The sequence below is a fragment of the Tauraco erythrolophus genome, chromosome 21 (genome assembly GCF_009769465.1).
Source record: "Tauraco erythrolophus isolate bTauEry1 chromosome 21, bTauEry1.pri, whole genome shotgun sequence".
NCBI classification, from domain to species: Eukaryota; Metazoa; Chordata; class Aves; order Musophagiformes; family Musophagidae; genus Tauraco; species Tauraco erythrolophus.
This window is the reverse complement of record NC_141485.1, coordinates 7,139,849-7,191,100: the sequence shown is the minus strand read 5'-3', so window position 1 is coordinate 7,191,100 and position 51,252 is coordinate 7,139,849. Positions and strand designations below refer to the sequence as shown.

The 51,252-nt window shown below is 50.4% G+C and overlaps 7 protein-coding genes and 1 non-coding gene across 8 annotated transcripts in view; 3 read left to right on the top strand and 5 right to left on the bottom strand.

Moving 5' to 3' along the window:
• LOC104381252 (fibrinogen-like protein 1-like protein) overlaps positions 1 to 4,014 on the bottom strand; it is a 5,648-nt gene extending 1,634 nt beyond the window's left edge. The window contains exons 1-3 of the mRNA XM_009988928.1: positions 4,011 to 4,014; positions 2,237 to 2,380; positions 76 to 138 (exon numbers count right to left, since the gene is read on the bottom strand). Coding sequence (XP_009987230.1) covers positions 76 to 138; positions 2,237 to 2,380; positions 4,011 to 4,014 — 211 coding nt within the window. The remainder of the gene's footprint in view (positions 1 to 75; positions 139 to 2,236; positions 2,381 to 4,010) is intronic.
• A 5,271-nt stretch (positions 4,015 to 9,285) lies between these two features.
• Positions 9,286 to 11,041, top strand: LOC104381251 (fibrinogen-like protein 1-like protein). Its single transcript, XM_086624397.1, has 2 exons — positions 9,286 to 9,343; positions 10,407 to 11,041. The coding sequence occupies exons 1-2, from the start codon at positions 9,286 to 9,288 to the stop codon at positions 11,039 to 11,041; spliced, it is 693 nt and encodes a 230-aa protein (XP_086480523.1).
• Positions 11,042 to 13,839: 2,798 nt separating this feature from the next.
• On the bottom strand, positions 13,840 to 15,524 carry LOC104381250 (fibrinogen-like protein 1-like protein). Its single transcript, XM_086624399.1, has 2 exons — positions 15,395 to 15,524; positions 13,840 to 14,468 (listed from the first exon to the last, which is right to left on the bottom strand). The coding sequence occupies exons 1-2, from the start codon at positions 15,465 to 15,467 to the stop codon at positions 13,840 to 13,842; spliced, it is 702 nt and encodes a 233-aa protein (XP_086480525.1). The 5' UTR covers positions 15,468 to 15,524.
• Positions 15,525 to 19,189: 3,665 nt separating this feature from the next.
• LOC104370305 (testis-specific serine/threonine-protein kinase 6-like) lies at positions 19,190 to 20,610 on the bottom strand. Its single transcript, XM_009988925.2, is given in 3 exon segments — positions 19,190 to 19,479; positions 19,482 to 19,832; positions 20,592 to 20,610. Coding segments are annotated over 3 exon segments (660 nt in total).
• LOC147527274 (Z30 small nucleolar RNA) lies at positions 20,153 to 20,248 on the bottom strand. The gene has a single exon (XR_015222773.1). It is a non-coding gene; the product is annotated as a Z30 small nucleolar RNA (small nucleolar RNA).
• Positions 20,611 to 22,383: 1,773 nt separating the features above from the next.
• On the top strand, positions 22,384 to 26,877 carry LOC104383386 (schlafen family member 13). Its single transcript, XM_086624879.1, is given in 6 exon segments — positions 22,384 to 22,683; positions 22,685 to 23,480; positions 24,256 to 24,384; positions 25,129 to 25,855; positions 26,150 to 26,479; positions 26,865 to 26,877. Coding segments are annotated over 6 exon segments (2,295 nt in total).
• A 2,016-nt stretch (positions 26,878 to 28,893) lies between these two features.
• On the bottom strand, positions 28,894 to 40,336 carry UNC45B (unc-45 myosin chaperone B). The gene is made up of 19 exons (XM_009991533.2): positions 40,175 to 40,336; positions 39,348 to 39,384; positions 38,837 to 39,012; positions 38,186 to 38,275; positions 37,519 to 37,686; positions 36,188 to 36,356; positions 35,733 to 35,903; positions 34,733 to 34,904; positions 34,230 to 34,530; positions 33,748 to 33,842; positions 32,935 to 33,076; positions 32,332 to 32,472; positions 32,011 to 32,138; positions 31,474 to 31,540; positions 31,008 to 31,121; positions 30,792 to 30,907; positions 30,311 to 30,428; positions 30,057 to 30,212; positions 28,894 to 29,160 (listed from the first exon to the last, which is right to left on the bottom strand). The coding sequence occupies exons 1-19, from the start codon at positions 40,334 to 40,336 to the stop codon at positions 28,894 to 28,896; spliced, it is 2,790 nt and encodes a 929-aa protein (XP_009989835.2).
• Positions 40,337 to 43,946: 3,610 nt separating this feature from the next.
• On the top strand, positions 43,947 to 49,778 carry RAD51D (RAD51 paralog D). Its single transcript, XM_086624794.1, has 10 exons — positions 43,947 to 44,031; positions 44,727 to 44,788; positions 44,947 to 45,065; positions 45,818 to 45,899; positions 46,009 to 46,143; positions 46,603 to 46,698; positions 46,885 to 46,975; positions 47,844 to 47,914; positions 48,814 to 48,981; positions 49,695 to 49,778. The coding sequence occupies exons 1-10, from the start codon at positions 43,950 to 43,952 to the stop codon at positions 49,776 to 49,778; spliced, it is 990 nt and encodes a 329-aa protein (XP_086480920.1). The 5' UTR covers positions 43,947 to 43,949.
• Positions 49,779 to 51,252: the final 1,474 nt, after the last annotated feature.

Here is a 51,252-nt window from a genome sequence, read left to right as displayed (position 1 = left end):
GTGGCTAAGAGTTCTTCATGAGCCCAGCAATGGTGAAACCTTATGAGCAGATGTTCTCCTTGAGAAGAGACTTACCATGGCCCACTGGTGGGTGGTGGGCAATGTCTCTGACCTGTCGAACATGTTTGCCATCATCATCTGAATTAACAAGAACAGAGGAGACAGGAGTGAGTGTTGAGAGTAGATATGTCAAATGCCTTCTAGGAGAGCATGATCTGTTCCAGATGATATTACTGTTTTTCTGCTGTTGCTCCTAATTCCAGAGGGACTTTACCATTTCAGATATCAGCCAGTTGGCAGTTCAGGGGAATTTATGTGGTCTTAGAATGGGGCAGATGCTTCCTTGGTGAAAAGGATTTGGGCACACTGTGAGGGGAGAAGACCCTGAATGGTGGTGGCAACACTGGAAAGATGGTTGTTAAAGTGCATAGAAGCAGTTAGGAAGGGACTCAGGAAAAGGAAGGATTAGAGGGGGAAGAAACGTGAGAGCAGACACAGGAAAACTGGTGCAGATATCAGAAGCTGGGAGAGGGGCTCTGCTTAGCTGGATCAGAAGGGAATTTGAAGGGTGTTGCTGGAAGAGAGGATTCACTCTTCAATTTAGAGTGAATTAGTGTAATTTTTCTGAAAGGACATCTTCTGTGTAGCCACTGGTGACTATAAAACAGCGGAATGGAGCATAGGCTTATGGAATCACAAAAGCCATTCCTGTCCCTTCTCTGAAAAAGATGCCTAACTCTGCAGCTGCTGCTCTCTGACCTCCTCAAATATCTGCTCCCTGCTTTCACTCTCAGCTGGTGCTTTCCTGTTCCTTCCCTTATGAAGTGTTGAACTTCAGCCTCTTGAGCTGTGCATAAGCCCATTCCTCCTCTTACGACACTCACAGTACCCTTTTTCCTGCAGACAGACTGTAATATTGCTATCACTTCCTCCTCCACACTCTTCTGATTTTGAGGCTAAACCATTCAGCTCTTCAGCCTTCCCTGACACACTCTACCTGACAGATTTTTGACCCCTTTCCAAATGTGTATCAAAGCCCACCAGTGAACGTGTGGTTGGCCTGAGCCTGTGCAGAGTGGGAAACACTCATGTAATGTGGTCTGTTACTGGCAGATAACTTTCCTATGATGGTATTTACTTTCACTACAGCCATATGAAGCTGTTCACTTGTGCTCATTTTGTAAGTCACAGCCTGCCCCTGCTCCTTTCTGCCTTCACTTCCCATCCATCTGGAGGCGCTCCTGCACAAGTCAAGACTTTTGGATGTTAGCTTGTCTTCTCTGGCATGCCTCCCTGCTTACCCATCTTGCATTCATGCTGCTCGTATTCAGAGCACCCAACCAGTGGTCTGGGTGGGAGATGAGTGTGAAGCCCAGAGCACACCCTCTCTACTCGGAATTGCAGTTCTCGGTGAAGCCCGAGCTGTTGTCTCAGTCACGAGTGCTCCCTGTGCTGGCAGTTTCTTGACAGCTGACCTTTGCAGTGAGGCTGATGAGAAACCAGTATCAAACACTGGGACCTTGAGCTCTTCTGCCAAGAACTCTTCCTTCTCCCTCGTAAGGGAACCACCTCTTTCTGTTGTGCCATTTCTCACCCACAGCCCCCAGTTTTATCCCAGGAGCATTTCTTGGAGGCTTCCTCACTGCTCCTATATACCCTGGTATTTGCAGGTTACTCTGTGCCATCATCTGGCTGATTGCTCTGTGTTCGTGCCACTGCTTAGACTCTTTCTATTAACTCCACTTAGTTCCTCTTTGTATTTGCTTCTCTCTTGAATTCATTTCTCCAGTGACCTTGTGATTTCCAGAGGTGGCTGCTGTTCCCCATGTCCTCAAAACACATTGCGATTGTGTGCCTTAACATCTTTAACACTGTTTCTCCAAGCAAGAGCCCGTGGCCCTCAACACCCTCGACTTGGTCTTGCTGCCAATGAGACTGAACCTGTCCCCTCTCCTGGGATCCTGTGAACTCTGGGCTTTGTGCTATCAGACTCACTTATGGACAGAAGAACTTCGTGCCAGACAGGAGAAGAGACAGGCAGCAAGCAGAGGAGGACTCTGAGATGATTCTTGTTCTGGTAAGATGGCCTACATTGCATTGGCATTGGCAACACATACAGCAGTATTTAGTCCTTCCTCTATGTTACAGGGGTGTAGTTACACTGTTGAGGAGGCCTGCGTAGGATCTGACTGAATGTGACCTTGTTTGCCTCTCCCTGTTGTAGTGATATACTCACCGAGCTGGGAGGACTCTGGGGGAACATTCATAATTTCATCCAGCGTGCCATTGAGGAGATGCAAGTTTTTTATGTCAAAGGCAGGAAGAGATGCTGCCAGGGCCAGCAGGCAGGTGAAAAGCGGGAGATAAAGGCATTTGGTAGCTGAAATGGGAAGAGATTGGAAAAAGAACAAATAGATTGTAACTCTTCCATTAGAGAGCCATGAATCCCATTTGACTCCTTTACTTGCAGAGTCAAGTAGGAAAATAAAATTCCTTATGTGTAGAGCTCCCTCTTGGAGCCAAAAGTCCCGAGTCACTCATTTAGATGAGCTGTCACATACTCATTGGCAGGAGTCATTAGCAGTGGCACCTGCTGCTCGTGGTTTTTGAGACACAAGAAGTGCTAAAGCCTTGTCCAAACCCAAAATGACTGTAATCAGAAATCCCTGTAAAAAACAAGTTTTGGGCTGGAGATGACAAGCAGGGCGAGCATAGAGGAAGGAATCCCCTTTCCTCCCAGCTCCCACCACGCTCCAGTGACGCACTCACACAGTGTAAGCTGGCACTACACTTACCTCCAGTCCAGGTTTGTGGGCAGTAAGAACTCAGGTGTCTCGGTAGGAACAAGCCCTAGAAAGCAGCATGGCTAAGAGGGACAGAATGAACTTTTAGGAATTACTGCCTGGTAATTACTGGCTGGTACAAATTATGTCCTTTAGCTGGTTATATGACTCGTTCCAAATTTCCATCTGTAGCCAGCTCCTCTGCTTTGTTCTTGTTCAGAGCAGCCAGGGAAACCAGCACGCTTTTTGAAATATTAAATCTAAATAAAATAATAGAAAGTTTATCATGATTCCTAGAGAGAGGGGCATTGTGGAGACACCTGCCCATGGGGAAATCTGTTCACGATATGATAGACATAGCTGACTCTGATAGATTGCCAATGTGATCCCTCCACTGTTTGAAAAGGAGCAGACCCAAACCTATTGTACTGCCCTGGGATACCTGGGTTTGGCAACGTTCCTGAGATGATGGAGAAGGAAAACAATCAGTGATGCAGGCACGGAACTGCTGTGTGCGATTGCAGCCACCCTAGAGACAAGCAGCCCTTTCTGGGAATGCCCAGGGCCTTCCCAATCATTTGTGCTGGTTGCAGTTTTACAGCAAAGGTCTTTTAAACACACTTCAGTCCAGCTGATTTGCTTCTTAATTCCTACATAACATTTAGTGTTTTGTTGTGTTTAGAAGCATGTGTAAAGACATCTCTCCTTTAGGCCACCAGAGAGGCGATGCTCCCTCTGCTCCTGGCCCATTCCCCTATGAACGGTCATGAAAGGTCTGGGTAAGAAGGAGATGCAGGGGAAAGGATCAGTCTCTCCTGGGTGTTCTGGGAACACTAATGTGCTTTCGAGCATCTAGATCTTGATACCTGCTCAATATCAATCCTTAAGCAAGAACATCTAAAATACCTGTTTTCTATTCTAAGGTATTTAATGCTTTCCTTCCGGAACTGAAAATTACAAAGAAAGTTCAGTAAATATGAGGCTCGTGAAATGGGCTATCTGGCATGCCAGGGCTACGCTGTATAGCCTGAAAACGGCAGAACCTGCAGGCTCCTGCTCCAGTTCCCAGCCCAAGGCACAGCGAGCCAGACAATGTAACGGCCTTAGCGCTGGTCTGGCTGGGGTGTGGGGAGCAGGGGGTCCTGCAGAAGATAAAGCACCAGGATGCCCTGTGACCCACAGCCACACGCAGCGGTGCCATCCCCTCCCATCCTGTCCCACACTCACCCATGCTGTCTCTGCGGGGACCCTGCGGAGTGGGAAGTCGAGCTGGTTTGGCCTGGCTGGAGGGGTGTCCCGCCTGGAAGTTATAGGGCTCAGCAGGTGAGGGGGTGGAGGCACGAGACCCAGACCCCAGCACTTATTCTCTGGTTGGCAACGGGACTAGTGGTTTATTTGCTCTTCATCATTAAGTGATATGTCCTCAGACAATGGAGGCTGTGTCTCACAAAGGTGAAGAGCTTTCTTCAGAGGCAACGCAAATAATTTAGTGCCAATAAACGAATGCCTTAAACCAACCACAATTTACAGTGCCTGGCTGCCACCCTGCCCTGGCAGGGTTTCCCCAGAGAACGGCATCCTCTGGGCACCTCTGTGCATTTCAACTCATAAGTAAATACCCGGATGACATTCCCTCTCCTGGACGGAAATCAAACATCAGGCGTAAATCGCTCTCTCCAGAGCAGGCGTGGAGCCCAGCAGCCACTGGAGATCCCATTAGACCCTTCAGGGAAGAGAGGTACTCTAGTGTTCCTGGCAAATTGTGCACTGGACTTCAGAAAGTGCCACTCCAGGTACCTCCTGACGTGCCTGCCCTGCCACCACCATGTTGCCTCTTGTGCAATGTGCACTGTGGTCTCCCTGGCCCTTGCAGCAGTCACAAGGAAGTTCTAGGAACCGTGACGTGACACTGACGTAAAATGGTCTCACTTCAAGCCCCTCTCTGCTACTAGGAGTGCTTAAACCATGGATTTCTTAGAGAAAATGTCAGACTATCCTTCTCCTAGGGATTGATACCCACAGTATTCTGACTTATGAGGGCTCCTGTACCCCAGCATCCACTTTGTGCTGGACAGCACAAGACTCCAGAGCCTGTGGAGGAGCAGGCTGGGCTTTTGTCACAGGCTGTTCACTTGCAGCATGGCTGCCTGGTCATGGAGGCTCCTGTGCATGCCCTGCTGGGCTGCTGCTTCTGCTCAACAGCAGATGCAAAAGCAAAGGCAGGCAGCAACCCTCAGTAGAGGTTCACCAACAACTTCCAGTCCCCAGCCAGCTTTTCCAGGAGGCTATGTCCAGTATTTGGGTTAGGATGTGCAAGACAGGCAGGGGGAAGGCCATAGAGGGCATTTCTCTAAAACCCCAGCTGTGTCCTGGGGCCCAGCTCCTGCTTGGTGCATGTTTGATATTGAAATAGCCACAGTTGTGGCACAGATCTGTTTATTGCTGCACCCTGGGCTGCATCTGGAAAAATGCAGCCAGGAGGGTGAGGGAAGGGATTATTCACTCCCACGTGTGAGATGATGGCTGGAGTGCTGTGTCCTGTGTGGGACTCTTCTATGCACAACAGCAACTAAAACTCCAGAAGGAGTCCAGCTAAGATCACCAAGACAGTCGAGGCAGGAGCCATGATGTATGTGAACAGGACCTAATTTTTTAGATCTGCTTTGGGCAGAGGTTGGACTAGATGGCCTTCAGAGGTCCCTCCTAACCTAAATTATTCTATCACCCTATGATTCTTAGACTCTCCTTGGAGGTGCACAGGAGAGGATGGTAGACAATGGACATAAGGGAAGGGAGGGAAATTAGAATTAGATAAAAAAATTTTCAGCCTGAGGGTGTTCAAAGACTGAAAGAAAAAGAGAAGTTTTGAGACTTCCATTCCTTGACATATTCACAACTGACCTAGACATGACCCTAAGCAACCCATTCTAAGTTGTCCCTGCTTTGGCCTCAAGATCAGACCAGAGACATTTGGAGGTCACCGTCACCCTGTGTTTCTCCAGTTCTCTGAAGACCCATCTCCCCAGCCTCTGTGCTTCTGCAGGAGCACTGCCATGGCACCGCACCTTGTGCAAGATGCAGAGCAGACCACAGCAGAACGTGCCTTCAGAAGCCACTTTGTCAGCCCAAAGAGCTATAACGAGAGCCTGAGGGCCTGCAGAGCATGACAGACCCGTGCTCCCAGCCAGGCCAGTGTCATTTGTTCTTTCAGGATTAACTGCTTCTGTCATGGCCCTGAGTAATGGCTGGTGACCAGTCCCACTTGGGACCTTCCCCTGGGCCCAAGGAGGCTGCTTCAGCTCAGCCCTGGGCCTCCAGCCCTAACCTGAGCCACACCGTGTGAGCACTGGTCTCCAGTCCCCTCTCTTGCCTTCTTTTCTGGATGAATCTCAGACCTACTCTGTGGATAGTTTATTTCCTGGCTGGACCGATCAGATCCATGTTGTAGCTTGTCTCCAGCCCTGCCTTTTCCACTGTGTCCTTTTGTCCAGCATCTTGGACCCAGTTCACTGCTTGCCTTCCCTGGAGCTGTTGCCAACACCCAGGTCTGCTTGCTGTGCTCAGACCTGGCAGGACAGAGCCCCACCAGCAAGGGTATTGCCCCCTCAGGGCTCACCCTTGGCTTCTGAGCCGCCTGCCTGCAGGGAGCAGCCAGCCTTTGCTGCTCCCAGAGAGCCGGCTCACGCCTTCCTTCTCCTCCCTGGAGGGGACGAGTCCTGCACGGTGCCCCCAGCCCTGCCTCTCTGGAGAGCAACCACTGGTTGTTGTCCGCAGCTCTGCTTCCGAACTGTATCCGCTCAGAGGTCCTCTTGCAGCTGTCTTCTCAGAAAGAAGTCCCACATCAGCGTAATTTAGAAGACCTTTGTTTGATAGCTTTGAAGACACCATCCACTGGAATGTTTGAGCTAAAGTCAAAGCCCAGGTCTCCACTGGACTGCAAATAAGCTGTCCTGTTGACACGTTGTTTCTTTGAAGGAAATACCATTTGCATCTATTCCGAGCAGCCCCCTGAAGCCTGCTGTACACAGGGGCAGGGGAGGACTTCCTCTCCATGGCCTGCGGGGCCCATGTTCCCTCTGTATCTGGCAGCCCAGTTGCCAGCAGTGATTCCCATGGTGGCTCGCCAGCAGCAGCCAGCAGCCTGCCCGCCAGCCCTGGCACAGGCACCCCACCACTCCCCAAGGCATTGCACTGCTCAGCACTGACGTAAGTTCTGGGAGCAGCCCACAGGAGCCCCTAAGTCACCCACTTCTCCTGCCTCCACGGAAAGGGGACATGGCCCCTCTGCCTGAGGTCCTTCTTCCCAGGGCAGCTGGGGTGCTCCTCCCTCCATGGGCTTGAGAGTGCTGCTTTTGTGATTCTCCCAAACTAAATGAGGTTGCAGACAAGGGCTCCCAACCTCTAACCAAGCAAGCAGGGGTGAGATCTAAGGGTTCAAATGGAAGTTGATCAAGGGATCTCTTACCTTGGAGAGGTCTGGATGTCACTATCCATCCAGACCTGCAAGTTGCACTGTTTGATATGGTCTCCTGCAGTATGGCAAGTTTGGTGGGAGCCTCAGCTTGACACTGGCTTGCTGTGAACAACAGGTTTAAAACTGTGCGATGAAGAAGATATCTGGTCAGTAGGCTACTGAAACCAACACAGGAGGGGAAAGTAGAGGGGCCACATTTTTATCCTCTCAAAATTGGCTCGACAAAGTGATGGAGCTGTCTGCACCTTCTGGCTCGAAGAACAGCCCTCCCAAACAATCAGTCCTGAGAACATTTTGCTCCTGTAGAGGGGGCAACCACTGGTTGACTTTGCTGAGGCTGGGGGGGATTTGCAGGGTCTCACCATGCCAAAGACAGGGATTGGGAAGGAGATTGGCAAAGGGACCCACAGTTTGTAACCTGGAGCCCTTGCCCTCTACTCAGAGCACATGGATTGCGGTGCCAGAGGACACTGTGTATACAATGACTTCTGGCTGCTGGGCATTGGTTCCAGCCCAATGACTTAACTCATTGATCCTGAAACCTGCCAGCAGAGAGTTAGCAAGCAAGCATGTCTCTTGAGGACCTGTCCTCACCTTTCCAAGGTCACCTTTTGGACTGGGCAAATAGGAGACCTAATCTCTCCTCGTTTGCTAGTTTCTGCATGTATGTCCTTAAAAATATGCGTCCCTCCACTTCAGTTTGATCATGGCTCTCCAGAATTTGCTCCAAGTGAGCTACTCACATGTAGTGTTTGTGTAGCTGGGAGAGTCAATAATTGAAAACCCTCATAATGGAGGGGATTATTTTGTACTTCTCTGGCTGGAAGGGTGTGCCTCCCTCCCCTCCAGGGCTTTAGTTGTGCTGTCATGGGAGCAGAAAACTACTCGAGTCACAGTCTGCAAGTGCCTCCTTGTGCCTCTACAAATAACACGCGTGAACACGAGTGGGTGTGTGCAGTGCCTATAAAGTCACTGTGGAAAGCTCGGCGTGGGAGGGTGCACCACTGGGTTCCTGCTCTCTGCTCAGCCGTGCTGTTGTGATGGGTGAGTTATCTTCCCAGCGGCACACTGCATTCATGCGTGGTGCTGGGCTCAAACAAGACCTGACTGGGGTGAGTATACAAAGGCACAATATGATTAGCAGGACAGCAGCCATGATCTGGCCTGGGTGATGCGTGCTACCAGGCACCCTGGCAGCAGAAGGGACGCAAGACCAAAGCACCAAACGACACACATGCTTGGTGCCAGCCTATGCTTTCCCCAGGCTACCTATGCCCTCTACTCCCATGTCCTGTCAAGGGAGGTTAATGTCGAGACCTAAATTTCGACTTGGTCCTTTCTCTTCCTGACTAATGCATGTGGCACATGTGGTTGCACAGGGGTCCTTCCCCACGCATGATGGCATCTCCCCCAGTAAATGAGCTAGTGCAGGGTGTAGGCTGTGCTGGTGGCCAGCAGAGGGAGTTTGGGTTTCTGTCACTGTGTGGGCCCAGGAGACTTCTTGTCTGCTTGGGAGCTGGTATCTGTGCAATAGGACCCATCCTTTGGATCTGTTTTCCCACTATTTGCCATTGGTCTGGAATGGCTTATATAAAAGGCTTAAGCATGATTACTCCAAAAAGAAGTTTCTTGTGATGCCTCCCTCCTGGCAAACTACTCTCCCAAATCTAGCTGTGTCATTATCCTCTGTTAGCTACTCTTGGGCTGTAGATTCTGACAACAGATCTGCAGGTTGCCGCAGGGAAGGGGCTGCTCAGGAGGGTGACAAAGTCATCTCTCACCTTACTTCAGCCCTGCAGGGGCAGAGCCTGCATTGAAGCTGCAGCTTCCACCACCCCAGGAGCCCCCTGCTCCTGCCTTTGCCCCATGGCCCTGCCTTCCCTGGTCCGAGCTCCGTGGGGGCCGTTGGCAGGGACAGAGGGGGCTGCCCAGGGATCCTAATGGTGCTGGGCCCTTTCCTCCCCAGGGCTCCAGGCTGGGACAAGCTGGCTCCATGGGGACCTTGTCCTCCTATCCACACTGGTGGCGATGCTTCTCCTCTGCGCAAGCGCTGGCCCAGCAGTACCGACTGCCAGCTCCCGGAGTGGTGAGTATGGAGTGGGTGGAGGGCACTGACTTGGCACCAAGGCACAGAGCAGGAAAGGGTCTCCCTAAGTGCTAGGAAGGCCAGCACACAGCCAGGCTGATGCATAGCACAAGAACTCCTTACTCACACAAACCCCTGGGCCATGGCTTGCACGGTAAGCAGCCTGACGTCAGCCAAGCCATCCTCACCCCCTTGGTGGATCCATGCTGAAACCAAGGGGTTTCTGCCCAGACACCATAGCTTGGCAGGATTGCTCTGCGGTGCTTGTGTCTTTTTATACTTCAGTTCTAGGAGAGATCCTACCAGCAATTTTTTTTTTTTTTTTTTTAAAATCTCTTCTTGAATTAGGAGTATTCCCTTCCTCCCTCCAAGGGAGGGTTGCACTCCCTGCAAGACCTATGTGCCCAAGAAAAACAGAATTTCGTGGACTGGATTGGAATTACCCACGGCAAATTGTCCCTCATCAGACACAAAACAAGAAAACCAAATTAGATAGCAAATTAGTTTGGTAAGTCAGTCATGACAGATCAGTCCTGCTAACAGATAAACTGCAACAACCTGAGGGAAGAGATCCCTATGAGATCAAGCTAGAACTTAGCCTTCTTTGCAATTCCATGACTCCCAGGGAGAACATAAATTTTCGTTACATATCCTCATGCAGTGGAACATTTTGGACACTTTTGATCCTTGCAAGAGCTGAAGCTTAATATATCAAGGGCCTTGTGTGAGGGCCAGATATACTTGGAGGATATCACTGGCATCTGTAAGACTTTTTTCCCCTCTTTTCTTGGCCAAATGCATTAGAAGGCTCCAAATGAAATAGCAAGTCATGAGAAACAGGTCCTAGGGCTCTCACCAGGGCCACTGACTTAAAGGCCTTCGGTTGCTCTGTGGATGAGCCAGTGAAAAAGCCACTCTACACTGTGAAGTAGACCACAGATAAAACCAGCCCTTTCTGTCCTGAGTTCTCACTCCTCTACAGGAGCTCCTTGTTGCCCTGGTAGACTCACATGACCCTTTTCTTTCCTGCCTCACCCTGTGCTTGCCACTGCTGCTACCGCAGGGTTCCCTGCAGACTGCAGCCATCTCCGCAAGACCACCCCCAGCGGGGTGTACGTCATCCAGCCGGCCGGGTCTCCTCCACGCGTGGTGTGGTGCGACATGGACACCGAAGGCAAAGGCTGGACTGTTGTCCAGAGAAACTCTCATGACACTGAGATCACATGGAAGCAATCCTGGACCACCTACAAGTACGGCTTCGGGAACGTGCAGGGCGATCACTGGCTGGGTACCGAGTACCTGCACCTGCTGACGCAGCAGGGCACCTACAAGGTCCGCTTCATTGTGCGGAATAAAGCCAACGTCACCCATTACGCCGAATATGACATCTTCAGGGTGGAGAGCGAGGCCAGTGGCTACCCGCTGAGGCTGGGCCGATATTCTGGTGAGGGGGATGACTATCTGACCAGCTATCACCCCAAGAAGGGGGGCATACACGACAACATGAAGTTCAGCACGACTGACAAGGACCAGGACCAATACAGCGGGAACTGTGCCAACAGCTACGGGGGGTGGTGGTACGACAGGTGCCAGAACGTCCTGCTCAATGCTAAAAACCACATCCTTTGGCCGGGATTCTGCGATAGTGGCGACTGTTCATCCTCCCTCATCCTGGTCAAACCCACAGACGTGTGCTGACCGTGCCGCAGCGCCCATCCTCCCAGGAGTTTGGGGGAGTGCCACCATCCCCAGCTCAGCGCCTCGTTCCCATGCCTACCAACAGCTCAGTGCCCACCCCAGTGCACGTCCTGCACTGTCTGCAGCTCAGCCGCACCGTCACCAGCTGAAACACAGCGGGTCTGGGGCTCAGGAGCAATCACCCGGAGCCCTGGATATGTGGGCAGCTTCGCCCAGTGCCGCGGTGCCGGCCAGCACTGGGATGCAGGCACTGGTTTGGGGTGGGTATCCTGGGGAGGGGGAGACAGTGCACGTTCCCTCCCCTGTGCAATCGGCGTGTCCCTGCTTTGCTCAGACCCTGCTCCCCTCCGTACACCCCACAGCTCTGACACCCGCGATAGGAGAACTCAGCTGCAATAAACCCCAGAGCCAGACTTTGCTGCCTTGTGTCTACCTGCTGCGGCGACACTGCGTATAAGCGTGGGGGGGTCACTGTCCGGTCTCCAGGGTGGTAGACCTGGAGGAAAATAGGTGTATTATGCAAGTCCTCTCCTGGGCAAGGAGATACACCTGCCCAAGGGGTGACAGTTGTCCCTGGGACACGCAGAGTTCACCTCCCCCAGGGCTGGTGTTGTGGTTACTGGTTTAAAGATGATTTGCTCAGGCAGTGCTGGGCCAGGTCAACTGTGGAGCTGATTCTGCTCCCAGGGGCGGGCTGGTGCAGAGCTGATGTGGCATGCAGGGGTTTTGTGCTGAATTATCTTTTTTTTTTCTGAGATATTTCAATGTTCCACAGCCAAAGGCCTGACACCAGTTCTCCCTGTTCCTGATGGTCCCCCGCATCAGCCTGTACCCTGAGCTTTTATCCCTTTGGTACAGTTGTTGTACACAGCTGAGTACAGCTGTTGTACCTAATTCTGTCTGTGGTTTTGTTCCCAGATCTCTGGATGCAATTTTGCTTCCAATGGCTGCTTCCAGCCATTGTGCACTGAACTGTGGCTGTAAGGCTATGATTAGCCAACAGAGCCAGCAAAGCCCAGTATCTTGAAAAACCCTTGCTCATAGTTTGCCCCTGTCCATGGCTGGGTGGTTGCTCTATGCTGGTAAAGGGAAGAAACCACCACGGATTGGAGTGTGGGAGGGTGGTGGGCTCCCTGAGGGCATGAGAGATATGAGTAAGTCAGTCCCATCGTACTCTGCTGCAGAGGAGGAATGTGGCTATGGATCTCCTTTGTGATGGAAGGAAGTTTGAACTTAGGACTTGAAAGAAGCCACAGTTCCTCTCCTCTGTCTTGGAAAGAAAAGCTGAGCTTAAGGAAGGCTTGTGCCTGTGAATCCTGAACAAATTGGGACTCTCAGGCCAAGATCTGTGACTGAGGTCCCAGAGCACCCTGCAGAGCTATGGCAGTGCCGTGTTCCTGAAGAGGCTGCACAGGCAGCCTTGGCTGCCCTGGAGGCATCTGTGGCCCTGCAGCCCTGATGCATGGGGAGATGAGTGCATGAGGGTGCTGATGGTTGAGACAGGCTTCCCAGTTTGAGATGACTTGAGGGTAGCGTTTCTGGACTGAGAGGTTTGTCTGCTGGTTTAAAAAGTCTTTTACACTCCAGCCTGGATGTACAAGCTAACTGGAGGGGAGAGGTTTGACAGAAAAGGGCTTGGGGTTCCTGGTAAACAGGAATTTCCTAGGAGTCAGCAATGCACGTTGGCAGCGTTGAAGGTGAGCTGCATCCTGGGCTGTATTAGCAAGAGCGCAACCAGCAGAACCTGAGCTTCTGCTCAGCACTTGGAGACCACACCACAGGTAACATGTCCACTGTTGAACTCTCCAGTTCACAGAGATATCACCACACTAGAGCAAGCCCATATGGACCCAAGCTGACCCAGGCCTCTTGAAATTCTGGGATCCCTGCCATGTCAGGCTGCCTCAGCTCTTAAAGCAGTGTGTATGCAGTGCAGTGTGGTCTTGCAGTGCTGTTGTCCCTTTCTTCCTTATCCGCTCTTCCAGTTACCTCCCAAGGCCTGGGCCAGCAGGCAGGATGACACTTGCCTGGCCTGCTGTCTCTGGTGAGCTCCAGGTCATGGCTGGTAGGGCTGAACTGAGCTGATGCTTTCCTCCTGCCCTTAGTCCTTGCTCTTGCATTGCCTTTTTTGAAAGATCCCCACCTTGAAACCCAATTCTCTTCTCTCAGTGAAAGTTTTGTCTTTAATTCCTCAGTTTTATCTTATGAAAAATTTTCCCTTTGAAAGTCTTTTCTTACTGCATCAGGACCCTCAGGTCTGCTCCTGGCAAGAAACTGGCAGCAGTTGCAAGAAGTTCCCAAGCAAATGAAGGACATTTGCACATGCCTGTGCAAGATTCGAAAGCAATTTTATTCTGCAGGATGAACAGAGACTACAGCAGGGATATGGTCATACATGGCCTGCCTGGGCTCAGAGCAGCTTACATCAGGTCAGCTAGTGATGGCTGATATTTTTCTGCTGAAGTCATCTAAACTCGCAAAGCAAAAAGAGAATAAGACCTTGCTAGATCCGGAAGGTTTTACATTTCTGACCAGAGTTTTCTCCCCAGAAGGAACATGCTTGGAAATTGCAGCCTTATAAAGACTTAGTCTAATAATGATCCTTAAAACCCACCACAGGTGAAAGGGCAGAGGCAAAGCAGGGAGCTTAGCTACTTTTCAGGAGAAGAGGAAAAGAAAACAGCTCTTGATATACAGGAAAAGCCTTATTCAGCCCCAGGCCCCCAGCCAGCAAAATGGGCCCCAGCAAGGCACTGGTTTGGCCATGTGCCCAGCACAGACAGGAGGAGGAAAGAGTACTAATGATTCAGAGCTGGTTTGATGAGGATGGCAGAAGCTTTGCAGTTCTTGTTGCACAGGCTGCCCCACGTTATGCCCCCCTTGACGTTCAGCTGTACGGAGTAACACGCTGAGTACCACCACCCACCCCCAGATCTGGAGGCACAGTTCCCTCTATAAGTGTCTTGATCCCGATCTTTTGTAGAGAACTTCATGTTGTTGTGTACATTCCTGGGATTGTCTGAGTCCATGGCATCCCCTGCGGTCCCGGAGTACACTCCCAGCCTCAGCCGGTAGCCGTGGGACTCATCTTCCACACTAAAGAGGTTGTAGTCTGCGAACTTGGTGTTGTTTGCAGCATCCCAGATGACAAACCTGACCTGGTAGACCTTCTGCTGGGAGATCCGATGGATGTACTCGGTGCCCAGCCAGTACTCAGCGTGCACACTCCCAAAGCCGTACTTGTAGGTGTTCCAGGACTCGGCCCAGGTGATCTCTGTGCTCTGCCGGTTCCTCTGGATGACCGTCCAGCCCCCATCATTCTCATTCATTTCACAGTACACCACAATGGGGTGCAGCCCTGTGGGCTGGGTGACGTAGACACCGCTGGGGCTGCCAGCAGAGACCTCACTGCAGTCCTTGGGCCAACCTGGGGCAGGAGAAAGGGTGATTTAACAAAAGCATGTACAGCAGGACAAGAACATGTTTCACCCTGTGGCAGGATAGGGGGACATCTGGCCAGAGTACCTGAGAGATAATCAACTGTCCCAGCCCAGAGAGGTCAATGTGCTTGGCTGGAGGTGAGCACAGATTGGCCTCAGCCCTCTGATCCTCTTCCATATGGGACACCTAACAGAAGGCAGCCCCAGTGAAAGGCCCCAGACCCACTGGGCTATGCTGGTATATATCAGGAGACTGATATGGACACTAGTGGGCTGCTTTTGGTCTCCTGAAAAGGAGTTGTGCCACTAAAACAGAGTCACACTGGCGAGGAAGGTGAAGAGGACTTTGCCCCTGACTGTGACTGAAGAAACAGGAGAAAAATGACCCCTTCAAGCACAAAGACACTCTTACCAGTCTGCACAGTGCACATACACACACACACAGAGCGTTGCAGCCTGCATTGTGTACACTTCTTTACATCCACCATCCTCCATCCTGGAGCTGGACCGGGACTAGAAGGGCCCTTCCTCACCCGGAGCTGGCTGTACATCAGCACACAGCACTGGATCCCCGCTGTGCTGGCAGGTGTGGTCTCTCTACGCTTCCAGCTCTCTTGCTGCAGGACCTGCTACTGCAGGTAGGGTCATCCTGCCAACTGGGCAGAGCTCCTGTCCCCAGCTGAGCAAAGCCTGGGGTTGATGCCGCTTGTCCCCAGCCCGTCTGTGTACAGATACACTATGGAGGTGTTTTGTGGATCTGAGGCATCAGAGCACACCCTCTCCCAAGTGTCATTTTTCCAAGCCTCCACTGGCCCAGAGCATGGCTGGGGCTGTTTGCCAGCGAGGGCTGACCCAGACCAAGGAACGGAAGGAGTTGGTGAGAGTACTACGATGCCCACGGGATGCTACATACTGGTTTTCTTCAGAGCACTCGCCGAAGTGTTGGAGGGAGATTTCTTGAAGATGTTTAGAGTTTGTATATGCATGGAGTGCCCTGGGGCAGCCAAGACCAGCAGGCAAGCAAGGAGTAGAAGGCACTGGGCTGCTAGAAAGGGAAAAGATGGAGAAAAGATGAAATGTGACCCTCCCTCCAGAGAGGTGGGAAATCCATGGCTCCAGCACTGTGCAGTGTAACACGACCATGTGAGATGCAGGAGTGCACCAAGCATGCTAGGCAGCACGAGACTGATTTGTGCAAGCTGGAAAGCTTGCCAAAAGGCCTCAACTCTTTTGTCCAAGGGGCAGCGAACCTTGCCTTTTCCCCTTGACCAGCTCCTGAAAAGTCATACATGAGATAGTTTTGGGTAGAGCAAAGCACCCAATAACCAACGAAGCCAAGTTCATTCCTGGCCCCTGAATCAGGGGACTGGCTGGGATAAGCCAGAAAGCAGGACACAAGGTGCTGATGTTCAAAGGGGTGGCAGGTGAGCATGCCCTCAGAGGGCACTGATGTCACTGCTCCCCATCGGTGTGCAAGGACTAGTGCACGGAGCCTCTCCCTACTGCTAGGCTGCCCTACCAGAGCTCCTCGCAAGGAGCGCTCCGCTTCCCAGCCCCATAACTCACCCATGGCGTCGAAGCCGGAATGCCCTCTGGAGCGCAAAGCTGTGGAGCAGCAGCTCTCACAGAGGCATTTGTAGTGCCCTCTGCAGTGGGTGGGGTGAGTGGGTCCTACGCCCACCTCCCAGCTTCCTTTCTTCTGGAGAAGGAAATCAGGCTGGGTTCCTTTGTGCCCTTAGAAAACGCAAGCTGAGATGAAGGTGCCTGTGGTTATGTGCATAGCTTCCTGAACTGCAAAGAAAATAACCCCCATGCCAGCAAGAATCCTTGGAATGGTCTCTTCTGTGAGTGCTTAGGTCCTTGGACAGAATTTCCCCTGGGAACAGCATATTTGGGAGCTTTGAAGAGTGCAGCTCAGTAAATAAACACTTAAATGCCAGTCACTAACCAGTGTGGAGAGCAAACAGTGGGGATGTCCCCACCTCCCACCAGTACAGCAGAGTGCTGCCAGGTCATTTGGTTCTTGTTTAATGTGCTTTTGACAAGCTCAGCCTAGCTCTTGGTGGGGAAGTCAGAACAGCTCCAAGACTCCCAGAGAGACTGACTGCTGTGGGACAGTCTTTGGAGTGGCTGGTGTTTTCTGGACTGTATCATAGAATCATAGAATCATAGAATGGTTAGGGTTGGAAGGGACCTCAAAGATCATCTAGTTCCAACTAGGCAGAGGGTTGTGGCAGAGGTTATCTCCATCTGTGGGAAGCAGGAGATGTCTCTGTTCCCCAGTGGCCCACAGTCCTGATCTGCAAGGATGCAGCTGAATGGGCCTGGCTGAAAGACACTGGCTAGAAGGTTTCTGTAGGCCTGCTGAGACAGCCGTGGTCTCTGGGCACAGAGAAATGGTCATGCAGGATGGATGCCTACAGAGGAAAGTGAGTGTCTGCCCAGGACAGAGCGAAACTGGGCGAAGGCAGAGCAGCAAGGGGGATCTGAGCATGTACAGAGGGGAAAGCAGAAAGCTTGACCCTGTGCGCACAGAGAGGGAAGGGAGGGGATCTCTGTGTGCATGGAGGGAAAATGGAGGGGAATTGGGGGTGCACAGAGGGACTGGAAGGGATCTGATGACAGAACCCATAGAAACTGAGCACCCACAGAAGGGACGGGTGGGATGTGAGTGTCGACATTTACTTGCCCTCAGGTGCAATGCAGAGGCTTCCATTTGGTCCTCTTGTCCCCTAAGAATCACTCCATTTACATTCTTGTGCACCCAAAAGAAGGTGCACCTTCGGAGGCCTCCGATTTCCCTCCTGTACACCTCAGACTCCTCTGTTTGCCTTCTGGTGCCACCTAGAGTCCTCCATTCTCTTCGTAGTGCACCCCAGTGTGCTACATTTGCTTTCCATTTCATGCCAGAGCCCCTCTGTACCACCCTGAGGTGTTCCACTAGCCCTCCGCCTGTCTTCTTATGTGCCCTGTTTCCCTTTGCACATCCTGTCACCCCAGAGGCCCCGGCAGGGTCCTGGGCAGCAGGGACACTCTTTGTGCAGCATGCTCAGCAGAAAGTCAGGATAAGACTCTGGTCTGGAGATAGTGACAGTCTGCTGCTTGCTGCAGACACAGACATGTCTGCAGAGATAGGGAAGGTCTGAGGTCAAGCTGGAGGCCAAGTCAGCGGGTGCCATGACGGACAGAACTGAGGAACAAAGCTGCTGCACAGCTGCCATGTAACCAGTGGTAAAGGGGCAGCTTAAAAGCAGCTCTCCAGGGGAAGGAGGAGCAGGCCCTCACTTCTAGCCTTTTTCACAACGCCCTTTCTAGTGAAGGAGCTGACTTTGGACACAGCCGGCTAAAGTCCTTAACTCAGCGACCTACACTCTGAGAAAGGGGAAAGGACTCAAGGACATTGGCATTGGCCCACCCTCACAAGCAGCAACGTGTGAATCTCTGGAGCAACCCATGCAGAGCCCCGTGGTAGGGGAATCAATCCCTGATGGCCTGAGGCACCAATGGGTCTCTCCCAGAGACCCCAGATGGTCACCCACTGCACCCCAAACGGCCACCCAACCTGACAGACACTCATGGGCTCCCAAACACGCATCCCGAGGATCCCTGATGGGTTTCAAATCCCCCCAGAGGGGCTCCCTGATCCCCCTGGAGAGGGACCCAGCACACCCCTCAAGGGTGCCCCCGAACCAGTGGGTGCCCCCAGCACCCCAAGGGGCAGCCTGACCACTCATTCCCCAGGGTCCTGGCAGGTGCAGCCACCTTCTGCCCCAATATTGTGGTTAGTTTCTCTCTCCTTCCCCAAAACCATTAAAAATAAAATGTTACTTGAGGCCAGTGATGATTAACCCGTGGCCTTGGCATGGCCAGCGCACGCCAACACACGCACTGGGGGGGATCACACATATGTGCGAGGGGCTGCATGAGCAGCCGTGACCACAGCAGAGGGGAATACGACCACAGCGTCACCGACCTCTCGCACCTCTCTTTGCTTGGCATGGTAAAATATTCTCCTGCTCCACAGGCCGGGACAGGGCTCTGACCACCAGGAAAAAGAAGAAAATAGAAAAGAAAATAAAGCACCATAATCCCAGACACTGACACATGAGCAAACACATGTACAGGCACTCCTTGGACTTCCTTTTGTCCCCTACATACCTATAGAAGTATATGTATAGACATACTACAAATGCATACTTGTTTATCACTCAAATTACAGAACAAAATGAAATTTTGCTTGTTGAAGCAGGACCATGAGCCACAACAGGTTCATCGTCGGAGCCATCCCAGCAGGCAATTTCCAGGCAACGACATCCTTTTAAGAGAGCACTTCGAAAGAGCAACAGAAAAAATTTTACAGTCAAAGAAAGAGACCACACTTCCTTATACAAGTCGCTGTATTTCTAACTGCAAGCACGTTGAGTAATTACAAAAAAACCTACTTTTTCATCACAAAAAAAAAGAGAAATCCTATAGAATTATACAAATATGAGACACAGCTGTGTTTTCAGTTGTTCATCTTTGTGGAGGGATCTGACCACCTTCTGAGAGCACGCAGTCTTGCTGGTGCTTGAAGTTCAATCAGCTCCACATATAGGCACCCCTGGGCTCAAAATGATGAATAAACCACAGAAACGCTCTTTCTCTACAGCACTGATTGCACTGAACCATTACTGCTCTCCCGGATCTCTGGGGAGATTTTCCTCATTCAGATATCCCCCTTCAGCCAGCTGTTCCTGGCCACCTGCTCCACGCTGGGCCAGGAGGCCGGGTTGAACTGGAGGAGTTGGGCGATGAGGGCTTGGCAGGGCTCCGGCAGTGGGGGCAGCCCCTCTGGGTACTGCACCCCTTTCTTCTGTTGCTGGACCATGCGAAGGATGCAGGTGCCATCAAAGGGCATGCAGCTGGTTGCCATCCCATAGAGTATCACCCCAAGGCTCCACATATCGAACTTCTTGGTGTCTTAGGGGATGCCCATCAGCACCTCAGAGGACTTGTGGCTGCTGTCCTGCAGCATGTGGTGCTTAGCTCAGGGTAGCCGTTGACCTCCTTGCTAAAGCCAAAATCACCGAGTTTGGCCTGGCAGCCGTCGGCAGTGAGCAGCATGTTCTCACACTTGAGGTCCTGGTGCACGAAGCTGCGGTCATGCAGGTAGTGCACAGCCCCTACGACCTGTGCAAAGATGTCCCAGGCCTTGGGGACACAGAGCAGCTTCCCCAGTTGCCGCAGGTCAGTGGCTGCTACCTCCATCACGATGCAGACCTTCCTGTTGCAGCTCTCCGTGACCTCGAAGATGCGCATGATGTTGGGGTGCTGGATCTTACGGAGATCTCCACTCCACTTTACGGAGTCTGCATTGCATTTACAAACAGAGAAGATTAAGTGACAGAGTATAAGGAGTTTTGTAAGCCATGTCATGCATAGGAGAAAAACCAGGAAACCCGTCTCACTGTAAGCTCAGTACTAAACCTAAGTTTGCTGCTAAGTGGCAGCAAGATACACAAACCCAAACGCGTATTTGCACGACTCGCTTTTCAAATCGAGGGTTTGGTTTTCTGCCAGTAAAACACATTGCTAAAAATTCACAGTATTTTTTCATTAATTTTTAGGGTGCATCAAAAAGTTTCAAGAAGCAGCAAAGCTGTTTACTCTAGATGAGTTTAGCCTAAATAAGCTCAGAGAGAAGATTACGTGGTCATGCCCTGGTCAGAGCAAAGACACAAAGTCTCAGCAATACCAGTTCAGTGTAATTCGCTCATCATTGCTTTGTAAAATCATAGAATCATTTCTATAGAATCCTTTTATAGAATCATTGCTTTGGGCAAACCTATTTCCACTCAAAAAGAAGCTTGCTCCCAAGTCAGCAACTAGAACAGAAATGGTTTTTTCCCCTGGGAGGAAAAGACAAACAAACAAACATACACCTCCCCACCGCCAAGAAACACAGATGAACTCAGGTTCTGGGATAATTCTTTTCAGGATCACATGGCTTTCTACAGGACAGAGTTTGCAGTAATTTAACACTGGCCCTTGGGAGATGAGACAGGAGTGGCTGTTACAAGACTGAGAAACCTGAGCCTGAGTTGCTATTTCTACCTTCCTGTACTCACCTCTGTCACCCAGCAGCATGGAGGAGGTGGTACTTTGACCAGCAGCACAGCAGCAGTCTCTCCACTGAAAGTTTGTGTGTTCAGCTGTCTGCATGACAAACCCATGTTGGTAGAGTAACACAGGCAAAAGCTTTCCATTTCCCCTTCCCAAACACCATCAGCTGAGCCAGCAAACCCCATCATTTTCCACCTGACACACCTACGCACAACACCACCCCACGAGGCAGAAGAGACCTCAAACTGGCATTAAAGCTTTGGCTGATCTGCAAGCATGCAAAAGATAAAAGGAGCTGGTTTAAGTTTTATGCTCATCTATGAATCAAAGGCTGTTTTTTTCCCCCCTCCTTGTAACAGTAGAGGGTGATAGATAACAAGGGGATCAAGCACATTTAGCAGGGGAGCAAGGGGAAGGAGAAGGGCAGCATGCCTGATAGAATCAAGCTGGAGCTAAAGACAGGCCACGAGTCAGGATTCCAAGGTCAGGAGAGCCAGTACCAGGCAAAACCCAGAGGAAAAAACCTGTCATACCTTTAAATGTGCTGACGTCAGTGGCTCTCCAAGGGTCCAGAGGCCTATGTTGATCCAACCTTTCCCTCACGCCACCCATTTGCACCCTATTTCCCATCTCCTTCCCTGCATTCTCCCCCCAAGCCCTTTGCAGCTCTTCAGCCTCGTTCCTCTACCGCCGCCTCCCCAACCCCTCTCAGGCCCCGACGCCGCACCCCAGCCCCGCTCAGCGCCCCCCCAGCCTCCTTCCATCCTGCTCACCCCCACACGCCATACCTCGGTCGGGTTCGCTCTCCTCCTCAGCCCCCCAGGCCCTTCCGCACAGCCTCAGCGGCTCTGGCGCCGGCCGCCCTCACCCCCAGACCCTCCATCCCCGCCGCCCTCATCCCACCTCACTCACGGAGACCCGGCCGCGCCGAGGCGGAGCTGCCCGCCTTTGTCCCACCCCCCGGTGACCAACAGCCAATGGAAGCGCGCGGCACTGCCGGAGGGCCGGGTGGGAGCCAATAGGAAGGCGCGTTCGGTGCGAGCGTTTCCCGCCCTGAGGAGGCCCGAGGGGGCGGGAAGGGCCGGCCGGGCCGGCGGCGGCGCGCGGCCGTGGGCTCCCTGGCGCTCGCTCTTCCGTTTCCTCGCGGACGCGACTGGCGGAGCGGAGGCGGAAGGAGGGCGGGGGGAAGCGGCTGCTTCAAACTCTGTCCGGCCCTGGGAACCCGCCTCTGCCGGCTGCGTGTCGTGTGGCGGCGGCTGCGCTGCAAGGGGCAGCGCGATGAGTGTGGTGACCGCGGAAACAAGTGAAGGAAGAAATAAAAAATATGTAGGAGAAATAAAAATGTTCCAACAGTTGCACAGAAGGAGCTTTGGAAGGAAAATTATCAGGATTTAATACAGAAGTTAAAACACTTGCTTGTTTAAGGCCAGATGGGTCCATTCATGCTGTCGTTCTAAAGCAGTAACTCTGTTCTTCTGATTTGCGAGAAATTCCTGCGTAACGCACGTGTCTGTTCGGGAGATGTGAGTTCACGTGGCTTGTGAGAAGTAAGGAAGTGGTTAAAAAAAATTTTGCTTTCGCCTAGACTTGATTAAGAAGGCATAAGAATTTGGGACAAATTTAGGTTTTAAGCAAGCACTCTATCTTGGAAGAAAATCCCTGTTGCTCTCATCTCCATGACTCTGTGTGTTTATTGTTCAGAGGATGGCCACTGTTTAGCTAAGGTTTTTGGAAGTCTTTGGAGGATTGATGTTTCGGCATAAATGGTGTTTTTTTTACAATTGTTTCAGGTCCAGAATGGCTCTTGAAAACAATCAACTGCAGAAAGTCTGGCGTGATTTAGCAACAAAATATCCTGAAGTAGTTTTGTGTGTGGAAAAAATGCGTTTTGGTGAAAAAGCAAGACAAAAAATGTCAAAAAATTCAAAACAAGATCAAAAATCCACCCTCACCCGTGCAGTGTGTGCCTTGCTGAACTCTGGAGGAGGTGTTGTAAAAGCAGAGATTGAAAATGAAAACTACAACTTAGAGAGAGATAAGATCGGATCAGATTTAGAAGAGAATTTTCGGTCTCTTCTTTTGTTTCCAGACTGGAATAAAATACCTGGACTTTGAACAGCAAGGTAATTACCTTTTGATTTTTATTAAAACCTGGAGCAGTGAAAACACATCCTTAATCTCTACAGGAGCAAAGCCACGTATCTGTAGCCTGAGTACTGCGTTGTATGCAAAAAATGGTGCTTCTCTTTCCCACATGAACGCTACCGAAGCTTTTTCGTTCCTTAAAGGAAAGCAAGATGAAGCCAGGAGAGAGCTTAGCCCAGGACCACCTGCTAAAACCAGGAAGAATGGCGATGTTGGAAGAGGCACGGATATTATAAATAATGCTGTTGCTGAGTTGTTTAATAGGGACCAACTGCAGCACGGAGAGACATTGACTTTCACAGAGTCAGAAAATGTGGAATTTAAGCACTATGCAACTGGAAACTTTTTGACTCGTGTCAAAGAGATGTTACCTCAGTATATCGCTGGATTTGCAAACACACGCGGTGGGTATTTATGGATCGGTGTGGATGATGACAGCAGAGTGCAGGGATTCAGCATTGATGAGGACCTTGAAGAATTAAGTCTCACAATCAATTCCATTCAAACCAAATTGCCTCTCTTCCATTTCTGCAAGAGCGGAAACGGACACAGCATAACATGCGAACACAAAATCTTCAAAGTATACCACAAGGCTGGAGATCACTGTGGCTACGTCTGCGCTGTGAAGATTCAGCCATTTACTTGTGTCACGTTTTCCGAACACCCGGACTCGTGGCTAGTGGCAGACTGCGCCATCAGGAGACTGAGAGCGGATGAGTGGGCTGAATGGATGACCGATGCTGATCCAGGTCCAAAAAAGCCAGGACAATTCCTTTCCATTCTTGCTATTTCCTTTTATTTTCTTGCCCCTGGCCTGACAGTGTTGCTTGCCTTAGATAGTTTTTCCTGCTTTTTAGTGTTCGTTGGGGGCCAGACCAAACCAACCAGTTTAACTGCTTCAGGTCATTGCTAAATACCTGTCTTTCTGTTGCTTACACTTCCTTAATGCTTGCTTCAGGCTGCAGCAGGTCCTGGTGACCAGCAGTTTATTAATGCCCATGTTAGTGCCTGCTCTTGCAACACGAGCTGTCCATGCCTCAAGTTGACTGCTTTTGAGGTTAGACCCCAGTGCATGTGGTTTTTCACATAATTGCCATAGTCCAAGGCAATTGCCACTTGCAAATCGCAGTCTGCTTTCAGGCTTAATCTGTCCTTTCCCTCCTGTTTTTTAGGGGCATTCTTCATTGCTGCTGCCAGTCTAATAAGCTGAGAGCTACGGACAGATAAATTGTTTGTTGGCCAATTCTTGGGCAGTGAAAGGGATATGACTAACAGAGTTAGATTCACATCAGCAGCTAATGAGATGAGGAAACCAAGACCAGCTCCATGGTCCATGACCTGAGCCCATTCTGTTGCTAATCAGCTGCCGTTCACGTGAGTTGAAAGGTTTCTCTCCATGCATTACATCTGTTATTTTAAAGAAGAGCAAAAGATTTAAAACCAGCCTGAGGACAGCTTGTGGCTCTTGCACTGAGGGAGAGCAAACGCTCATGCTACATCACGTTTTTATTTCTTTTCTTCCAGATCTTTCAAAGTTTTCTGAGACCTTTAGGCTAGAGCTGAGTCTGACAGAGGGGCCACCTCTTGCCAAGCCAGTTTATTCACACCGGGGCCTTGACAACATTGATGATCTTTGTAAGCAACTGTTTCCAGGTAGGTCTGCACATTGCTTCCACTGCGTGCTGGGTTTAAAACATGAATCTCATGGGCATGGTGAAGGTCAAAGTTTGAAGATATTCTTTAAACAGGTGAAAGAAATGGAAATAGTTTGCAGATCTGACAGCAACATTGCATTCAAATGCCTGATGACCCCCTTCCCCAAGGACTGGTCTTTTGCCAGCAATTGATATCTGTACAAGACGGAGCTCAGCTAGCTGAGCTCTGAGGATTGAGCACAGCCGTGCCAACGTCTTTTCGCAATCTAGTGAAAAATGGGCGAGACAAGAGAAGGTCACTTGGAATCAGCCCCATGTAAATACATAAAGTGACTGGGGCTGGGGCCAGAGTGCAGGGTCCAACGTTTCTGTGGCATCGCAAAAATCAGCCAGGTGCCCGGAGGCTTTTGTATGGAGCCATTATTGTTTCTTTGTTTACTCACCAGGTCTCCTAAACAAGGCTGGGAACAGCTGGTCCTGGGCTGGCATTTTTAGCAAAAGGGCTGAGACCTGGGTAGGAGATGAGGATTGAGTTCTCTGAGGAAGCAGTCTTTACAAAAGAATCTGGAAACACATTGAGTGGTTAAGAAAAATTTTGAAGAAGCAATAAAAGATATTTCACGTAGCTATGATCTGTATTCATAGCCTTTCACCAACACTGATTCCCACAGAATAATTTCAGAGGTCTGGATTTGTGTATCTTGTACTAACACTAACCGTTTCTTCTGCTTTGCCTTGTTAGTGAAATTGCACAGCATAATATATACTCCAGAAAAACTCAGTGAAGATCTCCTCCAAGAGCATCCAGGGTTGGATATTTTAATAAAAAATCAATTGAAGCAGCTTTCTGAGGGAGTCCTGATATTTTCCAGAAGCTGGGCTGTTGAGGTTGGCTTGTCAGCAAACCAAGGCATAATTTGTGATATTCTGCTAATAGCCAAGGATAGGCCACCTATCCTCTATACAGTCTGTGAGCATCACATCTCAAAGGATTTGGTTGAATACTCAAGATGCGTAGCCTGGAGGCTGAAGGAGAAATTAGTCAACACTGGGGGCTATATTCACAAATTGTGTGTAATACCAAAGCTACTGACTTTGTCTCCCAAAATTAACTGTGGAAAAGAATATGATCTGAATATTCAAGAAACATATCCCCAAAACTACAGCCTGATCAACAGTCATAACTTGAAGGCCCTCTTGAACGCTCTCACAGTAGCTCTGCTGACTTTCAAGTCCTTTTTAAGTGACTATGTTGGTTTTGAGTTTTTGAACCTCCTAACCATCAAACAATACCAGCTGCTCTCAGAAAATCTTCACAAAACTAAGAAGCTGTATGTTTATGGTCTGCCAGGAACAGGAAAAACTATAGTGGCCCTGAAGATCATAGAGAAAATAAGAATTATGCTGCAGTGCAAACAAGAGGAGATTCTTTATGTATGTGAGAACCAGCCTCTGAGAGATTTTGTACGGTAAGTATTTCCTCCAATTATTCACTTCAACATCTTGTTATTTCACCAGCATTTTAAAATGGCTGAGTACTGGTTAGCATATTGGGTATGCTATTTGGACCACCACATTTGCAGTGTTTGAAGGGCGTGGTTGGGATGTATTTTTAGCAAGGTTCAAATTATTTTCTTGACATCCTGATCACCTACTAATAAACATGACTTCAATAACATGGGCATTCACTTTGTTCTGATTAAGTATAACCAGTAGTTTGCAATACAGAGATTGCTTTTACTCTACTTGTATCTCTTCTGTAGGCAGAAAAACATTTGCCAAGCCGTGACAAGAGTAGCCTTTTTGAAGACAAGCTTTGACAATGTGAAGCACGTAATAATTGATGAAGCACAGAATTTCCAAGATGGGAAAGGTGATTGGTATAACAAAGCCTTGACTCTGACTTCATCATCACATCTCCCTGAGCCTGGCTTTTTCTGGATTTTCTTAGACTACTTACAGACAAGTCACTGCTTCTCAACTGGTCTTCCAGAGGCAACATGGCATGATCCTGTCGAGTCACTAACCAAAGTGGTTCGTAATCCTAACAGTATCTATAGCTATCTAAAAGAAGAGATGGAAAAGATTGTGAAGTACTCTTACCTAAATATTCCCAGTCGACATTTGGAAACCTTATTATGCAGAGCCACATGTGCTCATGCTGTGCAAGGCTGTACCGAAATAGTAAGCAACCTGGACAGAAATGGAATAGCAAGGTACGTGGCAGAACGTTGTTGTACATATCTTAAAAATGGTTACTCTGAGAAAGATATTGCTATTCTGTGCTACAGAGATGAAGAAGTAAGAGCGTACTGTGGAATACTGGCATCAGAAATGAAGAAGTTAAAGTCAAACATATCATTAAGAAAAATGGAGGGAGGGCCTGAGAAGCACACTGTTATTGACAGCATCCGTCGTTTCTCTGGTTTAGAAAGAAGCATTGTGTTTGGTATTATTCCTCAATCCTTTCCCTTTCAGAAAGAAATTCTAGGAAATATATTAGTCTGTGTAGCATCCAGAGCTAATTTAAATCTACACTTGTTGTTTGATAACTGGGACATAGAATCCCAACCAAGCCCTGATAGGTCAATGGATATGTAAGTTTGAAATATTTTTACTCTATGTCTGAAGTAGAAGGATTTTCTTTGTAACGGTTGGTCCTCTCTAAAAGCCCAGACGTTCCTGGGAAGCCTATACAGTCTATTTTAAATCAAATATAAGATTTCAAAAATGCAGAGAAAAGAGATACTTTGAATGTCAGTAGAATTACATGGTTCCCTGAGGGCTCCTTTCAAGGACTTGCAAAACCTGGTGCTCAGCCTTTGGACTGCACGCAGCTGTATTACCAAGGGAAAGCCACTATGTCAAGACAGGAAACGGAGACTTTCTGACTTTCACCAGCTCACTCCCATGTTCATAGTACTGCTCAGAAAAGTTACCAAACAAGATAGGCATCCAGTGTTAGAAGCCATTTTTTTAAAAGAGCCTCTCTTCAGATATCTAAGAAAGTAAAGATGTAGCCTTCTGTTCACGTTTTAGCTAAGAAATACAAATAAATGGCTTTTACAGAAGTAGTTTCCCCACTCAATTTCAGCAGCAGTCAGTATGGGTTAGAACTCAGTTGCTCTAAAGAGGAGCTTTAGTGGGAGAAGCAAAACTTTGCATAATGCCGATGGCATTTTTTTGTCTTGGTTTTAGACATGCTGGTTAGATAAAACTCTGTGTGGAGTTAGATACAAAGTACTTTTGAAAGACAGATCCAAAATTCCTAAAACCAGGTATCCAAAATTCCTAAAACTGAGTATCCAAAATTGAAGGCTGGTTGAAAAACAGTATTGTGGTTCATTTGGTATGGAAGATCCTCCTAGTGTGACTATAAAGCACCAGTGATTTTACTGAATGTAGTTACAATAAGGAGAAGACATTGTACACAGCTGCAATCACTCTCCAAATAAATTGCTTTTAGGTTGTCAAACCTATTGCCTTAAAAATTCTTGCTTTTCTGACTTTGGGAAGCTAGAGGCACTTTCCTTTTTTTTTCCCCTTAACCAACATACAAAGAAAGACTATCCCATGGTACCTTTCATAACCACCAAACCTCAGCACTTAATCATGCCATGTCTATCATGTGAACGTAAACATTTATTATATAAACTTTAATATGATGACCAACTGGTGTGTTTGCTTCTCATTCTGCTCCTCCCATAAATGAGGTATTTTCAGCACTCTCTTGAGCTGAACACTGAGTCCTGGTGTGAACCTCAGCTCAACCCATTAGGGCCACCTCCTGGTACAGCCTTTCAGGGTGACTTCACTGCTTGTTTGAGCAGGTTTGGATATTTCACAAGTGGTGAAAATTCACCCTGTGCCACGATTGCTCCAGCTTCCTGGGTATGATACGAGGCTGCAAGTGAAAGTTTTCATAGATTCTCCATTTCCTTAATAAAAGCAGAACGGGAATTCCACAGGGAACTAAGTAGTGAATTTATTAAGAGTTCATCCACCACCCTCACACTTTGGCACACCACTTATGCTGTTTAAAAATACCATAAATGAAAAAAAGCACACAACCCAACCTATTTTCTGACTACAGGACAGAAGGCATTTAACCCTCCCTGTTCCACCATTGCTAGGAATTCCAGAAGTACCAGGAGCTGTAGATGGCTGCACAACAGATTTCAGCTCAGTTGAGTTTCCTTCCAACAGTCTCTGGCACATTTCCAACACAACCAGCTCTTACAGCTGGGCCTTGAAGCTTTCGCCATTACCAGCTGAACAGGGGCAAAGAAAGGATTTACACCATCTGGGAGTTACTCACACAGACACTTTTCGAATATCCCAGGCAAACGACCCCCTTTTCCTCATAGAGTTTCTCATTCTCCAAAGATGTCCTCAAACTATTTATTCTGTGCCTTGAAAATGGCACTAGATTCTCCTCAAGGCTCTCACTTTTCCACATTTCTCAGTAGCTTTTTTCACTCAGCCTTTTTTGATGCTTTTCATTTCCTCATGCCTGCGAGAGAGGTTTGATCAGCCCATAATCCATGCACCTTGTGAGGCAATCACGGGCTACGTTAATGATGTGCTGCTTCTTGGGGTCATCTGCTTGCTTGCCAATGTATGTCAGAATCTCTAGGAGCTCCGTCTCCACCAGCTTCTTCGCTAGCTCTTTGTCAGCACTGATTAAATTGAAAGTGATGACCAGTCCTCGGTGCTGCACTTCCATGTTATCATGCAAGCAGAGCCTCTGCAGGATTTCAAGCCACTGGGTGGTCTTCAAGAGAGAGAGATTGTTAGTATTGATCAGAAGACTACTTCAACCAAGAACGTGAGTTTGGCAAGGCATTTCTCAGCAGGGGCAAGCGCAGGGACTCGCCTCTTCAATATTCCGTCAGGTACAGTTATTTGATTCTTTAACTAAGGAAATCTGGCTCTAAACTTCCGGACCAAATTTTTGTGACATTAAAGCCAGGAGTTTTCATGGCACTAGCACCACATGAAACACGTTTCATGCTTAGGCTGCTGCATAATCTCTGTGCAAAGAATCTCAGTATATTGACACAGCTGAGAAGACCAGACACAGACCATCCACTTCCCCCCCACTGATTTTCTTGAGCCCCTCCTTTGGCTCGGTTAATCATTCTTATTCTAACAAGCCCCACTGTCCAACACAACAGAGTTCATGACTTTTCAGCCACAGCTCTTCACAGATACTCAGCTATGCAGGGTCTGAGTTCTCAGGACATACAGATCTGCGCAGGAAATTGAGATGTTTTGGGATCTGTAAAGCCCAATAGGTTATCTAGCAAGCTCTTCTCGTTTCTGAATGAAATAAGGTTTGGATTTCAGGTTATTTATCAAAAGCTTTAAGAGCCTATAGAATAAATATTCTGCATTCCTAACCTTGCTTAACTGCTAGCGTCCTGGACTTACCCTTGAGGAACAGCTAAATAAGAACATTCCAGCTCTGAGATGAAGTCTAGTATAAGGCAGGCTGGTTTACTCTGTGCAGGGCTGGACTGGGAGCACGCACACCCAGGTCTCAGTTTCACCATTAAGTTCCTCACTATCAAACTGGTGGACTACATCTTCCTTTTGAGAGGCATTCTCATGAGTGATGCCCCTTCAAGGGCATGTCTACACTGCCAATAGTCAAACTTATGGTCTTACCACTTCAGTCATCTTAGAGCAGAGTTTCTTCTGTGCTGCTGTAAGCATGGCCAGGGCTCCAGCTGCTGCAACCTGGACTTTCTCATCATCCTCACCACACAGTAACACCACCAACTTCAGCCGGTCATTTCCATCAGCGACAAACCGCTCTTGAACCTAAAAAAACCCCGTGATATCCAGAGATAACACACTTAGGAACACAGTGGCTCATGAACTGGTGCATGCAGTCCAGTCTGAGATGCCCAGTGAATTACCTCCTTGTTGACCACCAGGTTGCACATGCATTCTGTGGCTGCCTGTCGAAGTTGGTCGTGATTCTCAAACATATAGTTCTCAATATCTGGCAGGGCCCTCTCGTTGACTATCTTCATCCTATGTTGATAAGCAGTCAGATCAAACATATCATGGGACAAGCAATAATTAACTTGTAAAATATTAACTGCAGACAGGGAAGGCCTTGAAACAAATCAGTGTCTGCAGCACTGGAGCTCAAGACATGCGGTTCATTCCGTATCTAACGCAGATTAGGTTCATGTCTTTCCTCTTTCTAGAAGAAAACGTGCCACTCTCCTCTTCCTGGCTATTTTATTAATATTATTATTAATTTTATTATTAATTTTTTAGCTACAGAGGTAGCTCAAACTGATCAGTCTTCATAGTCCTACAAGAAAAGCATTGAGTGAATTCACATTCACTCCTGGGGAAGAAAGAAGGTCCAAAAGCAGTTAAACTTACCTAAGTTTATCACTTCTTCCTGAAAAGTTAGTGAGACCTAACAGAGCCTCATAATTCTGGAGGCCATCTCTCTCGGTGTTCAGCAGGCTGACAAGAGGCCTCACCACCTCGTAGACCTAAGAAGAGAAGGCATGTCACTGCTTTTCCAGCTCTCAGATCCTGGAAAGTTTCATTTGCTAAAGGAATTAAGTTTTTTTTTTTTTTTTTAAAGCTTACCCTCTCCCCTGGGAATGCCATGTCTGGATTGGAGATAGCAGCAATTTTTGCCAGAGCATGAGAAGCCTTTATCTTGCCAACTTCTGTGCCTTCCACAGCCAGAGGTATCAGGGCCTAGTGACACACAGGAAAGCACCAAATACCTCTTAGAAGATTTACAGGATTGCCTTAATATACTAAAATAAGTTAAAAATATCCTAAAGATGTGTCTGTTGAAGAAATGGGTCTGGACTGTAGCCCGCAGTGATGCTTGCTTTTGCTCTCAAATAGGTACCACAGCAGATCTTGTAGCTCACACACAGCTGTTTCAGAAGATCACTTCATTGGAGGCTTGCAGAGAGATAGGACTGGGGCTACCAAGACAGCTCATGCTTTTCTGCCATGTTGCCTCACTGTAGACACGTTTCAGGCTCCCAAAAGACATTAACTGCACAGCAGGCTGGGCTGCAAACACAAGAGTAATTACCTTCCCACCACCTTGAGCGACAATGGTCCCGCGGTCCTTGGGGTCTTCGCACAAGGCAAGAAACACCCTGCAGAAGCACAGCACCACTTAGTGAAACAGCCCTGCAGGAAGGCAATAACCTGTGTCCCTCATGGAAGGGGACTAAGGCTTTGCAGAGGTGCCAGATCCACCAGGAAAATTCCAGATGTTTAATCCAGCACCCATGGCACTCTCGGAGGAAGCAACAAGTGACACAGGAAAAAGTTTCCAGGCCTGTAAGATGAACTCTATTCCAGCCAAAGCCAGTAGAGAGGACTAGAAGTTCAAAATGCATCCTAGCGAGGCAGCCCTATAAGCCAGCTTCAAGGTCAGAACGTGGATTTTTATGACATTGCTTAGGAAAAACTTTGGGTTTAAATCTTTTCTCCACCTCCCTTTCAACTTGCCCCTGTAGGCAGAACACAGCACCCCGTGAAGCAAGGAGCCAGCCCAGGCACCCATCTCAGTGGCCAGCAGGCTGGCCAGCGTTCCCAGCTCCCACAACAGCAATGAAAGCACCTGGCGATGAGCTCCTTGCTCTGGTCCGTCAGTATGGCACTGTCCGCCTTCACCATGCAGGCCAAGGCAGAGACGACACCGGCTTTCAGCAACCGCTTCACCCGCTTCACCACAAAATCCTTCTTGTCCTGAGGGGGGACATTGGAAAGGGATTAGTCCCTTAGCAGCGGCCATCCCGCTGACTACAGCCAAGCTGGATTGGAGCACAAAGCAATCTCAGCCTCAGAGACAGGAGACCTGAGGTCTGTGACAATGAATACATCAAAGAAAGTCTTTGGATCTAAGCATTTCCTCCCAGCTCCCTGGCTGGAGACAACCTACCTTTGGATGCTCCTCAGGCACGTGCTGCTTGGAGAATTTTGCCAGTTGCACCAGTTCTGGGACCAGCTCCTTGGTATCATAGCTGTTGGTACAGTTCACCAGTGCAGAAGCCACAGAATACAAGATGGTCTTGTCACTTGTCTGCACAGAAAAATAAAAGCTTATGTGAGGGTGAGGAGGTCACCACAAGGAAACAGGTCCCTTAGGACTACCATCATAGTGGTTTGCAGTAGCTGAAGTGTTCTTAGGCTTATCTCCACAGCTTTATAGCCCAAGGCAGGGAAAAACAAAAGTTTTTATGGCCAAACAGGCTGTTTGATAACAGATGCTGTCAACACCTTGATGCCTTTCGTTTTCATGCAGTTGCTGACAATAAAGATAAGAACGGCCTTCCTCAGCCTTTGGAGAGGAGCAGGATGACGACAACCTTGAGGCGACAACCTTGAGGCGTCTCCATGGTACAGGCAAAACTGATATTTTGCTAAACTAGAGGTGAGGGGTTGAGGTCACAGCTCCTTCTGCCTGGGAAGACAGTGTTGGGCTGGAGAGCTGGGAAAACTTGATGCTACCAGAGGAATGGGGGAACAAGGTAGGGAGATAGACCTTGGCTAATTCAAACATAGCTTGCAGGGCTGGCTCGTCTTCAACAAAGTCATCTTTCACATCTGCATCAAGGGTCAGATACGCCAGTCCTTCCACAGCCCACTTCCTGGTGCGAGCATCAATGCTGGTGTTACACAACCATCTGGAAGAGAGAAAAACATCCATGTTTCTATCTTGGGAGCCAGGATTAATTTCTCTGGGAGAAGAGGGAAAAAAAACAGATATTGAGACAGTTTCAGGCCCAAACATGTACTCAGGTCCTGCTACAGCTCCTAAAGACTGTGGATGCTTCCCTTGAGACATGACCTTCCTCCCATGGCCTGACTTGAGGGATCTAAATGCTGCAGGGAAATACAGACCAGGACAGCTACTCAGCACTGCTTTGCCTTCACCATCACATGAAAAATGTGATGTCCTACTATCCAGTGCCAGCAGCAATGATCACCCATTCGGTCACTTCCCAACTTCATGCCACCTCCTTGGTTAATCCACCTGGTAAATTCACCTTCAAAAGGTACTCGTGCATATTCTAGATAGAACGGTACAGCCTAATCAAGTGCTGGCAAAGAGAGAGGCACCACGTCTGGTGTCCCACGCGGTAAGTGAGGGAGAAGACTTCTCTGGATATTGAGGCAGGAGGAACATATGGTTGCTTGAGGCACAGAACTCCATTCCCCATGGAACGGCTCTGGGGACACTGTCAACTGTCAGACAGCAACAGTAAACAAAGGCAACGCATGGGCAGGATCTCTGGGGGAAGGAGCATATCGTGTTTTGCAAAGTATGGGACAACAGAAAAGTAAAATTGCTCACTTTCGGCACTGCTTGGCTAACTTCTCAGTGGATCCCTCAGCAAACTGCCGCAGCCCATAATCTGTACCTCCTGCTGAGCCCAGCTTGCAGAGACCCTGAAGAGGATACACCAGTGAGAAAGGTTCATTACTCCTCTAGCATTGCTGCCCCAGAACAGCCTCATCCCATATCTAAAGTTTGAAGCCAGTTCTATCAAATAGGAAGTGTTCGAACACCCAGTAGATCGTTCAGCTCATGAGGTTTTTGTGCTCTTATTGGATGTCTTTAATGGAAGATTAACCAGTTTTGCCTGCAAAGTTACCAACAATCCACGTGCTCTCCAGATCTGCCATCTCCCCTTCCTTGTAGGGGGAAGCACTATAAACCGTTCCTCAGCTGAGGTGAGTGAACCCAACACGTTCCCAGGACTTCCCCACTCTCCCAAGTCCGGGGCTAAGCTGGTGAGTGTGGCAGGCAGTAGAGGCAGGGACTGCCATCCTTACCACCAGGGCTCGGATTTTGATTTTCTCATTCTTGGTCTTCTTGTAGATCTCCTTCAGGAGTGTCACTCCATTGGAGATGATGAAGGTGGCCCGGCTCAGCTTGGTGGAGGCATGGATCAGGGCTTCCACAGCCACCAGCTGGTCTATTTCCCTCTCAGACCCACACAGGGCAACCATCATCTCCATGACTCCCTTCATGCCAAGCAGCTTGTTGCCTAAGTCAAAGGGCCCTTGCAGAACTCCAGACACCATCTGGATGGCATGGAGTGTCTTATCCATGTCCTGTGGGTCAATTTTGCTCCTGCATGGGATAGAGGAAATCAGCAAATGGAACAGTAGTTGCTTACAGTTCTGAGGCTGAAGGATCCTGCAGGATCTCAACCAAATCATTATCTCCCCGGGCCTCAGTTTGGCATCTAAGCAGGTGCCTCATCTCATTCTTAAGACCTCCTGCTCCTGTGCCTCTGGGCCAGCTCAGCCCCAGCAAACCAGCCCCAACTCACTTGATGTACTCCTCACAGATCACCCGGTAGTTGTCACGCTCCGGGTCGCAGCGCAGGTCATCGTAGAGTTTATTCAGGAGGACGGAGGCAGTCAGCTGGGTGTTCTCTGTCAGCGGCAGGCAGTCAGGCATCTCCGGAATCTGGCCCACCACTTTCAGTATCTTTTTTAAGCCTGGAAACAATGGAGAGATACGGCTGTTAGAAGGGAGAGGGTCTGGACAAAACTTCAAGACACTATTTGTTGGTTTCTTGCAGTGAAGCAGCCAGCTTGGATGGTTTTCAATTACTTCGCAGCCTAATCACATAAGCCTTAAACGAAGGTGGCGCTCAGATATTTACTGGGGAGGAGCTTCTGCGGGTGAGATTACAGGTTTGCAGCATCAGGCTTTTATCCAGCTCTCAGAGCAAGATAAGCAAAACTGTGCATTTGGCCCCTGGCTGGATCTGTTATTTTTGTCAGGAGGCATTAAGTTTACTGACTTCTGAGGCTTGGAGGGAAAATCAGTAACTTTCAAGTGATTCTGGCTGTCTTAACCCTCCTTTTGCTAAAGTGTTATTAAATAACTCCCATCAAAATAGTAACGCACAAATGCATTGGAATTAGCATAAAAAACACACACACCCCAAATTCCTCACCCCCTTCCAGTTTTAGGAATGACCTGTTTAAGGATCTAACAAGCTCATCTCATCCTGCCTAAGCTAGACAATTTATCTGAGCCAAATCCTCCTGATGTTAGCAAATACATTGGAATAAACTAAGAGAAGCTGAGCTAGTCCTTTAGATATTAAAGAATTCTTGCTCTCATACACAGTTTTTTTTTTTCCTCTTAATCTTAAAACTGTTTCCTGCTTAAGTTTAACTTTGCCCCAGGATTGTATGTACCAAAAAAAGCCAGAGAGGATTCATTTGATAGAGAGGATCAGTTCTACAGGTATTTGGGCAAGAATACACAGCTCCACATCTCCCAAAACAGAACAGGGATGGAGGGGAAGGACTCACCATTGTCGATGACAAAGATGGTCCTGCTGTTGTCATGGTCTTTCAGGTCCTTCCTTGGTATATTCTTGTTGAGGAGGTTGAGGGCTCGGTCTCGTCCCTGCCCAGATACTTTCTTACTGATCAGCATATCCAGCAAACGCATTGTGATTGTCCTCAAATCTTTTTTAGTATCTACACAGAAGTGAGACAGTAGCAGCCAGTTACAAGAAATTATCTTCAAAAGCAGGTGAACCCAGTGAAAACCATTCAAAGCCATTGTGTAGCTGGAACGTAGGTATTTAAGTTAACACCATGAGGGTAAGAGCTGTGTGCAGGTTGCTATCCTGGACAGATGAAGGTTAAACTCTCCACCAAAGAACAAGGAATAAGGGGGACATTCCAGAAGCAGAGCCCTCCCTGCTCACCCAGCTTCTCCTCCAGCAAGACTGAAGGACCACCAGGTCATGCACCCTTACCCAGCACTACAGCCTCCTCCTTCCCGTGATGCTCCTCTTTCCCCTGGCCCAGCAAGCAGTCGGTGATGGTCTGCAGGAGGTTGCAGACAGCCAGGGAGATTTCTTCATTGTCTACAGACATCCACATGCAGATGTTGTCGATGCCCAGGTAATGGAGAATGGCAGTGGCCTGGCCCCAGAAAGGAGAGAGCAGGGCAGCTGTTAGTGAAAGGAACGAGCCTTTCCATCCTCTTCCTGCCCGATTTAGACAAGTCAGCCTCAGCTTGTACAAAGAAAGTGTTCTCCTGGGTGAATCCTGACTCAGTACAAGGCAGAGTTTTGCTTTTCCTTCTTATTTTCATTTATAATACAACAACTCCTAAAAATATATATTTGCCAGTAACGCAACAGGCTATTTCCACAAGGATGCTGAGATGAGCCTGGTTGGGTTTGGAAGAGGCCTCTGTGCAAGGCTGTTAACAAAGAGCCTGTTTAGAGCACAAACCCCATCCTGGCTGTGAGCAAACCCAGTGTCATCACGCAGCCCGTCCCCGTGTGTGGTGGCACATCAGTAATTCATGGGAAGCACGTTCAGAAACACACAGAACAGCCTTTTTGCATATGACAACAGTTAATGTTTCAGAAAAAGAAAACAGGTCTCCACTGCTCTGGTAGTTTATTTTTGTGGTGTCATAGTCCCCCCGACTCCTTTGTACTGTTACACTGATGTGCATATTCATTTTGCACATGTCCATCTCCTGCTTCCAATGATGTAACACAGAGGAGGCTTCTTATGAGCTGTTTTACACCACGTAACAACTGTCTCGGTGTAGAGTAAGGTATTAGCCCACTCAGAGGCCTCTGGGACTTGCTTTGGGTCCCTTCCCAGGAACCATAAACTTTCTTGTAGATCTTCCCTGCTTTCCTTCATCTAAGCCTTGGACAAAACTTTCCCAAAATTAGTTATTTGTTGCTTTTCTGAGACCCACGATGAAGGACGTGGCTTTGACCCAGCCATGCTCACCACCACTTATGTGGTAACAACTCAGTCTAAGTTTTATTTCATGAGCACACGTGAAGGCACCATAAGGGAACACGAACAGCTTTGACCCCAGAGATCAGGAGCACAGGGACAGTTTCAATAGTCTGTATTAACACCACTTGCATAATTATCTGTTGTTTTTTTTTTCCCCAGAATTTAAATTTTCATTTGTAGGATTTCATTTTTTCTTGCAAGAACCAGAAGGAAGACAAGAAATCCCCACTGCTCACAAACATCATGAACCATTGCAATTTTCCACTCCACCAGGTGCAAGCAATAGCAGTGAAGTCTCCAGCACCCCATTCCTTACCCGAGCCTTATGTCCCGTACACATGCCCGAAAGCGTCCTCACGGCTGCCAGGATCAGCTCAGCATTTTTGGTTTCTATCAGCTGCAGCAGCAAGCTGACCCCATTGTTCTGGAAAATCCTCTCAGCACCAGCTTCTTCCCGCCCCAACACTATGAGGTTGTTGGCAGCCTGGGTGGAAGACAGAAGAACTAGGGGTCAGCAGTACAGCCCTGCCAGCAGCCTCCAAAACACCTCCATGCAGCTCTGGGCTGTCCCGGTGGGAGCTGTGGGGTGGCCATCTCCAGTCAGATGAAGTAGACCAGCTCTGACCCCACCAGACAGTTTCTCCAGGTGCATCTGCGGATGGGCTTCGCTCTGCCCAAGAAAAGCTGGTCACTGCTTAGAGGAAAACATGGGAAAAGTGGTGAAGATGGGCCTGAGCAGAAATCCAGTCTGATCCCACCTTTGGTATTTTAGGAGTTTGGTCCACCTTCCCATAGCACAAGGGTGACGCCTCTTTGGGGCATTTCCCCTCTCGGTTGTCTCTGAGGACAGTTCATCTCCCAGCTCCTTACCTCGTCCTCCATCCAGAAGAGGTGGGGAAGGAAACGGAGCCTTTGGCTCCACGGTGCAGCCTTAGACATTAAACAGCAGCAATTTGTCCTGTCAAGTCTAGGACAGTTCTTACCTTTTCTCGCTTTTCTTTCTCACTGTTCTCATCCAGCAGGATTTCAAACATCTTCTGCACCCTCAAGTCCGTGGAGAACTGAATGTGCAGCTGTGCCAACAGAGAGTGCATGGAGCATCAGAGGGAGAAAGTAGAGGAGCAATTTTCTGCTATCACTTCAAGGACACCACAGACCCTCAAACCACAGACAATCCAAGCCGAACAACAAAACAGGTGTCACTTCTCAGAGAGCATCAGTTACCCATGTCAGACTCATTGGCATGGGCAGAGCCAGCCCTGAGCCATCATCTCTGAGACCTCACAGTACCTAGTGATGCAAGGACTTCTTCACAGCACCCACGTAAAGGTAACAAAGTCAACGTGGTGACTGCTCGACACAGTCCAAACCTGGGCCAGTTCCTTGCCAGGACCTTACCAAGACATGCAGGACCAGGCCAACCTCAGGAGTGAGCTGCCACGCTTTTGAATTTAACCATTCAATCTGATCCTCATATCTACATGCATCAAGTATGAACTTCCAGTTAATGGAGCCTATTCATCCCCCTACATTGTTACGAGCTTCCAGTATGACCAACCATCCATCAGTGTAACCCAGAGCAAGGGCTTCCCACAGCTAGTCTGTGAACCCGGGATGGCTCCCCCAGCATTTACCTTCTCCTGGATGTTGGCCCCTAGTCTTCTCAGGGTCTCCTGGAAGTTTTTATTGCGAGGTTCGATGGTGGCACATTTCTGAGCATCTTTGAACGCTTGGTCCAATTTCCCCAATTTTTCCAGAGCTTGGCTGCGTCGGTATAAGGCTTTGATATCCGAAGTGTTGATGTCAATAGCTGGGAAAGTGACCGAAAACCAGGCATCACTGTTTCCTTCTTGGAAATCCTCTGTGTAACCTGTGATTTGCTTTACAGTGACTACGGCTCCTTGAGATGTAATTAGTAACAGTGTCAGCGATTTGGTCCCTGATTAGCACCGATCACACCAACACACCAAATCAGTGCATCTTCTTTTGAACCTCCTCTATTAATTCCCTTGTGGCCTCAGCACTTGGGTGCTGGTGGACATCAAGGAACAAGACCACAGTGCCCTGAAAGCAGATGTGAGAGCAGGCTGGAGCAAGCACACCCAGCAACGCAGCTCTCCTTTCCCAACACAGCCCCCTCCTCACCTCTAGATGCATCCGAGGCTGCCTTGGCGTATTCCTCCTGTTAAAGCAGAAGGGAGGAGTGACTCATTAGCAGTGGGCACATTCCCATCACTGATGCATGCTGTGACCTCTCTGTTCCCACCTACTAACAGGACACCCCAGTTAAACCAGCAGCAGCCTACAGAAGGGGAGATGGGGTTTTAGGTACCTTTTCATCACAGATGGGGGATAAGAGGAGGAGAAGGTCTGTGATGTAGGTGAGATGACGATGCTGCGGAAGACTGCGGGCAGTGATGGAAGAGGGCATATGCACAACGGCCTACCTGCATTTTGTTCTGGGTTGGTGTCACTTCTCAGGGATTAGGGAAAATTCAGGAAGACGCCGGCAATCTGCTAAAAATCTCACAGCAGGTCGCCACGAGCTGACTGCAGGGAGCTGAGACAATCTTGTACAGGATCTAATAACTTGTTGTTTTGCTAAATATCCGCATCTGCTTCTCCAGTGCTGGGACAGACAGCGAGAGCAATGTCTTTGCACCCCAACCCATGTCTTACAGAGCTCTCCCTTCAGCATGGAGCAGCCTAGCTGCAAAAAGCTTTTGCTTCAAAAGGATGAAGTGAGATCATCCCTGTGCCGGACCAGCGTGCTCAGCCCCAGCAGGATAGAAGCAGGGAGGCAGCTTTACAGCTCCAGGATAAGCCCAGAATAAACAATTTCAGACCAGTTTGCAAACACTCTATTCAATAAACGGACAAACCACACAGGCCACAGCTGGCAAGCACCCTTGGCTGCCTCCCTGCTCTTCTCCCCTTCAGCACTGCCCAGGAAAACCGGGAGCTTTTCTCACCTTTTTGAGGAAACACGCTGCCCTGTTCCTGTACAGCACTGCCTGCAGTGCCTTGTCCTTGTTGAGCTTTAGGGCTCGAGTGTAGCTTTGCACAGCTTTCTCGTAGTCGCTGGCCTGAAAATATTTATTGCCCTCCTCTTTCAGCTGGATGGGATCCTCCATCTGGAGAGCTTTAAGGAAAAACATCAATTTGTGTCCCATTTTCAGCTGCCTGTGTCACCGGGACCGCCCACCTCCTCCACCAAGCTGAGCTTTACCATGAGAATGACATATAATTAACACACACATTAATAAAAGCAGCTTACCAGGCTGCAGAGTTCAGAAAACGAAGGTCTAAGTTGCTCCTCAGAAGCTTTTCCTACAGCTGTAGATCCTTAGGAGCCAATTAATAAAAAAAAGAAAAACAGTAAAAAAAAGAAGAACTGAAGAAGTTCGCCAGCACCATGCAGGGTCCGTGTGGCTCAGGAAAGAGCTCGCCTCCCACTCCAAGTTTGGGCAGGACCTGGCAGCTCCTGCTGCCTGTCAGTGTCACCTGTCACCGCAGCCTGTCCCCCTCCTCATCCCCCCGTCCCTGTGCTATATAGTGCCTGGGGAGGGCTGCGAGCCAGGGCCCCGCAGCCAGCCTGGTGCGGGGGGTACCTGGGTGCAAGCGGGCAGCACCCCCCTGCAGTGAGGAGGGATCCTATCCCTCCTGCTGGAGCAAATCCCAGCTTCCCTCTATGCAGAGCTGTGCCGGGTGCAGGGAGCAGGAATGGGGGGGGTTTCATGCCAAAAAAGCCCCCGGCTGCGATGGCTGACCCCTGTTGCAGTGCTCAGACCCTTTTCCCATTCTATTTAGGGAAGTGTGAGACAGCTGAGCCTCAGGGACAGGTGGCCCCGCGCCAGCAGCTGCAGCAGCACCCAGCACCTTCCAGAATGCCCTGGGACAGAAAACTGGCTTGCACCCAGCACTGCCACCTCCTCGCAGGGCCTTTGAGAGCCCACCCCTCTAGAAAGCCCACCCATGTCTGGCACTGCCATCTCCCCTCCTTTGGCAGCCCACAGGCACAGACTAACAGAGATGTCTGTACCAGAGAATAAAGGCCCAGTGCTGTGATGAGAGTCTCCAGTCTCAATTTGAGTGACACCAGTAGACAGAGCAGCATTGAGCTCCAAAAGAGCTGAGCCTTTCAAACCTTCCTGTTCCCCAGGAAATTCAATCAGGAATTCTGCTTTGCAACTTATCTCCCCCCCAAACGCAGGCCTTGCCTCCCCGAGTGTACCTATGAACATCCCACCTATAAAGTAAATGGGGAAACTAGGAATAGGGAAAGGACCAAGGAGAACATGGGCTAACTGGTATTGGCTCAGTTGCTCCAATCAGGCTTATGCCACAGAGCTGAGCTATAGCAGACAACACACTTCCACACTGAGACACTGCCAAGGAAAAAAAAAAATAGTTCTTTTGAATACTGGTGCAGCTTGTGGATCTTACACAGCAAGAATTGGCACAATATTGCCCTGTGCAGGTCCCCCATTTCATTGGCCCAGCAGCACTGCTCAGTCTCCAGGACCTGGGCAGGTGGTTGTAAAGCAGTTTGGGGGTCCCTGTGCAGCACATCACCTGCACAGTTGCAGGCAGCTCCATCACCTTCACCTGCATGGAGGTAAGTCCAAGGCACAAGGACCAGACATGCAGAGGCTGTAAGAGGTCATCTCTGCCTTCGATAGACTCAGTACAGTGGCTTTTCTAGGACCCACATGGGCTAAGACACCAGAAACCCCTTCCCACATTGCTTTAGGTACAGGGGAAGGGCCAGTTTGTTTCATTCCAGCACTGTGGTGTGTACAGCACAGCCTTCCGCAAGTTCTCCAGAACAGAGGCTGCATTTTCACAGGCAGCAGCACCGCAGGCACACCACGTAAACTAAGTTACAAAATAAAATTGTGCTTGATGCTGCTAATGTTCAAGATAGAGCTAAGAGTGACCTGAGCCCACCTTGGTCTGCGTTTTGGGATGGGGTGTCAGTGGTTGCACTGCCCCGGCAGGGAAGAGCAGCAGCTGCCCAGGACAGGGGTGCCGGCCCTGGGAGTTACCTTATCCCTGGGCCTTCCTGCAGCTGATGTGTCAATGCACTCTGCGATCGCTCCTGGAGGAGCGGGAACGGAGCCGGGGAGGGGGGGTGTCGGGCAGACAGGCTTAGCAGCGAGGGCAGGGGGCCCTCTTGAGGCATCAGCTAAGAAAGCATTAAAAAAGCAGCTTTTCCTGGGAAAATTCAGGTTCCAGCCAGCCAGGGAGGGAGACAGCCCCGGGCTTCCCCTGCAGCAAGGCCCTTTCAGGGACAGGGCTCTCCCTGTCCTCAGATAGGGGAGACCCCAACCCTCCACACCATACACCTTCATTTTCCACCCCACAACTCCAACTGCAAGCATCAGCTAAGACCAGCCAAACCCAGCCCTGGGATCCCACCTTACCTCCTGGCTCTAAGCCACCTTCTAAGCTAGGACCTTGCAGAGAACTGGCAAGGTCCACAGTGAAATTACCCTCCAGAAAATCCCAGGATGAGCTCCAGCATCTCTAGAGCACAGAGTTGCAGAAGTAGCTCTGCTCAGCACCCAGGGCTTGAGATTTTTTCTGTCACAGCCCTATAGACCTTCTCCTTGGGGTAAAGCTACCTGCAATCCTTTTTAGAGCTGCCCCCAAACCCAAAATACAAGTTTAGGGCAGTTCAAGCATTTGCAAAGAGCTCAGGTTCAGCTCTAAAAAAACTTCAGCAATAACAAAGTTTTTTATCCTAGTCACACCAGCTGCTCTCCCAGCAAGCACTCAGGTCCCACCAGCACTGTAGGAAACCACAGGTCTGCCAAGCCACACCAGCAGCGGAGAACCCAGCTCTGAACACAAGCCATGCTCTTAACAGTAAAGCCCCACTCAAAACCACACAGAGCTCTACGAAAAAATCCTGGAGCAGTCTCATCTCTAACTGCTCCTTCCTCAGCCTGTCTGTTTTCACTCCAGCTTGCTCAACTCTCCCCAACAGCAGCAGCTACCCCCAAAACCAGCCAGCCCCGCTGCTGTTTCCGCTATTTATAGAGCCCGGGAGCCGCGGCATTGCTGGCACCTGCGCTAATGGGCATTTAAAGGCAGCTGGAGCTCGAGGGGTTGCTGTAGATAAGGTGGGATTTTCATTTTTGCTTCTTTTGTTGCAGCTCCCGAGCAGACTCCGTTCCTCCTAGGAGCTCCTGCTGGTACTGGGCTGCGAGCTGGAACCCCCGTGTACTAGGTGCGCTTCCAGAAGCACCCTTAGGTGCCAGCAGCTGGAGCGGTTGTTTTTTTCCTTTCTGGGGCCAACGAGGAGGGGGGCAGGTCCTGGGGGGGGTGTCTGCAGGCAGGGACGGTGGCGCTTCCCACCGGGCAGGACCCACGGACCCATTTGCTCGCGGGGTCTTTGCCGGACGCGCTGGGGAACCGGTGCTGCGGGGAGGGGGAGGAAAACCCGGCCCGGGGGGGCGGCTGCAGAGGGGTTCGGCTGCGGGGCCGCATCCCGCCGTGCAGCCGCCAACGCGAGCCCTGCCCGGCTCTTCCGCTGCCCGGAGGAAGCAGGAAGGGCAGCGGGCGGGGGGGGCGGGAGGTGCGTTTGGGGAGCGGAGCGTGGGAAAACTGATCGTGGGGCTTCCCGTGTTCTCAGGGGCACGTCGGCCCCGCAGGGCCCTGCTGGAGGCAGCCGGGACGGGGCCGCGCTCGCCGCCCCGCTCTCCCGTCTCCTCGGCGGGTCCCCGCTGTCCGGCCGGGGCCATGGTGGTCCTGCGGGCCGGGCTCTGCCCTGGTCTCACCGAAGAGATGGTCCAGCTTCTCCGGGCGAACGGCATCCGGACGGGTAACGGGGCGGCAGTAGGGTCTCGGGTTGGGGAATGTCGTGCCCTGCACGTTTGGGGTGGCACTGCAGTGCCCTCCTGTGCGGAGCCCATCTGCCAGCTGGGGGGTCTGGGCTGTGGGGCGGCCCCTGGCAGATATCTCCTCCTGGGTGGCTTTGGCTTGCAGCCCCGGAGCTGCAGCGGCGAGTTTTCTCAGAGCCCCGCAGAGGAAGGAGGGGCAGGGTGTCTGCCATGAGCACACTGGGCACTGACTGCAGGAGCCTGGGGGCTGCAGCTCCTGTGCCCACATCATCCTGCACCTTGCAAGCAGGAAAGAAGAAAGAAGGCGGCACTTTGGGTCAGTCACTGCTCCTTGAGACTGCTGGCAGAAGGGCACTCTCTTGGTTGGTCCCAGCTATCAAATGGCCCTGGGCAGCTCTTGAGCAAAACAGGGAGAATTTTTAGCAGCTTCTCTCCCTGGTCTGCTTTGCAAGAAACAATTTGTTTTGCAGTGGGTAGCGGGGCCATCTCAGAGGAAGAACTCTGATGCTCCATTTTTGATGGCGCATTGTGCTCATCCGCTTGAAGTGCTGGCAGAGGGCAGAGACGTTTTGCCTGGTGGTGCAGGCGGGTTTTGTCTGAGCTGGTTGTCTCTTTGCTGTTCGTGGTTTGTCCAGGTTTGGCTTCCCCAACTTCCTGTCCCTCATGTTATTTGCAGTGGTGGACTTTGTGTCGTCAGACCTGGAGGATGTTGCCCAGAAGTGTTCCCTGTCTTACAAGGTAAAGGATGACTCCTATGTCTGGGTGCGTTGACTGGGGAGCTCAGAGCTGTTCAGCAAACAGCTTGCATGGGCTTCTCTTGGGGGGACCTTCTGCAGCAGATGTTGTTGGCCTTGGACTTCCTCAGTCCCGTTTCCAGAGGTCTCTCTGCCCACCAGGCGCTGGTTGCAGTGAGGCGTGTGCTCCTGGCCCAGTTCTCTGCCTTCCCCACCAACGGAGCAGACCTCTATGAGGAGCTCAAGCGCTCCACGGCCATCCTGCCCACTGGGATCCCAAGGTGGGTACATTGCCTGGTGAGCCAGCGGGTCTGCCTGGGGCTGGGCTTGCTGCAAAAGGCCATGGTTGCCCAGTGCAGGCTTTGAATTTCAATGTGGTGATGCCCTGAACAGGCTCAGTGATGTCCAAACCATCCCCAGCAGCTGTTTTTAAAACTTCCAGCCACAGCCTGGCTCTGCCTTTTGTGAGCATGAGATGATTATTCTTCATGTCCTGTGGCTGCAAAGCCAGCTGGTCGGTGTCCCTTGAGGGAATGACATTGCTGTTGTCCTCACGAGAGCCTGCACTCCTTTTGGGATGTGATTGTCTTGCTTCTAGACTAGACAACATGCTGCCTTCAGCCTTTCCCTTGAGGGCTTCAGAGAGGAGGGTTATGGATCTGGGAGGACTGTTGAGTGATGATGGTCCAAACTGTCTAGATCAGCATGGAAATGAGTTACTCTCCCACATGTACTTCTTTTCCCTCATCTCCTCGCTGGATTGTTGCAGTGATTATGCAGAGAAACCCTGGCTATTCAAACCTTGCTCCCAGGATCAGAGCTCTTCTCTAGCTCAGGACTGTCCTCTTGTATCCCACACGTTGCAGATCTGCTGTTGCCCACAATGTGGAGCGAGCTAGGGATGGGAGGGAAGGAGCAGAGCCTGAGGCACTTGTCTGCATTTGGGAAGGGGACTCCAGGGACCGCTGTTTCCCGATGCCCCTGCCATTCTGGCTGAAGATATGTTGATAATCCCACCGTGTTCAACCTGTAGCCTGGACCAGCTGCTGGACTCCGGGCTGTACACAGGGGAAGTGACAGAGCTCATGGGATCACCGGGCAGTGGGAAGACGCAGGTGAGTGGGACAGAGGAGGGGAGAGGACAGGGAGGGTGAAGATACCTTCAGGCACATGAAGCAGAAGGACCTGGGAGGGTTGTCTGATGCCCTGTCCCTGCCTCTCCAGGTGTGCCTGGGCATCGCGGCCAGTGTGTCTCTTGGCCTGAAGCAGCACGTCCTGTTTCTCGACTCCACGGCAGGGTTCACCGCCTCCCGTCTCTACCAGATGCTTCAATCCCAGGCAGAGGATGAGAAAGAGCAGGCAAGTTCCCCTGGAGTGGGTCCTGCTGCTGCTCCTCCAGTTGTACTAAACCTGCCTTGGCTCTTGCCTGCAGACAACCCCCAGAGACAGTTTTTCTAATCAGTTCTGCTTTTGTGCCCCCATGGGCTCTTTTGGGTCCAAACTCGTCCTCCCATGGCCAGATGGGAGCTGTGCTTGGGGATAGACATTGCACTTCATTTTTTTTCTTGAGGAGAAGGTGGGGAGCCTTACTATAGCTGCTCATGCTTTCACTCCTTGAGCTCAATCTACATTGCTTCTTCCATCAGTGCCTTGGGGACAACAGCTTTCATGGGGTGGAGGCATGTGTGGAAGAAATGAGTCCCTGGCTCCATGGTGTGGTGTAAATGCAAAGAGCTGGTAGCAGCTGAGCATATGGTGGAGGAATATGGTGGGTCCTGGAGGAGGTGAGGCTGTTGTTGATGCCACTTTGTGCCACAGCTAGAGGCTCTGCAGCGGATCCAGGTGGTCCGTGTGTTTGACATCTATGAAATGCTGAGCGCCTTGCAGGAGCTGCAGGATCGCCTCTCCCAGCAGGTAGGAGCAAGGCTCCGGGCCCCTTCCCCTTCCCCAGAGCTGCAAGGAAGGCAGCGAGGCTCGTGTGCCTGATGAGTGGCACCAGATCACTCTGTCCTGGGGACATTGGAGCCTCTGTGCAGCTCATGACCTCCAAAACTGCTGGATTTGTTACTCCACGTTGCTCATAGTGCCGCTTTCTTTCAGGTTGTGAGCTCCACGGGACCTGTCAAGGTCGTGGTGATCGACTCGGTCTCGGCTGTGATTTACCCACTGCTGGGCAGCAAGCAGTCGGAGGGTGAGCTGCTGCGTTAGGGTGTGCAATGAGGTTGCAGACCTCTCTGTTTGTCCTGAAGAACATCTTCCTCCCATGTGTGCTGTGCCTGGAGCTGGGGCAGGATGGATGTGGGTGCGACTGCTGCCAGCGTTTCCTTTGCAACTGGATAAAACAGGAGTCTGTTTGAAGTGTTAGCAAACATTCAAGCTGGTTGTGGCTGTGCAAGCTCACACTGGTGGTCTGAAACCTGGCCAGGGGACAGAGGAGGCACTGAACTGTTTGTCCACAGATTAAAACCTCTGCTTACAGTGTCACAGATACATCGTGGTTCCTGGCACAGTTTGCAAAGCTCTCCTGAGGCTTTTTCTCCCACAAAAGACCACAAATCGGGAGCGAGGGGCTTTCTGCTGACTGAGATGCCAAGGAGGCCCTTCACACATCTTCCAGAGGGTGTTGGGTGGTGGCCAGTGCTATCACAGGAGGTCTCCTTGCAGCCACTGGCTGCAGGAGACAAAGCTGTGAGCTGGAGAGGGGGGTCCTGTACCTGCTAAATCAGCCAGACTGGCCTTGTCTGGAGCTACTGGTGCTCTTGTAGGGTTTTTTGGCCTCATGGTTTCTAAGATGGGAAAGGAGGACATGGAACAACTCAGGAATTGGTCTGTCCACACTACATCCATTCAGCTGATGTGCCCTGGAGCGTGTGGGTGTGATGGGTGCACTGGGGTGCTGGTAATGGAAATAGGTTGAAGGTGCCCATGAACACCTGCACTGACACTGAATCTGGTGCTCGTGCAAATCCAGATGTCACCTGCCTCCAGGGTGTGCTTTAGGGGCTGCTCCCTCTGTATCAGTTGATCCTCAAACACCCAAATGCTTTGTCCTCCTCCAGGCTTGGCCATCATGATGCAGCTGGCTAGGGAGCTGAAGACACTGGCCAGGGAGTTCAGCCTCGCTGTTGTGGTGAGTGTTGCTGCACCTTGTCCTTTGTGTGCTGGTACGTGCCATGGTGAGGAGCCCTGGGGAGGTTATGGAGCTCCTAGGAGGGGGAACCCTGCTCCCAGCTGAGCAGAAGCAAGAGACTTCTGCTTCTCTGCAGCCCGTGGATGTCTTATTCCAGCAAACGTGTTGCAAGAACAGGGCTGATCAGCTCCCTGCTGTTATTGCTGTGCTCAGCCAGCAAGGTAGTCGCTTGATTGAGCAAGGTAGGGTTAAGTACAGACAGATGGCAAGGTTGTTTGTATTTACATGATATAACATGGCTCATTTAAGGGGCTGGCCAGCTCACTAAGCAACCTTTTGCTTAGTTACCTTGGAGGAACTGCAGGGCATTGTGTCACCCAGAAGGAGATAGGGACTGGAAGGGGCTCTGCTCTAGTCTTCCCTGACTCTTGGCCAAGGAATCACGTTTGCTTCACTGTGCCCAGACAGGTTGCTGTGACCACAGTGAAAGCATTTTAATTGGGGTGACCACAACAGCAAATGGTGGTCTGCTGAACCTGGTGCTGGAAGGTGTCGAGACAGTCCTGCTCTTGGCTCTGATGAGTGATAAAGTGACAAGGACGAGGTGCCTGGAAGGATGCTTAGAGGCTCCAAGCTAAACTTCACAGGTGGCTTCAGCACCAGGGGTCACTGCAGCTCGCAGATACCGAGGGAGCTCCTACCTGAGTACATATCTGGGACAGCTGCGTGGGCTGTGTTTAGAGGGGTTGGCACAGGTGTGCCAGGATGGGGAGGAAAAAACTTGCCAGAAGTAGCAGATTGGCTCCTTACTGGCAGTTATCTCCTCGTGATCTCCGGTGTTTCATTACACGGAGCAGCCCTGCTTTTCTTGGGCACTGATAAGCCTGTTTGTGCTGCAGGTCACTAACCAGGTGACAAGGGACAGCAGCACCGGTCTACTGAAGCCAGCCCTCGGCCGCACCTGGAGTTTCGTGCCCAGCACCCGAGTGCTGCTGGAGAGCAAAGAAGCCACCTGGGAGAAAGCCACCACGAAGCGTGTCGCTTCCTTGGCAAAGTCACCCCGGCAGGTGAGGCTCCCTGGACCAGTCTGTCTGGTGATGGAGAAGAAGCTATGTGATGTGGACCTGGCTTCGGAACAGGGGGAGGCTCCTTCTGGGGGCAGAGCAGGATCAGGCCTCACTGGGTGATCGGTGACAATGGGAGAGGAGCAAATGCAGCCTGGTTGTATGCTCTGGAAGAGAAGAGCTTCTGTTCCAAACAGCCTCAGCTTGTATTTATAGGCATGCTAAACGAGTGGCACCGCTTCCAATCCAGGTCACTGCATTCCTCCTGCTTGTCTCACCCTCCTGATTGCGTTTGGGCAGCGAGGAACCTGCGGAGCTGGCTCTGACACCGGCAGAGGTGACTTTAGCTTGAACCCTGCCGAGGTACGGGGCAGCGCTGCCTGAGCCTCCTGGCTCCGAACCCACTCTGCGGCCTGATCCCAGCGGGTTGGGATGTGGTGGTGTGCTGGGCAGTGAAACACACCCTGGATGTGCTAAATGATAGCGTGTCTGGGGATATCTCTGAGCAAGATGTTCTGTCTTGACTAAATTGTGTTCCCTGTTTGTATCTCTGGGCTCAGCAGACCCAGTTAAAATGAGGGCACCAGCAGATGGAAATCCTCAAGGAGATGTAATTGGGGATTTTTGGCTCTGGGGCAGGCGATGAAGCAATGTACAGGTTTGCCTGCAGAGTCTCAGCAGTGTGAGGTTAAGCTCCTCTCTGTTCCTTCTTGCAGCCGACGGGGATAGAGGTGGAGCTGGATATTGGAAATGGTGATGTGCGGGAGCCGAGCCCAGCGACACCCACGCAGGAGCTCTGATGCAGATGGAAAGGCAAATGTCAAGGTCCAAGAGAGCTGCAGGCAAACACCCTGAAGGCTTCACAGAATGCCTCTGAGCGTCCTGCAACCCTGGGAAGGACCAACATGAAGAAGCTCTTGTTCTTCAGCATTGGGGAGAAAATGTGTGGGGTTCCCTGGAGATCTTTCCTCAGCAGATGCAGCCTGTGGTGGCTGGGCTGCATGGGCAGCACGACAGCCAGGTCCTCTCCTCTGCTGCAGGCTTGTCTGCAACCAGCAGAGCCAGCTCTGTCCTACGGCGTTGGCTCGGGACCAGCTGGCATGTCCCTGCACAAACCCATGAGTCCTCGTGGTGGTTTTGTTCCCTCTGTAACTCGCTGCCCTCTGGTCCTGCAGCTCTGATCGTCCTGGGGCGGTCCACGATGGTCGTGGTTCAGAAATAATTAAAAAAAGGATGTTGCACACTGCTGTGTTTGTGGAGAGCTGGAATTCAATTAATGGTGACTGCTGTTAACTGAATTAAACTTTGAGGTTTAGTCCCTAGTGGGCCTGGGGTGGGACAGGCTGTTGATGAGAAGAGAGATAATCGGATGCTTAGCTGATCCTCTCTCCAGAGTAACACTGGGCCCTGTAGGGAGCTGCTGGTATTTTTGGGGCACTACTGTGCTCCATAAAGAATGGCTGTTAACTGATGAGGGTTATGATCTGGATCAGGTGGGGTGGATGAGTCCTGATGGACACCAGCTGGCTCTGTCTGGTGCTCAAGGACCTACTGAGTTGCAGGTGGTGAAGTTTAAAGTAATCTCTCCTTGCTGCAGTGCTTTCCAGTTGCTCTCACCTGCTCTGAGCAACCTCCTGGGTGCTCGTGCAGTGCCAGGGGGGTGACGGGAGGCTGGGATGGAGTGTGTCCTCTGCTTTTGATCCCAGACACTCATCCTCTGTTTAATAAGAAACTTCCTTGGCAGGTGAGCTGAGCTATGGCTTGCACCTCTGAGGCTGCTGATGTAGCTTGTGGGGGCTGGGACTCATCAGGGTGTGCTTGTTGAACTAATAACACAGCAGTACAGCTCCTGGAGCCTTCCAGGGCTGTGCTGGGCAAAGAGTCGTCTGGTTTAGCCAGAACTTGGGTGCTAATTTCTCCATAGTAGGTGTAATACTGTATTCTGGAGCAGTAGCTGCTGCAGGGAAGGGGCAGCTAAAGGGGTATGTGAACATGTATTTTGGTTTTCCAAGAGGCAGTGCCAGGCCTCAGCACATATTTTTGTTTTGCATGTCTGTCAGAGCCGTGCTTCCTGTGAAACTGAGCTCTCAGTGCTCCCAGGGCTGGAATTTACAGGGGAGGTAGCACCTCCTCCATCGCAGCCATCCAGCCACTGCAGCCCCCGGCATGTGGCTGTGATCCCAGCAGGTCCTGCCCAAGGAGAAGAACAGGCCAAAGCAGTGTGAGCTTGTACCATTGAACAGTTTTCAGTAAAAATAAATATATTTTAAAGAC

Coding starts and splice junctions, on each gene's coding strand:
- LOC104381251 (XM_086624397.1), top strand. CDS start 9,286: ATGCTTCTCCTCTGCGCAAGCGCTGGCCCAGCAGTACCGACTGCCAGC. Junction 9,344..10,406: donor GACTGCCAGCTCCCGGAGTG/GTGAGTATGGAG, acceptor CTGCTACCGCAG/GGTTCCCTGCAGACTGCAGC.
- LOC104381250 (XM_086624399.1), bottom strand. CDS start 15,467: ATGCATATACAAACTCTAAACATCTTCAAGAAATCTCCCTCCAACACT. Junction 14,469..15,394: donor GAGTGCTCTGAAGAAAACCA/GTATGTAGCATC, acceptor CTCCTGCCCCAG/GTTGGCCCAAGGACTGCAGT.
- UNC45B (XM_009991533.2), bottom strand. CDS start 40,336: ATGGAGGATCCCATCCAGCTGAAAGAGGAGGGCAATAAATATTTTCAG. Junction 37,687..38,185: donor AGAAAGAAAAGCGAGAAAAG/GTAAGAACTGTC, acceptor TCTTCCACCCAG/GCTGCCAACAACCTCATAGT. Junction 35,904..36,187: donor GGAGGAGGCTGTAGTGCTGG/GTAAGGGTGCAT, acceptor ACTTCTGTGTAG/ATACTAAAAAAGATTTGAGG.
- RAD51D (XM_086624794.1), top strand. CDS start 43,950: ATGGTGGTCCTGCGGGCCGGGCTCTGCCCTGGTCTCACCGAAGAGATG. Junction 46,144..46,602: donor CAGAGGATGAGAAAGAGCAG/GCAAGTTCCCCT, acceptor TTTGTGCCACAG/CTAGAGGCTCTGCAGCGGAT. Junction 48,982..49,694: donor TGGCAAAGTCACCCCGGCAG/GTGAGGCTCCCT, acceptor TCCTTCTTGCAG/CCGACGGGGATAGAGGTGGA.